At 33.0% G+C, this 72,089-nt stretch overlaps 7 protein-coding genes across 9 annotated transcripts in view; 4 read left to right on the forward strand and 3 right to left on the reverse strand.

The window, feature by feature from the left end:
* Positions 1–2,765: 2,765 nt before the first annotated feature.
* Positions 2,766–6,452, reverse strand: DXR (1-deoxy-D-xylulose 5-phosphate reductoisomerase). The gene is made up of 12 exons (XM_089628534.1): positions 6,162–6,452; positions 5,656–5,831; positions 5,434–5,520; positions 5,209–5,334; positions 5,041–5,103; positions 4,544–4,693; positions 4,392–4,459; positions 3,931–4,042; positions 3,747–3,851; positions 3,542–3,663; positions 3,306–3,452; positions 2,766–3,225 (listed from the first exon to the last, which is right to left on the reverse strand). The coding sequence occupies exons 1-12, from the start codon at positions 6,241–6,243 to the stop codon at positions 3,057–3,059; spliced, it is 1,407 nt and encodes a 468-aa protein (XP_089484660.1). The 5' UTR covers positions 6,244–6,452; the 3' UTR covers positions 2,766–3,056.
* A 1,288-nt stretch (positions 6,453–7,740) lies between these two features.
* Positions 7,741–14,195, reverse strand: PEX14 (peroxin 14). Of its 2 annotated transcripts, XR_016301737.1 has the most exons (14): positions 13,976–14,195; positions 12,925–13,163; positions 12,788–12,827; positions 12,327–12,499; positions 11,053–11,251; positions 10,854–10,943; positions 10,635–10,708; positions 10,508–10,550; positions 10,352–10,419; positions 10,065–10,109; positions 9,926–9,994; positions 9,032–9,509; positions 8,541–8,617; positions 7,741–8,005 (listed from the first exon to the last, which is right to left on the reverse strand). XR_016301737.1 is itself a non-coding variant. In XM_089628729.1 (13 exons), exons 1-12 carry the CDS (start codon positions 14,034–14,036, stop codon positions 9,075–9,077), a joined length of 1,536 nt encoding a protein of 511 aa, XP_089484855.1. In that variant the 5' UTR covers positions 14,037–14,195; the 3' UTR covers positions 8,319–8,617; positions 9,032–9,074. The 2 variants fall into 2 exon arrangements, 1 of the variants encoding a protein (XP_089484855.1); XM_089628729.1 differs by lacking the exon at positions 7,741–8,005 and having other exon boundaries at positions 8,319–8,617.
* A 6,208-nt stretch (positions 14,196–20,403) lies between these two features.
* Positions 20,404–22,563, forward strand: LOC149383618 (carbonic anhydrase 2-like). The gene is made up of 8 exons (XM_089628999.1): positions 20,404–20,585; positions 20,674–20,865; positions 21,010–21,058; positions 21,161–21,277; positions 21,576–21,629; positions 21,718–21,797; positions 21,950–22,055; positions 22,192–22,563. Exons 1-8 carry the CDS (start codon positions 20,554–20,556, stop codon positions 22,369–22,371), a joined length of 810 nt encoding a protein of 269 aa, XP_089485125.1. The 5' UTR covers positions 20,404–20,553; the 3' UTR covers positions 22,372–22,563.
* Positions 22,564–27,134: 4,571 nt separating this feature from the next.
* LOC149383619 (carbonic anhydrase 2-like) lies at positions 27,135–29,952 on the forward strand. The gene is made up of 8 exons (XM_089629000.1): positions 27,135–27,315; positions 27,410–27,529; positions 27,619–27,667; positions 28,256–28,372; positions 28,633–28,686; positions 28,770–28,849; positions 29,226–29,331; positions 29,564–29,952. Exons 1-8 carry the CDS (start codon positions 27,242–27,244, stop codon positions 29,741–29,743), a joined length of 780 nt encoding a protein of 259 aa, XP_089485126.1. The 5' UTR covers positions 27,135–27,241; the 3' UTR covers positions 29,744–29,952.
* An 821-nt stretch (positions 29,953–30,773) lies between these two features.
* HEME1 (Uroporphyrinogen decarboxylase) lies at positions 30,774–34,823 on the reverse strand. Of its 2 annotated transcripts, XM_089629568.1 has the most exons (6): positions 34,666–34,823; positions 34,437–34,588; positions 32,696–33,078; positions 31,815–32,099; positions 31,496–31,731; positions 30,774–31,210 (listed from the first exon to the last, which is right to left on the reverse strand). In XM_089629568.1, exons 1-6 carry the CDS (start codon positions 34,686–34,688, stop codon positions 31,063–31,065), a joined length of 1,227 nt encoding a protein of 408 aa, XP_089485694.1. In that variant the 5' UTR covers positions 34,689–34,823; the 3' UTR covers positions 30,774–31,062. The 2 variants fall into 2 exon arrangements, with proteins under 2 accessions (XP_089485694.1, XP_089485695.1); XM_089629569.1 differs by lacking the exons at positions 34,437–34,588; positions 34,666–34,823 and adding an exon at positions 34,210–34,227.
* Positions 34,824–64,057: 29,234 nt separating this feature from the next.
* On the forward strand, positions 64,058–65,793 carry LOC149383621 (carbonic anhydrase, chloroplastic-like; the record flags this gene model as incomplete). The annotated part of the gene is made up of 6 exons (XM_089627855.1): positions 64,058–64,117; positions 64,229–64,345; positions 64,532–64,585; positions 64,645–64,724; positions 64,853–64,958; positions 65,485–65,793. Coding segments are annotated over 6 exons (585 nt in total), but the record flags the coding sequence as incomplete, so codon positions are not given.
* A 5,864-nt stretch (positions 65,794–71,657) lies between these two features.
* Positions 71,658–72,089, forward strand: part of LOC149383622 (carbonic anhydrase 2-like) — a 2,015-nt gene continuing 1,583 nt past the window's right edge. The window contains exons 1-2 of the mRNA XM_089628946.1: positions 71,658–71,782; positions 71,875–72,057. Of these exons, the coding sequence (XP_089485072.1) occupies positions 71,751–71,782; positions 71,875–72,057 (215 nt within the window). The 5' untranslated portion in view covers positions 71,658–71,750. The remainder of the gene's footprint in view (positions 71,783–71,874; positions 72,058–72,089) is intronic.

Raw genomic sequence — 72,089 nt, forward strand, 5'->3', positions numbered from 1 at the left:
TTAGCATTAAACACAAGAACGAACACACGACTCCTTAACAACCTTGCTATCTCTAGACTAGAAGTGTAGTACGGTAATTTAATTCAAGAGTAAAATCAACCTAATCTTTCTCAAGTATCAAGTCAATTCTAATATCATGAACGAGGTAGTTAATCGCATTTAAGCATTACGATCAGAATTAAATTAAATAAAGCAAGATGGAGTAAAAATAAATACTTTGATTAACTAAAAAGAATCCATAACCATAAACAAGAATCAGTTCATGGCAATGAGGAAAAAAAACTGAATAAAATAAATAATAAAAAATTAGGAAAATAGGCAACTTAAATGTTTGATATTGCTAAATAGCCAACATTTAGTAAATCTTAATTAAATAGCCGTAAATGATGACGTGGTTATATATGGCAGTGGCTATTTACTTGAGATTTACGTTTGTAAATATATGAAATTGACTATTTACCTAATATTTACCAAACGTTGGTTATTTAGTAATATCAAACGTTTAAGTTGGCTATTTTCCTAATGAATGAATAAATAAATAAACTCCATAACAACAAAATCAAAACAAAGCGTTAAAATGGGAGTTCCAAAATTAAAGGGAAGAGGTGGTGATGAACATGTCTTCTTCTCCAGCTTTCCTTCTCTCCCAATGAGCCAAACAACCAAAACTAAAATAAAAATCTAACTAGTGTTTTTAGAGAGTCTAACTTGTATATGTAAGTCTTTAGGGTGTTTTCGGAGTTATATGAGCCCTTGAATGAGATTTAAAGGCCAAGATTACATTTGGATTCGAAATTGCATTTTTCGGGCCATGTGCATCGCACAAAATGAGTGTGCGCCTCACCAGGGCCGCACAATGGTGCACAAGGCCCTCTGGAGCTAATATGCGCCCATTATCTGTGACGCGCCGTGACATTTGAAATGATCATAACTTCTTGTTCCGATGTCTGCTTTTTGCAAATAAATATTCGTTAGAAAACTAAGAGAACACTCTATTCAATTTTGGAAAGAATTAATCCAAAATCATGAATAGAGACTCTCAAAATCGTGCAAAAAGTGACGCTGTGTTTCTTATTTTGCTCTAAGTTACCCAAAAGTATCTGAATAGTCTTGAATTGCTCCAATAACCTCCTTAACACCTAATTGACATCTCAAACCTATAAATTACTCAAAAACACATCAAACACACTAACAGTCACTCGAGAACGCGTGAGATTCAAGCCAAAAAATAAGAGTAACGCTTACGAAATGCACCTATTAAGCTCCTTTCACGAGAATCGCACGTTTTTATCTTTCATGGAACATTAGTATTTACTGGTTGTGCTCGACCACTTCGTGATCTAGTAGCCGAGTTCGACAAATTGTATCCGTTTGACAGATTAATAAAACTGTTTATTTTTGTCATCTAACCCACCTTTTTTTATTATTAGTTTTGTTTCGACTAATTTAATTTTTGAATAAAATCTTACTTTAATTCTTATTACAAGGATATCTCAAGGTCCACATCATATATAAATAAACGGGAATGATTTTTGACACGACGCACGACTCTCACGATTACCCCACCAAAAGTAATAAACACCAAAAAAACTGTTTAAAATTGTCCACTTGTCACACGTTATATGGGTCGTCCAAATTCGGGACGGTGTCAAATAGCAATCCTCATAAATAAAACAACATCTTATTCCATCTAAGTTCGTGATTATTGAAGAGCCGAACTCGTCATCAACATACATTATTAAGATGATTTACAGTGGTACATTGGTAATTTATATGAAACAAAATTGCATAAACTCAACTATGATTAATTAGTGGTATATTATGAATGAGAAGTAGACATTAGTACTGTCAAATCAAATCCTCTTTTCTAGAGCTTAAATGAATAATAGATTCAATCAATTTCATTTTCTTTTCCAAAAAAAAAAACAAAAAAATTAATTTCATTCAATGAAGAGGAAAAGAATACATTTCTTAATTTTATGAAAATCGTGAGCAGTAATTTATAAAAATAAAAAAATAAAAAAAAATGGATAAGTTAACTTTCATCCAATATTCTCTCTCTTTATTTCTTCTTCTTTTTTTTTTTTTTTTTTTTTTGTAATGGTTAATCTGCAAAACAATGCCCCCACTACCTAGCATTATTTTGCAAATTAACACCCTTACCTATGCATAAAAATGAAAATTCAATTAACTTAGATTAACCTTTAACCGAAAATTTAAGTTAAAGATTAACCATTTAACCGAATTTTTTAATTAGGTTAACCGAAATTAACCGAATTATTTTGATATATTTTATTTAATATTTAAATTTATTTAAGAAATTAATACCTTTAATTTCATTATAATTAAATTAATTAGCAAATTGATATAATTAATTTTTTTTAAAAATTATTATAAATTCGTATATAAACTTTAATAAATTTCAGTTTAACTAAATTAAATTTTGTTAATAGAAAATTTTTAATTACAATTAAAGTTAAATTAATTCATTTAATTTGAAAAATAATATTTTGTATTTTTCTATTTAATGTCTTATAATCTAAGTTAACTTAGGTTAACCGAAAATTAACCGGTTAATTTAGGTTAAAAAATAAATCAAAGTATTTGTTTAACCGAATTTGGATGTTTAGCTATGCAAATCTCTACATTGACCTATTATTTTTGTAGTTTAACCATGTCTTCAGTTATCCCTGGATATTAGACCAAAACATTCTTTAAGTCGTTCAACCAAAAGTCTAACTGTCCATTTGTTGTAGCCCAAGATATAAACTAGACAAAATTTTATTATTCATTAAATTTGACCTATTATTCAACGACTATTGCCTTGGCGAAGAGGGAATACTAAAACAGCCTTGCATGGGAAGAAGCACATTTTTAAATGCACGCACAATAATCAATGAAAGCTACATCCTCTTCTTCCTCTCTCATTTTCACATCCCAAATATAAATGGTAAGAAAATCAAAGTTTTCCTTTTCTTTTCTTTTTTCCCCTCACCTTGAAATGGAATTTAACCTTATTATTCATCTTGGTCCCCAATGGCAAACTGTTCATTTTCTCAAGCCGGGACGGGAATATAACTCGAAGAGCTTTGCAACGTGGCCGCGTAGTCCCTAGCCCACGAGTCGTAGTGCACGATCTCCTCGAGAGTCGGTGAAACCACCATTTCAGATCGGTGCTTGTCACAGGTCTTCTCAACGACTTTGAATATATCCAAATACCCGATTCTGCAAATTAAATCAGTAAAAAAAGAACCATCACACGTTGACACAAAATTATTACTTCGAAAAAAGAGAAAAATATTTACTTTTCATCGATGAACATCTCTACGGCTTTCTCATTGGCGGCGCTAAGAACACCGGTCATTGTTCCGCCAGCTCGTCCAGCGGCGTAAGCCAGATTCATCGATGGGTATTTCTCATTGTCAGGGGATCTAAAAGTTAGTGAACCAAGCCTGTATATTTATCATCACATTTGTGTTAAAACAAGAGGACCAGGAAAGCAACACATAAATAATAGATCGACAAAGAAGAAATAAATTACTTGCAAAGATCGAGGCGAGGCCAAGTTATTTCGGAGCAGTGGACTCTGTCTGGCCACGACAAGGTGTAAAGAATCGGCAAGCGCATGTCGGGCCAACCCAACTGAGCCAAAACCGATGAATCCTAAAAGGAAAAAAAAAATTGGTATTTTCTTCCTTGTCCTTTTCAAAAGCATAATTGGGATATTGAGTTTTTATGTCGCAAACCTGCGTTTCGATCATAGAATGTATGATTGACTGTGGATGAATAACAATGTCGATGTCGTCGTAGGCTGCTCCAAATAGATAATGGGCTTCGATGACTTCCAAACCCTATGAAGGAACTATTTTATTTTTATTTTGTTCTGATTTTAACAGTGTGTTCTCAAAAAAAAAAAAAAAAAGTGCAAACCTTGTTAAAGAGGGTAGCAGAGTCAACGGTGATTTTCTTCCCCATACTCCAGTTGGGATGCTTCAGAGCATCGGCGACTTTGACTTCTTTTAACTTCTCAACAGGCAAATCCCTGTCAGTGACATGGTTAAAAGAGAGTCACACCCATTTCTAAAAACGTGTTATTTGTAAACACTCAGTTCATTGTTCAGGGTCAGAATTAGTGTTATCAGGTCTCAAGTAATATACATTGTTTGGGATAAGTATTGGTCTCTCGAATATCAGATTAGCTTGTATTTCTGATTGTTTATCAATAGAATTCGAATGTTCTTAACAAATTATTACATAAACAAAAAAAAAAGGGGATCAAAGCACTTCTATAACCATTATGCTCTAACTAACTAGATAAATAAAAACATTCGAATATGCTAGAGCTGGATATCTTTATCAAAAAGGCACTAATATTCTAAATAATTACATACCTGAAAGCCCCTCCAGAAGCAGTCAAAATGATACGCCGAAGTCCACCTTCGGGCAGGCCTTGGATACACTGAAGAAAGATTAGCTATATATGTCAAGAGAGGTGTTTTCAGACATATATCAGATCACAGACACATTTATATGTCATTCTTACCTGAAATATTGCAGAGTGCTCGGAATCTGCAGGAAGGATCTTGATGTTGTGCTTGTGGGCGAGAGGAAGGATAAATGGACCTCCAGCGATCAGAGTCTCTTTGTTTGCTAATGCAATGTCTTTACCCGCTTCTATCGCAGCTACTGTGGGCTAAGAAAGAATACATAACTAAATAAATAATAAAAACTTGATGTACTTTATTGTTTTGCTTTCAAGTAACCTGTTAAACCTAGCAACTTATTTATTTGATTCCTGTTTGTTTATTATGGACTCAATCATATTTTAGAATAAATAAGTCATTAGGATTACAAAAAAATTTACTGCAGTTAGTTACTTTTTTATTTTATTTTTAATCGTAGAGTAGTTTAATTTGAGAGTATCAATAACATTCGTAAGTTGTTGTTAACCAAAAGAATCCCTGTAGTCGTTTTTCAGCTGATAATTATATAAAATAATAATGATAAGAATAATAATAATAAAACTAATTCAATATTCACCTTAAGTCCAGCACAGCCTACTATTCCGGTAACAACCGTGACCGCATCAGGGTGCTGGGCAACCTGAGAAAGAGGAATTTACATTCAAAACCTTCAGATAGAAAATAATTTTTCTTTTATTTAACTTATTTCCACTGATCACAAATAATATTTAGACATTCAAGTCACCTCGATGACTCCTTGCTCGCCGGGAATGATCTCGGGCTTCTCTTCAAGATCGGCTATGGCCTCTCTTAGTTCGCCGATCAACGACTCATTTCTCACCGCCACAATCTGAGGCTTGAACCTCTTAACCTGCACAATTGACCAAATAAATATTAAAAAAAAAATGTATCAAATTCAAAACCCCACACAAAAACACGTTGTCTGATTTAATTGGAGAAAAAAGGAAACCTGATCAGCGAGAAGCGTCACATTGGAACCGGCAGCTAGTCCGACGACTCTGAACTTATCTGGATTCTCTGCCACTATATCCAATGTCTGAAAACAAACAAGAAAACACACTCAACAAAAAAAAAAAAAAAAAAAAAAAAATCGAATCCTAAAGACCTAATATGGACCATATAGATATAATAGCTTGTTTGTCTTGATTTCCACAGCATTGTGGCATTTCACCTGGGTTCCGATAGAGCCGGTGGAGCCGACGATGGAGATGGGCTTGGGCCCATCCCAAGAGTGTCGGCCCAATTCGGGAACGGCTCGTCCGGGCCAGGCTGGCGGCGGCTGAGCCGAGCAAGAGACTCTTCTCTGAAACGCCAATCTCGAGTCCTTTCTCTGAAAACCAAACCCGCCTAAACCACACACACACACACACACAACCTCAAGGATTAAATATCACAAAGATAATATCTCCATTTCGTATGAATGTCCAATGAAATCACAAAGATTAGCTTTCTTTCAACGAATTTCGAACAAAGTATTGAACAATATAAAGCTGAACTTACTAACCACTCCACAAGAGATCAAATCAAAAACAGTTTTAGCTTTTCCCGTTGGGAATAAAAGCACTAAAAACTAAAATGTCTTTTTGGTGAGTGTAAAGGTGTATTATACGCTTCGAATCTTCTCCTGAAACAAACAGAGAGAGAGAGAGAGAGGGATTTCTGAGTTTGAAGCAAAACCTGGAATCTTAAGCGCCGGTTTGTTGGAGTCCAGGAAGGAAAAGGCCTTCGATTCAGCCGGAGCTAAGAAATTCGTAGCCATGGAAACTCGACTAATTCTCTATGAAAAATCAAACACCACAAACCAGAAGTGTACGAAACTGAGGAACACGAAATTTAGCTATTTTTCTTAGATTTACTTGAATAAATTTTGCTTTTTAAATGTGAATATTTTGTGTGGCTAAGAATAAGAAAGTGACCGAGCTCTGTTATGTATAAGGAGAGTTTTGAGAGTTCAAGAACGTGAGTGGCAGGGGAAAAGTGGGGTCCACAAGAAATAAGAGTAATTATAGCGACTGTTGGGAATTTAGGAAGCTTTGGAAAGGAATCAAATGCCTGATTATAAATGAGAATTGTGTTTATTATTTACAGCAATTTAGGTGGCGAAGACCTCTTTTTCTCTGCAAGATTATGTTAAGTTTATCTCTGTTGACTAGATTTACCTTTTTTTATTTAATTTGTCATTACTAACATTTAAACAAATAATTACTAGATAAACTTCATTAAGTACATACTAACAAGCGTTTGGACATTCTTATCAAATGTCCGATTATAAATTGTGTTTATTATTTACAGCAATTTAGGTGGCGAAGACCTCTTTTTCTCTGTGAGATTATGTTCAGTTTATCTCTGTTGACTAGATTTACCTTTTTTTTATTTAATTTGTCACTACAAACATTTAAACAAATAATTACTAGATAAACTTCATTAAGTACATACTAATAAGCGTTTGGGCATTCTTATCAAATGTCCGATTATAAATTGTGTTTATTATTTTCAGCAATTTAGGTGGTGAAGAGCTCTTTTTATCTGCAAGGCTATGTTAATTTTATCTCTGTTGACTAGATTTGCCTTTTTATTTAATTTATCATTACGAACATTTAAACAAATAGTTACTAGATAAACTTCATTAATTACATATTAATAAGTGTTTGCGCATTCTTATCTTGGTCTACCATTTCATTTCCTATGAATCGTCTTAAAATGATCACTACATAGATTTTGATAAAGCAAGGTGGTGAAGAGCTCTTTTTCTCTGCGAGATTATGTTAATTTTATCTTTGTTGACTAGATTTACTTTTTTATTTAATTTGTCATTACTAACATTTAAACAAATAGTTACTAGATAAACTTCATTAACTACATATTAATAAGCATTTGGGCATTCTTATCTTGTTCTACTATTTCATTTCCTATGAATCGTTTTAAGATGATCACTACATAGATTTTGATAAAGCAAGGACATTATTTTTTAGGCAATTCTAATAATTTTCACTGTCCCCAAATGAAGATAATTCTATGATCCTGAAATCGTCCTCGTTCCTTATTACCTTGTATATTATTTATATATGATTTTTGCAATTCATTGGAATTGTATGAGTCTAAAAGTTCCTCAATCATTGTCCAAGATTAAAAAAATTATTAATAATTGAAAAATCATTAAGTTTAGTATTCATTGAGAAACGGTAAACCCTTTCAGAGAAATACTGATATTTTTTTGCTAGGATTTTAATAGATGTTTTTTTTTTGCTCGGAAATGTTTTTTTTAGTACCAAGCATTACCACCACCTTTATTTTCCCCTCCAATCATCCACCGAACTTTTATTCGTGTAAGAAAAACAATAAATATGAAATAATGTAGTAGTGAGTCATTCTCAACTTCGTATTAATTTAAGATATCTTGAGTCTTGACTAAGATCATCTTTTTCAACTCCACTAAACATTGGCGTCATTTGACAGCAAATCAGATAAAGAGATCCGCATCCCAACTTTTGCCACAAAATAATGTAAAACGAGAATCGCACCTGTGCCAAAGTTTCACCAGTATTTTGAGTACAGTATCAAATGTCTTAATATGGGCATATGGCCATTCATTTGGCAGAGGTTTAATAATGCAAAAAACAAGATAACATGGAAAAGACAACTTTCTTCATTGGGAAATGGAAAACGTGGCTTAGAACTTGGGAAAATGGTTTACAGTTAATAGCAATAAAATGAAGAAGTTTTTTTCCACTTGGTATCAAATATATGGAATATGGTCAAATAAAAAAATTGTTTCACACAATATTTAATTAAACTCACTTGATGATGAGGACTAAAGAGGACTGAAACTGAGCATTATAAGAATAGTATTTTCATTTCTTATTCCCCATCTATAAGCAGTGTTCAAAGATTTGCAAAAGAAATCAAATCAACCAAACTTCATTTATGATACAACACTTTCATTACGATTTCAAGTAACTATGAGACCATGTTATTAAATGAAGGCTAGTCCAACAGATTTTATTGAGTCCTCCACAAACAGACTTTTAACACATCAGGTGATAGATTAAATAATACCAGCATAATCGGCCCCGAAAGCTCCAATGGCCATCGAGAAAGAGAGAAACCTGGTACCACCATGAAATGTGAAAAACCTAATCGAACAAAAGGACAGCAAGATTAGGGCAAACACAAATCAACAGCCTACTTCAGGAATCAACAATGGCCTTAGAATCAGAGACCAATCCACCTTAAGAGGTGGACATTTTTTTTTTATATATTTCTTTTAGTAACTTTAATTTCTATGGCCCATCTCAATATTATTATTTATAAGCCATTAGTTTTTTTTTTTTTTTTAATAATGCAATAAAATTAGAAATTAGTCCCGCTTTTTTATTTATATATGATTACTGTAAGAGTTCTTTTTAAACTTCTCCTTCAATTTAATATTTGGCTCCTCTTACGTGTGGTTTTTTGTTTGCTCCCCTAAATCTTTTTTTTTGGGCATCTGAACCCCGCTTAGTTTTGATTTCTGGCTCCGATTAAAAACATAAATTACACAAGCATACCTCAGATTATGCCCCATTGCAAAGATCGTCCAAAGATTTCAACTTAAGCATCTTGGATTTCGCTAGAGCTCATCCCCGAACTTCCAGAGCCAACTTCGACCGAACCTCCCATTTCAGATATTTTAGTGATCCGCTGAAGCTCGCCGATCCCGTCCGATGAACGTTCCAACAGCTCGTCGTCCGAAAGCTCTTTCGGAGCCGAAGATTTCGGCCTCCGGATGGCTTCGGCGGCTTCTGGCATGGCAACCGGGGGCGGCTGGGGTGGGACCCACGAGCGCCGAACCGGGGGGTCGTTCGCGGGAGCACTATAGGACGGTGCCTTTGGTTCGTCCTCGTTCTCAATTTCGGAGATTCTCGGGTTTTTCTGTTGCCACCAAGGCGCAACGGGACCACCGTCCCCGTTGTCTTGTCTTCCATTGCTTGGTTGAGACTCAATCACCTGGCTCGGGTAGTTTTGAACTTGATTAACTTCCCAAGGCTACACAAACAGACATAAAGGAATCAACGTTTCATTCAATATAAAAAGTTGAATTTGGCAATCAACAAAAAAATTCTCTACGTATTCATTTACCTGTTCCCCATATGGGTGTCAGAACCACCTCAGTATGATTAATTATTTTTCATAATGATGTAATACTGTTAACACTTTCAATCCTATATTGAATTTTGAAAAACCCTAAACTAATGAAAATTTGTAAATTCTAACCAAATTAAAAGTTCATAATATACATGCAGCTCAAAACTGTGCCGCGTTGCTTTTGGGGATGAAAACAACTTGAGATCAAATTCTTTGTGAGAAGTTCCAAAAGAATACATTAGTACAACGCGTCGCTTTGCAGAAGATAAATCAAACGATGATTTTGGTACTAGAAAGTGTATAATGAATAACCTAACCTTAGCTCTAGGTGCCAACCGAGGGTTTGATGGTTGCTGATTAGGGTTTGGAGGTGAATCATCAATATCCTGCAGAAGAATCCAACAAAAGCTAAGCATAGGCAAAAGTAAACAAAACATAAAAGGGACAGACAACTACCCTGATATTGGCAGGTTTCTCGCCTCTTTGGACCATGGCCATGATCTGTAACAGAAATAGATAAAGAGAGAGATAAGTACGAAACCCTGAGCATGACAATAGAATTGATGCTCGCAAACAATAATAGGCTGTGATTTGTGATTGTGATTGTGATTATCAGCCCAATAAATACTTAGAATATTGTTTAGACAAACATCACAAGTCAAAGTTCTTCGTCGAGACGATTATTATCGACATGATAGTTTTAAGCAAGTTTCTCGGACAATGACAAGACCGAGGCTACTTACATCCATAAAAGATTTTGGGTGTGGTGCCATGGATGGTTCAGCGGGTGCAGGAGGCGAGGCAGATCTAACTGCAAAGGAAATCGGCATTATATAAATATCACCAGCACTGTTAAAAGTAGAAAATAAAAGACATTTCAAACATATGAAGATCACAACCTGACCGTGAGTCATAGTCGGACTTTCCATTGACATATGGTCTCTGTATAAGACAAGAAAACAGCGAGATTGTAAATATCTTAAAAAAATTACGAAGTGCAATCTGCATGTTTGTGTTTTAACTTACAGTTGAATTCACAACATTGATTTGGTGATCCTCTCTGTCCACGACAGTGGTCCTCCGAAGGGCACTTGTTTCCACTGATAGTCGGGCAGATTTAATGAGCAACAAACGCAACATTTTATACTTCATAACAATGTTCCAAAACTAAAGTGATTGAGGCCGAAACCAATATATAATAAATATACATCCCGGGTAGTATAAAACAACCATGACTGTTTGTACCTTCCAATTTCCGAATGGATCTACTCATTGACTTCATTTCGTGGACTTGCATGTCTAACATATTCATAAGCTCTGAAAATAATTTCTTCTCTGAAACAAGAAAACACGGTACGCCGATGATCAAAATTGCAAGAAAACATAATGACATAACTAATTACAGCATTGTTATCAACATACTAAGCCAGAATTAATATCGCACCTTCGTTCTTTGATATTGACATTTCCTGGCTTGCCTTTGCCACATCAGAAGCTGCAGCGGCAGCTGCTTTTGCAGCCGCTGCTGCTTCCTCTGCTATGCTCGGTTTTCGGTCGATTTTCTTGGTCGAGTCATTCTCTTCACCTTCTTCGTCCAAGACAACCTTGCGCACCCAAGACTTCAACCTAGGAACAATTGATTTCTAATACCAAAAGAAAGTGTTACAGCACATCACAATACTTGAAAATAGTTTACCGTTCCATGCAGTAAAACAAACTAACAAAACTGAGGAAAAAATTTAGGGAAAATATCACATTTATACCCTGTGTTTTAGTGAAATGTCGAGTTTACCCCTCGGTTTTCAAAAATGTCGAGTTCATACCCTCTGTTTAACTAAAATGACGAAATTATACCCTGAAATGAATAACAGCGTCACAAATCTCTCTTTCATTGATATTAACTCTTATATAAGAAAGACCAAATCAAATCTAAATCAGTGCCCTAACTTCCAAATTCTCAATTTTGAAATAAAAATAGCGCCTTAAATTGAAATTAAATAATAAAACTACCTCCTACGAAATGACTTCATTCCGTGTTCGAATTGTAACTCTAAATTCTGGATTCTCTGTTCGAATATGCGATTTTGATGACTATCAACTATCGATGTTTACCCATTTGTCTCTTTCTGTGTTCTTCACGATTAAGAGACTGCTGTTTATTTTTTAGTTTTTAAATAAATTACATATATGGCGCGAATGAATAAAGATAATTGATGTTTATATATACATATTATAGTCAACGTCAATGAAAAGTCAATAAAAAGAATATTCGTGACACTGTTGTCTATTTCAGGGTATAATTTCGTCATTTTAGTTAAACAGAGGGTATGAACTCGACATTTTTGAAAACCGAGGGTTAAACTCGACATTTCACTAAAACACAGGGTATAAATGTGTTATTTTCCCAAAAATTTAACACCAGAATAAAGACAAGTATTTTAGACTCTCAGTAATTTCATTTATTTGTTTATATTTTAGAATAATTACAAACATTGGGGAGAAGAGTTATTCAGTTAGTTATTTGATTTTCTATAGTAGAGTGGTGAAATCAATGGATTTGGTTTACCTCTGGCATAGTGAACCGAACTTATCAATAATTCAATTTTACAGTAAGTAGCCTCGGTCCTATCAGAGTGATACAAACTACATAGTCGCATTTTTAAATATACAAAACACTTGTCCATGGATAGTGTAGGAGAAGGAGTCTATTATTAATACCTTAAATACTAAGGCTGTTCCAGCTCCTGAAATAGCCAATAATCCGACAGCAAGAACGGCATGAGACCAGTGAAACCGAGAACGCAAAGAAACCACCGGAGAGACGGGATTTGCAACAGCAGAAGGTTGCATAGTCTGTGGCTGAACGCTCGATGATATCCCCTGTGTGTCTGCTATGATAAAGAAAATATAAATGATCTTTTAAGACAAACACACAAAACAAGTTAAACAACAAAGGCTTTTTAGCGCAATTAGTCCTTGAAAATTCATGTGAGTGCCATTTGTGTCCCTAAACTATGTTTCGGAGCAAAATGGCCATCAGCATCTTGATTTGTAACATTTTCATCCCTAAAATGCTACAAAATCAATAGTTTAACGACCATTCCGCTTTGCTCCGAAAAATGGTTCTAGCACTAAAATGTCACTCACATAATAGTTCAAGCTCAATTAGGATCAATTACCTTGATTTACACCAGATGTCTGTACACTTGGAGGTGGGTCCTGCAGTGCGTATGTGAAAACATATTCTCTAAGATACGATGAGGATATTATGGAACATTAATGCAATTCTAAAAAATTAAAAGACGAAATTGCTTACTGGCACACGGCGAAAGGCTTCGTCAATCTCCTCCCTCGAAAGGCCCTTCTTCTCGAGGAAGGACCGCCGATACATAACAGGAGATCCCCTAACTTTCGGGTGCGAAAGAAACTTCACCGCGTTTTGTACTTGATCCTCTCTCATTGGTTCCGAGTTCACAAACACGGACGGTGGAGAAATCGGTTTAGGTACCTCCACCTGGACATCCTGCTGTTTCTCAGCCATTGGTTCTGTAAGACCTGTCATTCAAGTTCATAAATACAAATAATCGGAGCTACAAACTCTATTTCAGTTATTACTAAGAAAACCACATGCCACTAACTTGTTACGGTCGCAAAATGGTATGGTATAGCTTGTTAACTTTACTATACCCAATAGAGCACAACTTCAAATCAAAGCGTTCTCAGCCAGGTTCTTTCAAAGAAATCAAATTGATCGGTAGTCGGTACCAAACCACAATACACATATGTCAGTTCAATCGAAATCAATTATGCGTAAATTATCCACCATTTGAGTCTCCAACAATTAGACTGGTAACTTTTCTACAAATTCATCAATATAAAAATCCTTCACAACTAAAATTTATGATAGAATGAAATTCAATTAAGCAAATTAATTTCAGTTGGTACGCAAAGGATTCTGATCTTAAAACTACCGCAATAAAAAATGACAGCTGTAATTATTAAACTACTGTAATAAACCTCCACACCAACCTCCCTTGCTCAAGTAAAGTTCAACTGTATGTCCTCGATTTCTCAAATAAACTTCATAGATCGTACAGAAATGAAAAATTCAAATTAAAAAAAATATCCAAATACAACATAGAAACTTCCATTTTCACCGATGTCTCAAACATTTGAGAGAAAACTCGATAGATTACAGTTCCATTTTCTTCTTGGCGGAAAGACTAATCGTTTCTTATATAATCATCAAACAGCTCGCATTTGCACGGTCCGATTTCACGATCACTCTTACGAATTTTTTTCACCGAATGGAAACAAGAAATTGAGAAAAGGAAAATAAATAAAAAAAGTTAATAATCAAAACGGACCTTGTTTCTGCGAAGTATCGTCCGATGGAATTGTCGGAGGAGGCTGGGATTGCGTCGCCATGGCTACGGCCTCCTCGGTCACTGAATCGCTAAGAAGCGACCAGTATTAGCTCGAGCGATAAAACTGCGAAGGAACGTGCCAGAAAATGAGTGCCGAGAAAAATATAACAAAATATTAAGAGAGAGAGATTGGTTTTGGCTTGCGCTCATTTCGAAGCCGAAAACGACACTTTGGATAATGGATAATATGCTGCGTATGAGATCCACCGTTAGGTGCATGAAATTGGGAAAATTTCGCGAGTAACTCAAATCATTTTTCATATTTCACTAATAACTGTTTTTCGGATAAAAATACTCTCATATTTCAAAAATTTAGTCAATGATCACTAATTATTGAAATATGGTCAACAATTATTGGAATCTATTCAACAACTATTAAAATCTGATTAACTTTTATTGAAATACGATCAACAACTATTGAAATCTGATTAACTGTTATGGAAATCTAACAACTATTAAAATCTGATTAATTGTTATTGAAATCTGGTTGGTTAGATGTTATTGAAAACGATTATTTATGAAAATTAAAAGGTTCAGCAGCTAATATTGAAAAAACTTATAAAATATAGCTACTTTCGACTATTTTCACATACAATTCGTTACGCCCAAACAGTTAGCTTGGGCTCATTTTAGCTCCAGGAAATTCCACAAGCATCCCATTTAAAGAAGATGATTGCCTAAATATCTAAACTTTTAAAATATTTCATAAACGCCTCAATTTTATTTTCATATGATTTTACAATGAAACTGTAAGAAACTATTATAAAGTTATAAAACAGTTTTTCTAACAAACTAAACTGTATACGAAAAGAAAAAACCTATATAACGAGATATCTTTGTAATTAAATGGACCATTCTTAGACTAAGAAAGCAAAGTATTTTAGGGGGAAAAAAATCAGAGTTAGATGGCGTAATTTCCACTATAAGCATCGAAGCATGCAACTAGGCCTGTTCAGTTCATTTTGGACTTGGATCCTGTTTTTAAAATTTTAGGGAGGGAAAATTTGAAGTATTAACAAATCATGAGCTTAGCACGCCGGTTTGACCTATAAAGAGGTTAAACAATTGTTTTAGGCCCTTACTAAATGAAAATCTAAATCCTGTAAAAAAAATCCAAAATAAATATACCTTAAGTCCAAATGTATTGAGTAATCTAAATAAATAATTAAAGGAAGGTTTTCTCTAACCAAAATTATTTAAAGGAAGGTTTAGAAATTATATTTTCTTTAAGCCTATAAAAGTATAGACCCGACTAAGTCATCCCGGCTATTGGAAGGAAGCGTCACTTCCATTTCCAATAAACCACATTCCAATTGCTTATTGGAAGTGACACGTTCATTAGGCAAATTGGTGTCTTTCATTGCTTAATGGAAGTGGAATTTCCGTTAGGCTTAATGGAAATACGGATTTCCGTTAACTTCCATTAAGTAATTAAAAAAAATAAAAAAATCAAATTTAAATGGTAAATGGAAGGGACCAAACTGTTAAAATTTTAAAAGAATATACTAATATGTAAACTGAATTTCATCTTTATTAATAATTTTTTTAAAAAAAGTAAATACATTACGACAATATTATGAGTAAAACATTACAATAAGACTACATTTCATTAATAGTCATGTTTTAAAAGTTCATATCAAAGTTATCAACAAGATCAATGTTCACAAATGTTTCTTGAGAACGTTGTTCGTATTGACACCAATCTTCGTATATGATGAGAGTCTCTATCATTTTGGGTTTCAAACTCTGCCTTCGATCATCAATGATGCGACCCAAGCTACTAAATGCGGACTCGGACGACATCGTTGAAACCGGGATCGAATGTACGTCTCGGGCCATCTTCGACAAGAGCGAAAACATGTGCTAGTGTTGATGCTACCACGCTAGCAAGTTGAGGTCGTCTTGGTTCATGGAGGTAAATTGTTGAGAGGTGTATAACGCGATCTCGTCTTTGGAAGACGTATCTTCAGTGGGTTAGGGATGTGGTCACGATCTTGGAGATGAAGTTCCACCTCCAACAAAACGTGCTATATTTATGAACATTCCTTTGCTTGTCGATGAGTGTTGAGGTGGACTCGGCTCGGGACATGCTGGAGCTTGTCGCTTGTAAAACCTGAAAAAGGAGTAAAACTCTTCCACGACCCTAGCATGATCACGTGTAATGTAATCTTGTCCAGTATGACGTTTTAAATACTGTAAAATTGTCAAATAACCCCCAAAATTTCATTCGGGGGTTTAGAATGCATGCAAAACCATATATGTAAGGAATTTTTGAAGTTCCCCAATATTTTGAAAATTTTGCTCTCATAAATTCTACGCATAGTTGAAATTTTCAAAATGGTTGCAATCGTGAAGATGTTCTGCAATTTTTGTATCACTATGTATGGAAAAATAAGATGTGGGTGTGTAAACAGCAGACAATGCACATGTTTCATCGTAAAAAACGTGAAGAAAATGAGTAATGACCTTAGCCACTGCGATGTCTATTTCGATTATGTCATGGCCTCCGTTTCTGTTCACGAATTCATGTGTATTCTCTACATATCTATCGGCCAAGAAAGAATTTAACATTAAAAATGTTGAGTTCCACCTAGTCCTGTTATCGGTGTGAAATTGTCTCTCGTCTAGACCATTAAATAAAAAACGCCTCTTGAGGTCGTCTACCCTTTGACATGGGTTGAAAAGAGAGTAATGACAAACATAATGATTTGTTTTGTTACATTCATTTAATTAATTTTTATTAAAGGTAATAAGGGACATATTAATTAGCACCGATAATACAATAAAAAAAAGGAACACTAATCCACTTATTTTCGAATTTCATATGTTTGAACTGTTTATCCAAGCTATGGCTTCTCTAATCTTACTGATACACTCGTCGAAATACCTAAATCCGGCTTTCACTATGAGGTTTATGATGTGGGTAGCACACCTTTAGTGTAAAAGACACTCTTGATGTGAGCGCTACGTTAAACCTAGCAGACATGAAGCAGACTCTAAGTGTGTCTTTATCTTCCAAAAAATTTCTCATAATATCACTTCGAAGAGTTTTTCTTGAAATAATGTTAATTCCAAGAACTAGGTAATGCACAAATCTACCAAAGCCTCGCTTTCTACATGAGAAAAAGATTGATCGGTAGAAACTATGTACTTAACAAGTTCTTTTCTGAATTCTACGGGATCGTGGGTACTTACCTAAGATATAGATCCCTTCAAGATGCACATCTTGTAGTGGTGGCGCAACGAGGAAATACCATGAGAGGAAGAGTCGGCTTTGATATGTTTCCCGCATTTGCTACATAGACCCTTCTTTCCTTTGTCGTCGTTGATCTCGAGGAAGTATTTTCACATTTTGAAACGGGATTTTCTTTTCTTCTTCGGTTGTGGAGATTGTTGTCCTTCGGGAGCTTCGCCTTGAAGTGGTGGAGGAGGTGCCTCGTGTTGAGCTGGTAGAGGAGGTGGCTCGTGTTAAGGTGTTGGAGGTTGTGACTCATGTTGAGGTGTTGGAGGTTGCGACTCTGTGGATAATTTGAGAGAATTTGAGAGATTTTGAGAGTTGAATGTTTGAGTTGTGATTAAAATAGTTAGAAATGTGACGTATTTATAGGAGAAATAAAAAAAAGTGGGTTAAAATTTAAAATTTGGGTAAACTCGGAGGTCCAACGGACAAATATTTTCGGCCGTCCAGATCCAAATCGTTTAAGATCTAACGGTGCAGATTTAACAAAAAAAAAAAGCTTCCCACTTGCAATTATATACGTTACACACAGACTCATCCCAAACGGTAATAACTCCTGACACGCGTACACCTCTACCCTGCCATCTTCCGCCAGCTGTCAAAACGAAAATTTCTGCCTCACCCTCACGCGGTACTCGGCTGTACCGTGCATGAGGCACACGTACCATACGGAAGGCTTCCTTCCGCGTGGCTTTCAACCGAATATGCAGGATGAGACCCGAGCATGGAGCTTAGAAATATTATTACTACAATCGTTTTATTTTTATATTAGAAGATTAATTAAGACAATCTAGGGTTTGGACTCAATCTAATCTATAGAGGGGCAACTGAGGTAGCCTTCAAGGAAAATATCTCACATCTTATTTCAAGCTTAATTCTTCAAAATACAGATTAAATGTTTTGAATCTCATAAAATATCGATTGTCTATAATTTCTTTTATCATATATTTATTTGGCTTTTTTTTCTTTGATTCTATTTTTATTATTATTTACAGTTTCATTATAGTTTTATTAAGTGTCGTTTACAGGTTTAATTTTAATAATCAATATTTAAAGAGGTTTTTTTTATAATCAATTTTTTTGAAATAACCATAAAAAATAGGTTTTCTTAAAAATTACCCTATCTTAATTAATGTTGTTTGGTCGGGGCTTTCATGTTTTTGTACGGTCTGCATGTTTTGCTTATGAAAAAAAAAAAACAAAATGCAAGAAGATAAAAACAATTTTTTTCATATCAGTATACTATTGGACATAAATATAATTTGGTATAAAGTAGGTTCCTTGGGAATATATATTGAGGCCACGGATTTTGAAGGAGTTGATTTCTCGAAGCAAATATTTTCTGTTTCAATTCAAGAAGAGAAAGGAAGACTTGAACAAGATGGCTTTCTGACTTGTTCATAATTGAGGGTTGAGTGGTTTAATATGTCAAAAAAAAAAGTTGCTTTAATGGGTTATAAATTTTATGAAAGCACAAACTTTTAACGTCAACATGCTATGTCAGTGCATTTCACACGTTAAATTATATTATTGATCACGTGTCATATTACTATTTATGCTATTACGATTAAGTTTTTAATTTCATAGTAAAAAAAACAAAGACGTATTCTCTCCTAGGTCTTTTAAGAAACGATAATATATAATATAATACAAAGAAAAGGATAACCCAGCTTTTTGGATCTTTGTTCTTTTAGCCGCCAGATGAGGCTAGTTGTCAAAAGATAAAAGTAGTTTTGTATTTTTATTTTTTTTATTCAAAGTGTGACGTATTTGATCTCAATTTCCAAGTAAATTGCTCTGTGTTTGATACCTAATATATGGCTGACCAACAACTACCCAACTAAACACGTCAAACTAGTAAGTCTCAATGAAAATATTTTTTTTTTCCTTCAGATTTTTGGTACTGTATTTTCTATTAAATAAATTCGATAAGGCTAAATTTGGATTATATTACAAACAATACGCATACGTAAGAGCGTCTTTAAAAATGGTTTTTGAGATAAACAAAGCGTCTTCAAAAGTTTGGGCAGTTTAGTCCATATCCGTATCTATGAATAAATTAGAGTAAATTTTTTATTTATATTTTTATATAAATAAGAAAAAAAGACACATCTACAATCTGATATCATCACAAAAATGATTGATGATGATAATATTTAATCACAAAATACTCATTTGGTGATGAGGTTATTACAAAGCGATCATAAATGTGTCTTTTTTTTTTTTTTTTACTATTTGTACAAAAAAGAAATTTTTTTCAATTACATGTATGTCAATCTCCCTATTTACAATATCAGAACCAATTTTGACTAGAAGTTATGAAATCAGCAACTATAAGATTTTGTTGCGACTAAAGTTCTACTGTTTAATTTTTTGGGTCAGCAGAAATCATAGTGACTAGACTTATTCATTATGATTCCATATTATTTGTTTTAGAAAACGACAACTCCATATTCAAACTCGTCCAAATGTGACCCCAAAAAGCAGTAAGAAAGCTATTCTTAAAGCCCCGTGTTAATTAACTTGAAAAACGACCCAGCGTTTACATATGTATGTTTTCACGTTTTAAGATATTATGAATTTATGAGTCGATATTAGTGATGTAACCGCAATGTAAACATGACGTACGTATTTTAAATTTACATGATGTGCTCAATATGCATACACTTACGCATTTGTGTAATACGTCAGTAATGCAATTATTATTTATATTATCACCATTATATCTTGTAAACCTTTCCTTAATATTTAACAATCTATTTGTGTCAACTTTATTATTCGTATCTTGTATACATAAAACGTTGCTTTTGAGCGTCTCTATCAAGGTTTAAATATAAATATATATATATATATATATATATATATATATATATATCTAAGCAATATATAATTGAGAGAGAGAGAGAGAGACCTACTTAAAAATCTAAAATCATGAACTTTGTTGAAAGACTTTTTTTTTTTTTTTTTTACATAATTTTCTGGGTAAGAAAATCGAAAGGTAAGAAAGCACAATCTTATTTTAACTCCTCAACTAATCCATGTCTAGCAAATAATAATAAACAAATAAACAAAAAAAAAACCTAACCCCACGTGTCTAAAAAGAGACGTCGTGGTGTATATATATAGCCTGCGAGATTATCGTTATAGCACAACTCAAAACCACAGAAACAAATATACATATATATCTTATCGTTATAGCACAACTCAAAACCACAGAAACAAATATACATATATATATCATACAATCATCTTAGAGAAACCAATAAGTAGAGATCCGATTATGGCTGGACAAAACCCATCCAACTTCATCAGGTATACGCATATACATGTATATATATATATATATATATATATATATTATCTGCATGCATATATTAACACTTTAAATTATTAATTCCAGTCGTGGGAAGGGAAATATGAGAGGTGGAGAATCTGATGATCATCATGAAGATCAGAGGGCTCATATTGTGCAATCGATAGTTCATGAACACGGAGATCGTCGTCATCATCACAAAACTTGCTCTGCTCACTCAGATCTCCCAGTTCAAAGAATAATCAAAGGGTTCAAGACTTTCATCCACACTCAATTTAGGTAATATAATTATATATATTAAATATATTCTGTATAATTTAGATTATTTATTTCTTGTAAAAAGCTTTCAACGTGTTGAAAATAGTATTCAAATGGAAATATTAACTATAGTATTACTTTTTTTGTTTGTTTGAATAATTACAGGAGGTACCCAGAAAAGTTTGATCAACTTGCTAAAACTCAAACTCCTAAGGTACTGTATATCTATATATAAACGCTGTTGCATTGTTATTTATTTGGAGACGTATATAAATACTGTAGATGATTTGATGTCATATATATTGTTGTGTTTCAGTTTTTGGTGTTCTCATGCTCGGATTCAAGAGTGAGTCCTTCACACATCCTTGATTTTCAACTTGGAGAAGCTTTCATGGCCCAGAACATTGCAGCCCTGGTTCCTTCTTTTAACAAGGTATATAATTTATTATTAATAATAAATATGTATATATATATATATATATATATATATATATATATATATATATAAGCGATGCGAGTGTGTGTAAATTGGATTTTTAAAGAATATATAATAGACATGATTAAGATAAATAGTCCAAGACTTTTGGATAATTATTAGTAATTTATGATTAGAAGAATGTTTATTAATAAAAGGCTGGTCTAAATTTTGACTCTCTCTTTTATGTATTATATATTTATAGCAATCAAGAATCAATTAACGGTTCAATTGTGTGTTTCATTTTAATTGACAGCTGAGATACTCAGACGTTGGAACAATCATTGAATATGCCGTAGAAGAGCTCAAGGTTCATATATATCTTCTAATTTATAATTAAAGAGATGTCTCATGTATATATCATATCATATTATTGATAAGATGAGAAATTAATACAGGTTGAGAATATTTTGGTGGTTGGACATAGTAAGTGTGGAGGCATAACTAGGCTTATGGATAAAGATAAATCTGTTCCCTTGTAAGTATTTTATCCTTTAATATATAAAATATAAAGTATTTTTTGATTTGTTATTTGAGAAATTATTTTAATTTATATGTTAGTCATGTACACAATTTCGTATATTAGTCGTTTAATAAAATAAAAGGCATTGACCCAGGAATATTTTGCAGTGACTTCGTAGATGACTGGATGGACATTGCACTACCCGCCAAAGTCAAAGTCCAAGCTGAGCATGGCAATTTACCACTTGACAAACAAATTGAGCTTTGTGTTCAGGTGATTCTCGTTCTCATTATATTATAAACATATATTGTATATTTAAGATTATAATTTTCATGATAGTTTTAAGGAATAATTATTAATTGGGCGAATTTTAATAAATAAATAAATAATTGGAATAAATTATGTGCAGGAATCTGTGAATCTGTCGCTAAGGAATTTACGAACATACCCTTACGTTGAGAAGGCAATTGAAGAGGGAAAACTTTCTCTGAGAGGTGGTTTCTATGACTTTGTCGTTGGATCTCTCAAGCTTTGGGAATTGAAGGAGTCAACCCTTACCTCTACAATTCTCGTAGATTGCCATGATTAAATTGTGTGTTTCAACTATTATGCACTTCCTAATAAAGTTTACTTTATGTAATCCTGTAGTAGTACTTTGTGTAATTTTTATTTTATCTAGTTGTTGGTTTTGTTACTTGGGGTACAAGTATAACTACTACTTGTCGTTTGTAGTCTATCGCATATTGTGATGAATAAAAACTAATATTACTTTTGTTCTTCATTCTTGTTTTTGTTTGTTTCATTATAATAATTAATATTGCTTGTCCAACCCTCGAGTTTCTTATTGTTTAATACAAATATGACGAAGATGGTGAAATTCATATTCCCTAAAGAGAAAAAAATCTCTCTCTCTCTTGTTCACATCTTAAAACGATTGTGAACCAAACGACACAAACCAATCACTATATTCCGAACGATATCATTATAAACTTGTATAATTCTATAATAAGTACATAGAAGTTCCATTACAAAAGCAATTGATATTGAGATGAATAATTTGTGACCTTATAAACTATTGTTTGGTTTATTTATCTTCCCAATTCCGGATTTCCCCAACATGTTTATTCAGGATGATGATTCTCTAAAGAATTACTCATCATCTTGGACTGAAATTAAAATAGAGAAATTGTCTCATTTGCCACCAATTTCATAACATTTTCTCATTTTCCACCAAAACACTAATTTTTCCCAACATGCCACCATCTATGTCAACAATGTTGACATCTATTTTTTCCCTTCACTATGAGATGTCAACATTGTTGACATAGATGTCAACAATGTTGACATCTCGGTGGTATTTTGGGAAAAATTAGTCTTTTAGTGGAAAGTTGGAAAATGTTATGAAATTGGTGGCAAATGGGAAAATTTCTCATTAAAATATTGGACCAATTCCGTTTGTGCTTTGTTGGGATATGATGATATCATATTACCTCGGGGTGGTCAGCCAACTTAGAATGGAATCAGAGAGTATGAACATGCTCAAATATCACACCAATCTAATATTTCAAAAACACTGTAAAACACCTTAATAGTATACAATAACCCTTAAAAATTTAGAGCGTATTAAAACACAACGAAGAAAAATACAAACCCTAACTCGAGGTTGAATGTAATGTTAGACGTCAAATGTCACGAATCCAGCGCTTCAAAATAGTTGTGTCCTCTTCTACATTATTTTAATATTATAAATAGAAGAGTTTGGATGATTTTTTTTCTACATTATCATATAGAGCTTTCTTCAAACTTTTCAACACCTATTTATTTGCAAAAATCGAACATCGAAGTAAGAAGCTAAGGAAATTTCAAATAGCACAGTGCCACTCTAAGTTTCAAAAGGATAGCGTGCAAGGTGCGCTATTTGTAGCAGGGCGCGCTACGTATCGATAATGATCCAAAAAAATCTTCGTTTTTGGACTATTTTGGACCCTTGGCCTCACTTAGCTTGTCATGAATACTTTTTTAGTGTTGTTAAGTGTTTTGCTTGTTTCATGATTTCAATTATGAGCTAGCCAGTTGTTATTGAGGCTATGGTGTAGCCTGGATTATGGTTGGTGGTTTCAATTAATTAATTGATTTCTTGTTGGTTCAACATTTCGATAAAAGGGTTATGTAGTTTTTAGAATGCAAAGATTATGCGGATGTGGATCGAACTCTATTTATTAAAAAAAAAAATTATTTTAGGGTTTTAATTATTATTATAAAATAGTGGTTATTTTAAATCCCGTAAAAAATAGCGACTTTTTAGACATAAAAAAAGCAATTAGCTATAAATAGCGGTTGTTTATTATATGCACTTTAGACTTTTAAAAAAATAGCGGTTATTAAATAAATTTTAATAGAACCCAAATAATAAACATCAAGAAAGATAACTTAAAAAATATAATTTTCGTAATAAAATTTGAAGTACGCTATTCTTATAGTAAATTACAAAAAAATAGCTATAAAAAGCAATTACCATCATCTAAATAGAAGACTACTTCATGTATCAAATCGACTATAATTCTCACTGAAGACCTATTTTCGAATATATATAGGTCTTTTTATAATCAATGGTAACTAAAAAAGTGAACAAGAATATATATTATGAAATACAAAAATGAAAAACCCAAGTACTGGACGACCTTTGTCCTTAGCCGCCACAAGGTAAGGCTAATTGTCAAAAAGAGGAAAATAGTTTTGTATTTTATTGATTCAGTTGTGACATTTGCTTCGAATTTCCAGAATTAAAGCTTTGTTTACCAACTATATGATAAACGTTCTTTAAGCTTGTTTTTGTTATGACGATAATAGTATACATAGTTCGTGATTTATAAAATTGAATGAGTCAAATATTTTCATAATCAACCCTAAAAAAAGTTAATAATCTTCAATAACGTGTTTGAAACTTTGATTTCTTTTATATGGTACAGTATGAGTACCTACTGCATTATTATAGTGATAAATATTCTTCGTTGAGATAAGACTTGTACGTTGTTATCACTAGTGATCGATCAACTACCTAATCACCTTATAATTCCATATTCAAAACTCGACAATATAACGACTTTCAAAATACTAAGAAGTTTCCATGCCTATTATCAACTCCCACGTTAATATTCTCAAATCCCACCTTAATTATCTAAAATATATCGTTTTTCATATAAGTATATATATATATATATATATATATATGTGTGTGTGTGTGTGTGTGTGTGTGTGTGTGGACATAATGTATAATATCTAGACATAGTAAGTCAATATTATGGAATTGACCGACCGTGACGTATATTAAATTGGTAGTGTCCGATATTTATATACTTACGCGTTTCTGTAATAGGTTCTATATTAGAGTATTAATTATTTATTTGTGTTATCACAATACTCTAGTGCACTGTTGGTGTTTCTATTTATGAACCCTAATATTCTCCACAATATTTATAAATCTAGTTATTTTTATTTATTTATTTATTATTCCTATAGTATAACTACAACTTTAAGATTGTGTTTGTAACATTTTATAAATAATGCAACATAAAGATACATATAGAATTTATTACGTCATGCAATATATTTTATACATACCATATCAAACTATTAAAATACTTTATCACTCTTTTTACATGTTAATTTATTCAATACAGGTCATGCAATATACTTTTGATGGTAAAACAAATAATACAAATTTGCCCTGTGGAATTGTTATCCAGACTTTATCGGATGTTTTGTTTAATTCCGTCAATGATATAAATCCCTGCATAATCAAGAATGATAGAGACCTATTTAATATTGAAAAGTAAAACATGAACTTTGTTGAAAGACTCTTTGACATATTCTTTAACCCAAAAAAAAAAAAAAAAAAAAAAAATCAAAGAGTCAAGAAGCAGAATCTTAATTATATTAGTTCCTCAACTAATCCGTGTCTTTAGCAGAAAAAAAAATAATAATAAATAAACATAAAGTTATAAACCTAACCACACGTGTTTAAAGTTCATTGACCTTTCACGCGCACATATATATATATATATATATATATATATATATATATATATATATAGTATACATAGTTCGTGATTTATAAAATTGAATGAGTCAAATATTTTCATAATCAACCCTAAAAAAAGTTAATAATCTTCAATAACGTGTTTGAAACTTTGATTTCTTTTATATGGTACAGTATGAGTACCTACTGCATTATTATAGTGATAAATATTCTTCGTTGAGATAAGACTTGTACGTTGTTATCACTAGTTATCGATCAACTACAAAATATTAAGAAAGTTCAAAAAGTTACTTTACCTAATCACCTTATAATTCCATATTCAAAACTCGACAATATAACGACTTTCAAAATACTAAGAAGTTTCCATGCCTATTATCAACTCCCACGTTAATATTCTCAAATCCCACCTTAATTATCTAAAATATATCGTTTTTCATATAAGTATATATATATATATATATGTGTGTGTGTGTGTGTGTGTGTGTGTGTGTGTGTGTGGACATAATGTATAATATCTAGACATAGTAAGTCAATATTATGGAATTGACCGACCGTGACGTATATTAAATTGGTAGTGTCCGATATTTATATACTTACGCGTTTCTGTAATAGGTTCTATATTAGAGTATTAATTATTTATTTGTGTTATCACAATACTCTAGTGCACTGTTGGTGTTTCTATTTATGAACCCTAATATTCTCCACAATATTTATAAATCTAGTTATTTTTATTTATTTATTTATTATTCCTATAGTATAACTACAACTTTAAGATTGTGTTTGTAACATTTTATAAATAATGCAACATAAAGATACATATAGAATTTATTACGTCATGCAATATATTTTATACATACCATATCAAACTATTAAAATACTTTATCACTCTTTTTACATGTTAATTTATTCAATACAGGTCATGCAATATACTTTTGATGGTAAAACAAATAATACAAATTTGCCCTGTGGAATTGTTATCCAGACTTTATCGGATGTTTTGTTTAATTCCGTCAATGATATAAATCCCTGCATAATCAAGAATGATAGAGACCTATTTAATATTGAAAAGTAAAACATGAACTTTGTTGAAAGACTCTTTGACATATTCTTTAACCCAAAAAAAAAAAAAAAAAAAAAATCAAAGAGTCAAGAAGCAGAATCTTAATTATATTAGTTCCTCAACTAATCCGTGTCTTTAGCAGAAAAAAAAATAATAATAAATAAACATAAAGTTATAAACCTAACCACACGTGTTTAAAGTTCATTGACCTTTCACGCGCACATATATATATATAGCCTGTAATATTATTGCTATAAAAATAGAACAACTCAAAATCACAGTTCAGATATATTTGATATATATTTGCTAATTCCACAAGCTAGCATATATACATAGACACATATAAATATTCAGATCAAAATGGCTGTAAGAGAAGACACATTCAACTTCATCAACTATATCATGACTTTGTGTTTTCCAAGTGTAAGACAAAGGTAATACATTAACCTACCTTAAAAAAAAGCACTTTATTATTTTTCTATTTCGATGAAATATATGATATCTATTTTTTATTGCATGCATTTACAGCTGGGAGAAGGAAAATATGAGATATGATAATGAAGAAGATCAAAGGGCTCACCATAGTTGTGACCTCCCAGTTACAAAAATCGTTAAAGGCTTCAAGCACTTTATCCACACTCAATACAAGTAATATACATTCCGTATAACATCAAATTATTTTCAGGTTATATATATTTTTAAGGTAAGTTGATTTTTATTTTATTTTCATATTACAGGAGGTACCCAGAAAAGTTTGATCAACTTAAGAAAACTCAAACTCCTAAGGTACTATATATTACATAAATAAGTGTATATAAACCCACACACACACACTAAAGGTTGGCATATGGGATCCCGCGGGACCCCGTTTTTCGTATTATTGGTACCATATAAAAAGTGGAAAAATACCGTATTATGAAATGTGGTATCGAGATTTTTGTCCTAAATCCGAGAGATGAGACGGAACTGAGATCCCTGTTTAGCACCATTTAGTATCATATTTTTAAAATTGTATTTTTTAATTGAAAATATATGAATTTTTTTTATTTATTTTTAAATGTATTCATGATTAAAATAAAATGAAAAAAAAAATAAATATGAGAAATATGGAAATCCCGGAACCGCAAAATATGGTACCGAAAATTCTCGGTACTGTGGAAAATGTTTCCGGGATTTTCCGGTACCATTTTTTACGGTTCCGAAAGTCTCATTTCCCGCAAAATATGGGACGAGACTAGGGATCCCATTTTCTGGGTTCCATATGGCCAGCATATATATTATATATATTGATTTGTTACTAATTTTATTTGAAGACATAGAAATATTGTAGTTAGCTATTAAACGAGGATATATGTCAAATATATTGTGTTTCAGTTTCTGGTGTTTTCGTGCTCGGATTCAAGAGTGAGTCCTTCACATATTCTTGATTTTCAACTTGGAGAAGCCTTCATGTCTCAAAACATATCAGCCTTAATTCCTTCTTCTGGCAAGGTACATTATTTATTTATTATAACATAATATATGTATATACAATATGAGTATACATATACATATATATATATATATATATATATATATATATATATATATATAGATGACAATGGACCTACTTTAGTTACATAAATTGTCAAAGAATTTTAGTATTTCAATGATCCTAATTTTTTTTAATTTTGACTATATTTTATTTTGCATACTTTATTTTGTTAGCCCAATATGCAATCAATTTATGGCTATTTTCTTTTCATTTACAGCTAAGATACTCGAACGTTGGAACAATCATTGAATATGCCGTAAAAGACCTAAAGGTATGTGTTTTATTTATATCAATATCATCTAGATATACATGTTAATTATTATTGGCAAGTAATTAATAAAAATAGAACTACAGGTGGAGAATATTCTAGTGATTGGACATAGTAAGTGTGGAGGCATAACTAGACTTATGTCCAAAGATAAATCAGTTCCCTTGTAAGTATTTTATCCTTTCTATATACAACGTAATTTTTTTTTTCTTTTTAGATTTCTTATTTCCGGTTAGTTATTTTATTTTATGTTAACATGTACATCATATTATATATATATATATATATATATATATATACTGGTTAAGCCAGCTAAGGATCAATTTTACGCCCGGTGGAAGTTTTACCTTGTAATTATAATTGTAACTTTTACCCTAAAATTTTATCAATTTTTTATATTTTAGTTTAAAATTATATGATTTTTTAAATATGCCCCTCTTGAAAAAAAAATCAAATTTACCCCTGACGCATTTCGCTGTATATATCTCTATATATTAGTTGTTTAATTAAAGAAAAGACATTGACCGAGGAATGTTTTGCAGCGATTTTGTAGACGACTGGATGAATATTGCATTACCCGCCAAAGTCAAAGTTCAAGCTGAGCACGGCAATTTGCCACTTGATCAACAAATTGATCTTTGTGTTCAGGTGATTCTCGTCCTCATTATTAATATTATAAACATATTGTAAATTATTGTTTTATTCCTTATATATGATGTATTTAAGTTAATAATTTCGTTGGAAATTTAGTCCCAAATAAAAGTATTTGTACTCTGAAGCGGAAAGAGAAAAATAATTACACAAGATACGTTTTAAGGTGTGGTTAATTTAACGAAATTTAAATATATATATTTTTTTTGTTTGAATAAATAATGTGCAGGAATCTGTGAATCTGTCTCTAAAAAATTTACGAACATACTCCTTCGTTGAAAAGGCAATTGAAGAGGGAAAGCTTACACTGAGAGGTGGTTTCTATGACTTTGTTGTTGGATCGTTTAAGCTTTGGGAAATGAAGAACTCAACCATTTCATCTCCAATTCTTATAAATTGCAATAACTAATACTTGTGTGTAATTTTTTTTACATCACAACTATTATGTACTATGATGTTTGTTGAATATTAAGATACATTTATTTAATTAATGGCTTTCAGTGCTTTGAGTATATTTTTGATGTCGTTCGTTATGCAGCGACAACAACTTGTCGATTGTAGTCTGCCGAATATTGTAATTTGAATTAAAGATGATAATACGTATTTTTTTTCTTGTTCTTTCAATTTTAGTCCATTATTATATATTTTGCGATTGGCTCCTTTGTTTTGAAGGCACTATAGTAATTTAGACATTTAAAACGTATAGATTTCAAAATAGATTGCAAAATAGAAAATGTCTTCAATTGTTGAATTCAAGTAAGTCAAATTTACCGGTTTGAATACAAATCCAACACACTCGAATGACTAGTTCATTATAGAAGGTGAAACTTTACTCTCTTTTTGTTAAAAAGTTTGTCGACCACGACTAATTCACTGTATTTCACTTGTTTTTATCGTGACTTAAAATTGGAAGAACGTAAAGTGGTAGTTATTCAATAGATTTCTATATAAAAAAAATTGAGAAAACTAGAACAACTTAAGAAACATTGAAAACATTGCCAATTTTTTTATTTTTTAATTATGTGGTTTTACGAATTTGGTGGGCCTTCGGCTCCCCTTCATTGTATCGCACATTTTTTGGTTTGGAAATTATATGGGGAGTGATAGTGCTTCAAGAATAATGTCAAAAATAGTTTTTTTTTTTTTTTTTTTTAATTCTAAACAATTCAATACATAATAGAAAGAGCACCAACCGGCATCCTTTTCAATATATTTTTTTAGATACTCAGCCACAATAAAAAGCACCTCCGATTCAATTTAGATTTTGCATCACATCGACACAAACTTCAGATTACAGAACAAGCACATTTTCAGAAAATTAATACTTGGATTCGATAGGAATTTTGGTCGAAGATTGAAACTTGGAACGCACGGGCACGATAAGTGATGGCCAGAAATAATAGGTTTTGTAAAAGGAATAACTTGAACAAACGAAAAACTATGTAACTTAATGACCTCCGATTCCAAAAAGAGATCAAATAAATAAACCATTTATTGAATCTAGTTACAGAGTTACAAACACAACTCAATTACAGGTACAATTGAATTCTAATTAGCCTAGGTACAGAGAAGCAGAAACAATTGAATTAAAATATTATCTAAAAAAATTGAAAACTACATCGGGGCCTTAAGCCAACTTCTCACTTAAGCTTCGGTTCCAACTCTCTTTCGAATGCCGTTTCGTTATTTAAAAGATAAAGGCATTTATAAATCTGTTATCAGAAAGGCTTAAGCTACAAGTTCAGAAAGCGTATCTTCGTATTTCAACGTCTTGGAAACGTCGAAGAAATGCTTAACGGCTTCTTCGGGTGTCCCGACCAAAACACCGTGCCCTAAGTTGAGGATGTGTCCCTTCGGTCCCGCGCTTCTCACAACCCTGATTTTGCAAACACTGCTTAAGTTTTTTTTTTTTTGGCTTAAAAGAAATTTTTGCGCTATTCCTTAATCCGCAAGCAAAACCAAAAGCCCATCAAATAGGCTATGCAATTCGATAAAACTGGTCATGTGGACATGTAAGTTCGTGTTTTTTGGGACAAAAATATTGATTCGATTCACTTACTCAGCCAATTTTCCAACGGCTTTGTACTTTTTCAATGCAAAATTTAGTTTAGATATATAGATGTGATAGAAGCGAGAGTGTGAAAGGATTTGTGCAACGGACCTCTGAATTTCTTCGGTGAGGGCAGGGAGAGTAGAGAACAAGCAAGCGGGATCAACGTTTCCCTGTACTCCGATATCACCACCCAATCGTCTTCTTCCATCTGCCATGTCGACCGTCCAGTCCAACCCGATCACATCGACTCCGGTTCCTTTCATGCGCTCGAGAAGTCCTCCGTTCCCGTTGATGTAAAGGACAAGTGGCGTTTCAGGGCATCTCTTTCTTATCGCTGTCACGATCTGCAAGACCACACACGTATAGCCAAAGTCAGAGAAATTCGTAACAAAAACAACAACGAAAATTCTATATATATATTGCTTACCTCCTCGATATAAGGCTTTGACCATTGGTCCCACATATCGGGGGTTAGTTGGCCGCCCCAGGAGTCAAATATTTGTATACAATGCGCGCCAGACTCGACTTGGAAGACGATGTATTCCGTTATCGAGCGTGTCAAGTGAGACAAAAGAGCTCTCAATACATGAGGCGCCGTGTGGCACATTCGTTTTATGTTCGTGTATGTGCGAGTCGTACCGCCTTCGACGATATAAGTCGCGATCGTCCAAGGTGCACCGACAAAACCCAAAACTGCCGCGTGATCGCCAACCTATAGAAACAATATATAACCAACATACATATGCATTACAAATAGAATTAACTAAACATAATGAGGATTCATTTGTTTTCATTAGACATCATGAGATCAGGGTGAGGGTTATTTTTTGTTGGGATAGTGCCGAGCGTCCCTAATGCTCATCCGCTATATATATTTAAGGTTATCTTTTCTAAATAAAAATGCATTTCTGATTTGAGGTTCTGATACGACCTGGGATACTTTAAGAAACACAAATGATAATATTATCGACAATCTCAGTTCACTATGTGAGAGGTCAACCAATCCCTCCACTTAATACTCTACTACAAATGAAACTAAAATAATAAAGTGGTCACTCTTCTCAGAATCCCTACAGAATTTGAATACTTAAATATAATTTTACCGAAAAAGACGAATTTTAATAAACGAATTTTTACCCGTCCGGGATTAACAGATTCTTTGGCTCAATGTATCAGGTCCAATTCCCCATGACCTAAACCCAACACGGGTTCACTGAAAAGTCGGGCTAAGTCTAGATACCCATAGTTATAAATTACATTTTAAAAAAAGGTAATAACAGCAAAAATAGTAATAAAAATAAAATATACCTCGCGGCGTAATATTTGTAAGGATTCCTTGACGAAATGAAGTTTTTCCAAGTCAATGGGATGGAGGGTTTTCAAGCCTTCTTCGGATGTGATCGGCGACTGAATGACGGGACCCCTGGCATCTTCGATGTCGAAGGGGACGCCGAAAGCGGGGAGAGGGGTGAGAATGTCGGAGAATATGATGACGCCGTCGGGCCGGAAAGCCTGCCACGGCTGCAATGAAATTTCGACAATGAGATCTGTGGTCTCTGATCTCTGCCTGAACGACGGGTATTTCTCTGCAAGCTTTCTGTAAATGGCCATATACCTTCCTGCTTGTCTCATCATCCACGCCGGAGCACGGCTCACGGCTTCTCCTCTCGCAGCCTTAACCAACAGAGGATCTAAAAATCACAATAAATAAATTAGTAACATAAGAGACCCAAAGAAGTAAAGCACTTATAAATTTAGCTCTTTGAAGACAAGCTACTAAAAGCATGTATCTTAATTGTAATTTTCGACAGTCTTGTTTTTTTCTTTTCTTTTTAGGAGTAAAAAAATTTAGCAAACGTGAAAAAACCGGAAATTCTGATTATCAGAGTGCAGACCTATCTTGAATTAGAACGGATAATGAATAGGAGCAAAAATTGTTGCCTACAACAGAAAGCCACAGGGGAATCAAGCGATTGATTCTATCCCAGAGCTCTTTGAAAGAGATCTGATTTTTAAAGAGAGCTCGGTTCCTGATGCTCCAAATGCTCGAGCAAGAGACCAGAAAAGCAATTCTGATTCTAACAGCTTGCCTCCACATGCCATTTTTTCCGGGGGAATTTTATAAAGACCTCCGAACGTGCTGAAAGAGTCTAGACAATTGACTTCGATTCTGAGGCGACTGAAAACACAAAGCGAGATCTGCAACGAAATCTCGCATTTGAAAAAACCGTCTCAAAGTAAGGAAAGTCCAAAGACGTCGCTCAGTGCGTCAAGCTCAAGAATATGGATTCAACCTCATTGTTTTTCATCCGTGCCCTTCGATCCTCAACTCCTTCCCAGATTGAGACAAGGGCTCGGGATTGGATGATCCAAATAGCTTCGTCCGATTCTCACGAGGTACTTCTCGACCTAACTCATCTTGAAACCTGACTGAAAAACTCATCCCAGACGGATCAGCAGTTTTGATTTTTGAACACCGTGCATGTGTATTGCCTCTCTACACGCTGTTCCACTTCTCGACCGGCTCTGGAACAACCCTAGATGTTATCTATGGGGTTAGTTGAACTTGAAACTATGTTAAGAGTGTTCGTTGTCACTTGATCCCCTCGGACCCAACAAATGAGCCTCGAGGATAAAGTGACACGTGAGTTAAGAGATATTCGTCTATAAAACCTTCACATCTAAGACCTTTTGGTATTAAAAAAAAAAAAAAAAAACAGTTTTAGCATCAGATTCGTTTGAGCATTTGATCTAGACACTAACCAACAAGCCTTAAATGTAATTGTCAGCAATATGAATAAACATCAGGTTTTAGCCCAAACCTCAGAAATCGGACAATAGAAGTGTCAATACTCATAATGTATTGAAACGCCATTAGCACTACCTCTCATCCCTAATTATACTTCCTGAGAAACAGATTCGATTCAAAGCCTCACATTGCCAACACGAAAAGGCAAAAAGATACGGAAATTAGTCAACTTGGCAACGAACTCTCAACAGGAGAGAGAGAGAGAGAGAGAGAGAGAGAGAGAGAGAGAGAGACGATCACCTGAAGATGAGGAAGCAGAGCATGACACGGTCAACGGTTGCTTGTTGAAGCGTTTGCTTTTGGAAGAAATATAGGAGCCATTGAAATGAGTTGAAGCAATACCAAGCTGAGAAAACAAGGTCGAACCATTCCATCCCAGAGAACTGCACGCACTGCACGAACCATAAACTGGAGATAGAGTCAGCGCTAATGCCATTAACGAGGGAGAGAGAAAGAGAGATTGACTTGCCTGGTTGGAGAAGAAAACCCCATTTTTTGATCGAAGAAAGAGAGGAACGGTCGATTTCTCGTCGTTCCTTCCTTATCCCTTTGGTTTTTCAGCTGGGAAAGAAAGTAATAAAATTCGAGCGTAAAAAAGAAGAGTGAATCAGTTCGCTCGGGCTGTCCCCTGTTTTTTTCCTTCCGTCCGAACCGAATCCACGGTTCATTTTCTAAATATTTTGAACCGCTCGGATTGAAGACCGACCCTAGGAAGAAGAAAAAAGTAGAAATTAATCTACGATTAAAAAACCATTTATAGCAATTACACAGCATCTTTAAAATTATTTTAAGGGCCGGCTAAAGAAGTAGCCAAAATGACACCCTTATTTTAAAATTATAGCCAAACTATTAACATATTTAGGAAAATAGCCAATTTATCATGACAACATTCCAATATTCCAATTATACCATTAGGTTAATATTATTAACTATCATAGTAAATAATATCATCAATAACAAAAAAAAATTAGTAAATCTAATTAACAATAACAAAAACTACATTAAATCTTATTTGTCGTAACAAGAATAATAGTAAATCTTATTTACCGTAACAAGAACAATAATAAATCTTATTTACCGTAACAAGAAAACAATAAATTTTATTTACCGTAATAAGAACAACAGTAAATATTATTTACCGTAACAAGAATAAAAGTAAATTTTATTTACCGTAACATTTTGTAGTTAATCTAACAGGAAAATTATCAGAGATGAGGACTAGTTAATCTAACAGTAAATACGATTTACTAATTATTTTCGTGAACAATCGAGGACTAACAATCCGACAGTAAATCATATTAACCATTGAGTAAATCATTCGTTTCTATGGTAAATATGACTAGTTAATCTAACAGTAAATACGATTTACTAATTATTTCCGTGAACAATCGAGGATTAAAAATCTGACTGTAAATCATATTAACCATTGAGTAAATCATTCGTTTCTATGGTAAATATAACAGTAAATCTTATTTATCGTAATAAGAACAATAGTAAATCTTATTTATCGTAACAAGAACATCTTATTTACCGTAACAAGAACAATAGTAAATACGATTAACCATAACATTTTCTAGTTAATCTAACAGGAAAAATATCAAATATGAGGACTAGTTAATCTAACAGTAAATACGATTTACAAATTATTTGCATGAACAATCAAAGAAAGCAAATCACAATTCTCCGAGAGAGGCATGCTTGGGCTTAGATATGTGGCCAATCTCTGTCATATGTGCTCACCAATTGGTTCGATTTATTGCAGCCCAATAAATTAAGACTAAATCATCCAAAGATAAAATGTCTAAAAAAAATAAAAAAAAGAACTTTTTGTGTCATATTTTTTCATTCTAATCAGGAGAGAGAGATATTTTAGCAAACAGCTTCTTCTTCTGTGTTTGGATTTGGATAAGGAAAAATGAGAGACAAATATAAATTGAAATGAACTTAAAAACCTGAGACCAATTTCGCCCAAGATGGAACGCCATCCTAGTCCATCTCCTCGCCAACACATCAATGGCGGCTTTAGAAGCTTCCCTCTCTCTATCCTCTCTCTACTATTCCTCTTCCTCAACCAGAGTCCCCTCGCTCTTGGCCAAAACTCAACTCCTGAACTCAATTAAAACGACCTCTCCGAATCCTCTCCGCCAAAACCACGCGCTTCTCTCTCTCCTTCGCTGGCCCGTATCCTCCACCGGAGCCACCAAGCTCTGCTCTTCACTCCAAGAAATCGCAGTCCAAGAAGAAGAAGAAGAAGAAGCGAAAGAAGCCGAAGCCGAAGATGTAAAACAGGGTTCGGAGAATCATCACAAGAGGAAGCTCTACGTCGCAAATCTTCCGTGATCTCGCACCAAGATCGCCGCCGTTCTCCGAGAGAGGCACGGCGAGGCCTCCGGTAGCGGCTCTGGTCGTTTTCCTCCTCCTCCGCCTCCGTCCGGTACCAAAAAATGAATCATTTCGTGTCTGAATCAGATCCAAAGAAGGACCTCGGAGATCTGACCCTGAACAGCGGCGACGATGACTCCGACGGCGGCGACGACGATGAGGTTCTCGACTGGTGGAACTTCCCGCTGGAGGGGCTCGACGCGGAGGGGCTCCGGGAGGGGAGGGGCGCGATCTCCGAGGCTCGCGCCAAGATCGCCGCCGTTCTCCGAGAGAGGCACGACGAGGCCTCCGGTAGCGGCTCTGGTCGTTTTCCTCCTCCTCCGCCGCCGCCGCCGCCTCCGTCCGGTGCTGTGATCTGAGGACGCTGATATCGAGGATCAGAGGCTGGTTAGGGTTTGGGTTAAGAAAAGGGTATTTTTGGTACTACGTGTAATATTGGCTATTTAACTAAATAAACTGATAGATTGGCCACTATTTTAATATCCCCTCTAACTATAGGCTAGTTATTAACAAATAAGAAAATAACTCATCAAATAAAAGTTAATTAAATAAATTTTCAATTAATTAAATTAATTGAACAATAAATTTAATTAACTTCAACCTCCTAGGCTATTTTTTTTTAATAAAATAAAATTTGAACTATTTTTTAAAAAAATTTAAAAGAGTGTGAATTTTTGGTCTAATTGCCCCTTAATTTTATTGTAAATTTATATATTATTTATTATAATATTTTACGAGCATCAATAATGATAACACTATATTTGATGTAATTTTAACACCAAATATAGCATAGCTTTTACACCAATTTTTTATTTTACTATTCTAAGAATAAACTTTTAGATTAAATTTCTTAATTTTATTAGTTACTAATTATATGTCTAATTACATATATAATAATGTAATTATATTTTATTTATTAATTATGTGTAATATTTAGTATAAATTTAATAATAAATTATTTAAAAATATAATTAAAAAAATTAATAAACTTCATTACATAGATAGTACAACATTTTTCTTGAGTATAAATAATACACTATTATAAAACATAAATATGAAAAGTACATATTACAAATTAAATTAATTTGTATAAAAATAATAAATTACATAAAAAATTAACATACTAAATTATTTAAGTTGTATTAAATGAAATAATAAGCTCTAAATAATTAAAAAATAATTATTAAATTTAGATCAACTAAAATATGTGATTTTAATCATAAATTATGAATTAAATTATAATAATACTTAAATGTTTAGTGTAATATTGACACCAAATATAAAGTTTTAGAGCTTTTACCATTGGAGAACTCGAACTCTTTTTATAGAGTTTTAGAGTTCTCCATTGGATGCTTAAACGTTAATAATATCAAGTATTGTGTATATCATTATTGCAAAGCTAAATAATGAATGAAGTATCATTCGGAGAATATGAGCAACAAATAAATTAATATAAATATAATCTAATATAGTATATAATCTAATATAGTATATACATGTCATGATATTTAATGCATTATTATTTAAAATATTAGAATTATGATGAATATAAATAATTTATGAGTAAAATAATAAAACAATAAATAATAGGGTTATTTTTGTGTTTGTGGTACATTACAGTATCTATAGAAAATTATTTTTACAAAAAATTGGCTTCGTAAGCCACCTAAACTATAGGAATATTGTAAATTAGCCAACCTTTGATAAATACTTTGTAAATAGTCAACTTGCATACGTGGCAACCTATTAACTACCTTTTATACATGTTTGGCTGAGTTAAATAAGTCTTTTACTAATCTGTTAATAAATTAACTTGGTTATTTACAAGAAATTAACCAAATGTGAGCTATATCCCAATTCACTATAACTGTGTGGCTATATAACTTAATAACCCTTATTTTTAACATATAATTTTAGTTGATAAATTTGCGATATTTACGATGTTTGTGTGATTTTTGAAGCATATAGCGGGAGGCGTTCAAATCACACACGCGAGTACGAAAAACACGTGTGAGATGCCACTCTTACGTGCAGTATTTCAAATTTCCTGAAATGAACTCAGTTATCCCATTTTCAAAATTATTTTTCTTATAAAATCTAACTTATTTTTCTTGAAAATACCTTATTTCATGTGTGCATTTCTTATTAGGCTGTTGTTTTAAACTTCTAACTTTGCGTCATTCTTATTCCAAGTGTAACTCACTCCCTTTACCTATTATTATGTTCCAGTGACTGTAAAGTAAAGAGACTATTTGCAAAACCGAAGCTGTGTGTATGTACGTATTAATTGTAATGTACGAAAGGCATATTAATTGTAGTATATGAAAGGCATTTTTGTTTGGATACTTATCTCGTGAGGTATTCTAGAAAATATGTAATCTCCTAAAAAAAGAGGGGTGTCAAAGGGGCTAGGCCGCGGCTATTTTTCAAGCCTTGAGGAGCCATGGGCTCAAACCCAACCCAAATCTTTTTAATAGGCGGCCAACTCATACCTAACTTGAGGAATACGACATTAGGCTCAGCTCAAGACTAAAAAAAGGCTTAAATTGAGCAAAAAAAAAACTAACTATAATCTTTTACATCAATTAAAGCAAAAATTTAGAAGCGATAATTGCAGTAAATCAAATGAAAACTTATTTTTAAGAAATCTTGATAATCGTGTGTGTTAACGTCATTTTTTGGTCGATATTTAGAAACGTCTGTGGTTCGATCTAGGGCCGGACCCTATGACCGCATGTGAGTTGGGTGTGGTAAAATCTTATGTTCTCGTCGTTTTTGTCTCGCCGGAAAGAAGTTTCCGGTTTCTCGTCACTTCGTGATTAGTTCGCCTTTGTGCTCGTCGAGTTCGTCGTGTTTTTCGGGTTCTTCGCGATCTTCGGATTCGCCGAGTTCTTCGGGTTCGTCGTGTTTTTCGATTGAAAAGCGCACGCGTTCCAACGCTCAACAATAGTCGAGGTGGGGGGGCTAATATCTCGTCTCAAATGTCGAGAGAGAAAAATATAGTGAGTCGGGGGTGTAGCAGAGATTTTTTAAGTCGAGAAAGACTACCCTTAAAAGTAAAAATGGAGAAATGAGTATTTATAGTTTTTAATTTTGGAGCTTGAGTGGCTCTCGGGACAATATGGGCCAAAGAGGCCATTTTTGGCTGATAGTTAAGTCTTGGCCGATAGTTATTTTTTATGGCCGATAGTGTTTCTTTTGTGAGAAATATTATATATTTATGTATATGTGTTTTTATGCATGCATTTACTATATATTCCATGCACACACATATATATTGCACACAACACATATATTTTATATAACAATTAATTAGAAAAATAGCTAATATAAACGTTTGCCATTGCTAAATAGTCAAAGTTTGATAAATCTTAGGTAAATAGTCATTGTCTTTTATTTACAAGCGCATTTTTACAAGAATACTCATACATATCATTCTCTCCCAAACGTTGACTATTTAAATGAATTTGATAAATCGTCCCTCTTAACACGATTAAATCAACTAAATAATTAATTTTTAAATTCAAACACATAACACAATTCAAATTTAAATGAATGACTCACAAAAATATTCAAATAAAAACGTAGAATAAATGTGTTAATATCTGTTAATAGTATCAATAATTGTAAATATTCTGTAAATATCTGTAAATACGTATAAATGTGAACTAGGATTTTAAAGAATACAAAATCAGAAAAATAATGGTTGCGTATATTTTGGGTATTGATATGCTATAAGGAATCCACGAAATAATGTAGAAATAACTGCTTTCTGTATTTTTTGAAATATAAGAGAGAATTTAAAATTCAAATTTTTTTTAAAAAAATTGCCTTAAATAAATTGTTGAATTAATAATCAAAATTTAAATGAAAATTCAAAAATAGAAAGGAGGGACAAACCTAGAGAGCATAAAATTTTCTGATAGGGGTCACGTCATCTTTGTGGCTATTTACCTAAGATTTACGAAACGTTGGCTATTTAGCAATATCAAATGTTTAAGTTGGCTATTTTCCTAATGGACCCTTTATATAAATACATAATATATATATATATATATATATATATATATATATATACACACACACATATTATGTTATGTACGTATTATGGTCTTGTAATTTTGTGTTGCCGATAGATCTGGAGCTTGGAAGCTCGCCGATAGTTCAAGGTAGTTTTGGCTTGCCGATTGTTGTGCACGTCGATAGTTGTTCACACTGAAGGTTCGAGATAGATTTGGCTCGCCGATGGTTATACTGGCTGAATATCTTGCGCGTCTATCTTGCCGAAGATCCACGTCGGAGGCAGTTCTCGCCGATAGTCACTTTCGCCGATAGGTTGGATGTGAGTTTCACACGAGCTCTTGCCGAAGGTTCCATCACGCTGATGGTTTAAGGAAAGTACCCCAGGAAGGGGAAAAAGGAAAGAAAAAGAATAAGATTAAACGTTTTATTTAATTATTTATCAAACATTGGAATTTTTATTATAATTATGTAATTAATATTATTTAATGAATATTTTAACTAAAATTATCTAATGAATTTTCAAACGAATGTTATTAGTCAATTTTATTTAATGAATATTTTAATTAATGCTATTTAGAATATGAGCACAAAGATTTTAAAAAAAAGGGAAAATATCAATAGTATCCCTTGTGTTTAATCGAAATGCGAGATTTATCCCCTCCATTTTTAGAAATATCAGACATATCCCTCCAGTTTAATATAAATGACATATACATCCCCTACAAAAATGTTATATTACAAATATCACCATTTTTCGTTTATTTTTTACAAAAAAATAATTTGAAATAACCTAAATACCCTTAATGAAATAATTTTTAATCTTCTATTCTATATACAAAAAAATTAAATTAAAAAATTTCTTTATAAAAAGTTTAAGATTTTTTTTTATAAAGAGAGATTTTGATTTTTTTTAATAAAATAGTAAATAAATATTTATTCTATTAAGGGTATTTTGAGGAGTTCAAATTATTTTTTTGTAAAAAAATAAACGAAAAGGGTGATATTTGTAATATAACATTTTTTAGGGGAGGTATATGTCATTTATATTAAACTGAAGGGATATATCTGATATTTCTAGAAATAGAGGGGATAAATCTCGCATTTCGATTAAACACGAGGGATACTCTAGATATTTTCCCTAAAAAAAATTACTTTTACATTTGAGTGCGACTTTTTCGCACCCAAAATACCCTACCCGCCAAATTTGACTTTAGTCAAGGGAATAACTTTTGGGTGTGAAAAGTCGCACCCAAAAGCTTACCCGCCAAATTTGGGTGCGACTTTTTCGCACCCAAAATACTTTCCCGTTATTTTCAACATATTTTCAGTCATAATTGGGTGCGAATATGGGTGCGAAAAGTCGCACCTAAAAGTTGCACCCGAAAGTCATGACTTTTGGGTGCGACTTTTCGCACCCAAGACCTTTAGGTGCGGACTTTCGGGTGCGGACTTTCGGGTGCGGAAAAGTCGCACATAAAGGTGTTTTTAGGTGCGAAAAAAGACTTTTGGGTGCGAATTTTTTTGTACTAGTGTAAAAACTATTTTTATTTCTCAGAAAAAAGATAACTAGATGAATTAGAACATGTCTCTGACATCTGGCTCAGACAATCGTCACCAGTATGTTCAGCAAAAGAACGTTAAACTTGCAAAGTCTCTTGTCAACATACCTCGCTGGATTTATCATTATGTGGACATCGTGGTCATATACGTCCTTTCTGCTATCGTCATTATGGGAGGGATCTTCGCCAACATCAGCCCTCTCATCAGTTTCAAAATTATCAAGCTCACAATCCTCACAAAGTCTGGAGAGTCAAATTCAATTACAGAGCCAACATAGCCTACACTTCTCTTTGTGCTTCTACAACTGAGGATTGGTATTTCGATAGTTGATGTTCTCGTTGCATGACAGGTGTAAAGAGCTACCTCACCAACATGAAGCCCTTCTCAAATTTCCATGTTACTTTTGGTGATGGTGTTAAAGCCAAAATTATTGGTAAAGGTCAGCTAAACTATCCCGGTCTTCCTTGCCTGAAAGAAGCTTTATTGGTAGAAGGTCTTACTGCTAATCTTATAAGCATCAGTCAACTATGTGAACATAACTTGGTTGTTAACTTTACTCGTGATGAGTGTATTGTGTCTAATGAGAAATAGGATAGGCTTATGAGAGGAACCAGGTCTTCAGACAATTGCAATATGTGGTTCCCCAGCAAAGTCTCACAAGTTCAAACTTGTCTCATCTCTCAAGTCGAAGAGACCAAGCCGTGGAACCAAAAGCTTGGGCATTTAAATCTGAGAAGCATGCAGAAGATTACATCTGAGAAGGCTGTCGTGGGCCTCCCATAGATAAAGGTGGTTGAAGGAAAAATTCGTGGGGAATGTTAGATCGGCAAACAAGTCAAGTCGTCGCATAAGATGGTGAAACATCTTACCACATCCCGTGTACTGGAACTCTTACACATGGATCTAATGGGACTCATGCAAGTTGAAAGTCTTGGTGGGAAGAGATATGTGTTTGTTTGTGTAGATGATTTCTCCAGGTACACTTGGTTTGAGATTATTCGTGAAAAATCTGACACTTTTGCTGTTTTTGAAGCCTTGTGCAACAAGGTGCAAAGGGAAAAAGGTGAAAGCATTGGGAAAGTTATAAGAATAAGAAGTGACCATGGAAATGAGTTTGAAAACTATAGTTTCTCTAATTTTTGTGTGTGTTGTAGAAGGCATTTCTCATGAATTATCTGCTCCTATCACGCCCCAACAAAATGGAATTGTAGAAAGGAAGAATTGCACTCTCTAGGAAATGGCACGGGTAATGATGCTTGCTAAAAATATTCCTCTGTATTTTTGGGCTGAAGTGTTAAAACCACGTGTCATATTCATAATCAAGTCACAATTCGACTGGGTACTACTGCAACTCATTATGAAATCTGGAGGGGGAGAAGACCCGATTGTTAAATACTTTCATGTTTTTGGCTCGGTGTGCTATATTCTTGTTGATCATGAACAACGCCAAAAATTCGATCCTAAGAGTGATGAAGGTATTTTTTTTTGTTATTCCAGAAATAGTCGGGCTTATCGTGTTTTTAATAAGTGAACTAAATCTATGATGAAATCTATAAATATCGTGATCAATGATAGTTCTGATGTTCTTGAGAGTTATGTTGATGAGGATGATAATGCTCCCAGGAGTACAGATGTCGTGAAAGATGTCTCTGACAATACTGACGATATCAACATTGAAGATGGATCTCCTCCCAATCAACTCAGTTCAGACACCACTGATGAGGATATTTTTAAAAGTAGAGTTCCCTGCAGAAGAGTTCAGAAAACCACCATGTAGAGGAAGTTATTGGTGATGTTGACGAAGGTGTTCGAACTCGGAGTAAAGAGCCTATCAACTACATAAAAAATGATTGGTAACATTTTTTTTACGTCCAAGATTGAACCTAAGAATGTTAATGAAGTCATTGATGATGAGTTATGGACTAATGCATGCAAGAGGAACTCGTTCACTTTGAAAGAAATGAGGTTTGGAAACTGGTTCCAAGGCCAAATAATGTGAATGTTATTGGAACAAAATGGATCTTCAAAAACAAGTCAGATGAACATGATAATTTAACTCGCAATAAAGCTAGGCTTGTGGCTCAGAGATATACTCAGGTAGAAGGAATGGACTTTGATGAAACATTTGCTCCCGTGGCTCGTCTTGAAGCCATCAGATTTGTACTCGGTATTTCATGTCATCTTCACTTTAAATTATTCCAGACGAACGTCAAAAGTGCGTTTCTTAATGGATATCTGGATAAGGAAGTGTATGTTAAGCAGCCAAAGGGATTTGTTGATCCATATTTCCCTAAACACGTCTACAAACTTCGAAAGGCTCTCTATGGTCTTAAACAAGCTCCATGTGCTTGGTATGAAATACTTACTGAATTTCTTGCTCAGAATGAATATGCTCGTGGTGGTGTTGACAAAACACTGTTTGTTAAGAAAGAGAAATGAAGTCTTATGATAGCCTAAATTTATGTTGATGACATCATCTTTGGAGGGATGTCTGCCAAGATGGTGGATCATTTTGTTCACCAAATGCAGGCTGAATTTGAAATGAACATGGTTGGTGAGCTGAATTTTTTTCTTGGTTTCCAGATTAAACGAATGGATGATGAACTTTTTGTCTCTCAAAGTAAGTATGCTAGAAACATAATGAAGAAGTTCGCCCTTAATAAGTCTTCTCACAAACGCACTCCCGCTGCTACCTATGTTAAACTTACTAAAGATGATCATGGTGAATCTGTTGACCAAAGTTTGTACCGGAGTATGATTAGTAGCCTTCTCTATCTTATTGACAATCCTCCTGACATTGCCTACTCCGTAGGAGTTTGTGCCTGATATGAAGCTAATCCAAAGGTCATCCATCTCACTCAAGTCAAGTGAATCATAAGGTATATCTCTGGAACTGCTGATCTTGGTCTATTGTATTCCTTTGATACTACCTCTACCCTTGTGGGATATTGTGATGCTGACTGGGCAGGAAGTGCAGACAATAGAAAAAGCACTTTTGGTGGATCTTTCTTCTTAGGAAACAATTTGATCTCTTGGTTCAGCAAGAAGCAGAACTATGTGTCTCTCTCTCTCTACTACCAAGGCTGAATACATTGCAGCCGGGAGCAGCTGCACTCAACTTCTGTGGATGAAACAGATGCTTGCTGAATATGATGTCGGACAAGATGTCATGACATTATTATGCGACAACATGAATGCCATCAACATCTCAAAGAGTCTAGTTCAACACAGTAAGACTAAACATATAGAAATCAGACATCATTTTATTCGTGAACTTGTGAAAAATAAGAAAATATGTTTGGAACATGTCAGAACTGATAAATAGTTGGCCGATGTTTTCACAAAGGCTTTGGATGCTAATCAATTTGAAAATCTTCAGTCTTCACTCGGGCTTTGTGTGATTGATTTGTAGCAATTACTAGGTCTTGACCAGTATTGCATGTCATGGGCCCTTCTTTTTGGTAGGCCCATTCGACCGTATATTGTTATTGACGATTTCATTATCAGCTTCTCATGGGCCCAATGTTTTGGACGGTCCATTCGACATCTTGACATTATTTTAGAGCTGAGCTGTTTTTTTTAGGCCTCTTATCATTCTCAGCCCACCCTATCTTGCGACGTCGTTTTGGTTCTTCTTGTTTCTCAGCTCATGCAAGAGACGATTTATTTCTCGAGGAAGTTTCGTGTAGTTACCTTCTTTTCAAATCCTCTCAGCTTCGGATTTCCCAATTTCACGCATTCTCTCTCAGCATTTTTTCCGGTTAGTGCAGTTAGTTACTGTCTCTTTTTGCATTGTGCAAGTTATTTTGAAAGAATTATCGATATGGTGGGAACTCGAAGTGGAATTAGAACCTCTGTTCCTGTTAAGAATAATTCAAAAAAGAAGGTTGTCGCGGAAAAATACATGAAGATCAAGACAAATCGTCATGGCGTCAGGGTTAAGGGATTGATCCCCGGGATGAGTGCCGATGGTAAATCCGGATGTGCTCAGCCTGAAAGGTCTCTCTCTACCAAGGAGACTATTTTTGCTAAGAAATCAAACAAGAAACTTGCCCCTAGGAATGTTGGCCTGTCCATCACTGATGTCACATGATGTCACATGTTGGCCTCTCAGACACATGTGCTCCTGATTCTTCTCCTAAGAATCATAGCTCTTCTTCTCCGATTGAAGCTCCTCATGTCTTGATCCAAGGTATCTCTGATTCTGATCCTCTTAATACTGTCCCTGAAGAGGAAATGGAAAATAGGGATGATGTTATTGTTGAAGGATATGCTAATGCTATGGCTAATGATGAGAAAAATGTTATGGAAGTTCCCGATAACTTGAGATCTTTGTTGGAAGTTCTGGGTCGTGGTAGGATCATCCCTCCTGAGCGCATGCCCTCTATGGAGACGAGAAAGATTCCTGGCCGAAGAAGGGACTTCTTGCCTCTGTCTTTCTGTTTTCCAAATATACTATTCTCTATATAATTGGCATTGCCAACTGGGCTCCATCTTCTCATGGCTCTGGTGTTACCCCTGATTTGGCCAATCTCCTGTTTCAGATAGGTGCTCGTTCTTTTTTTGACTTTGGGGAGTTTATTTTTGAGCACGTGGTCATGCACGCCAAGTCCTTTGTTGTGAAGTTGCCTAATGGCTTTTCTTCCTTGATTACGGGAATTCTCCTATCCCAAAAGAAGGATATTCTGCGTGCCGATGATGTCATAGAGAATGTTCCAAGAAAACTTACCATCAGTCACAAGCTTTTTGAAGGAAAACATGCGCGTGACATTGCCAGGCCATCTGGTGGGACATCCTTCATTTTTGGTGACATCCTGAAGGTTGCTTCTCTTTCTGAGACGGTGCAGAGTGATTTTCTCAAAGTTCTTATCCAAGAGGTCTCTGCTCTCAAAGAGATTATTGACACCACATCTTGCTAGAAAGTTGTGTGTGAAGGGCTGATCAATATGATGACTCATATTCCCAGTATTGATGTGGCCTCCTCTTCTCGGCATGTCCCTCCTGCTTCTGAAGATGAAGATAATGAAGTAAATGTTGATGTCTCTGACAATGAAGATGAAAGTGATGAAAGTTCTGCTGGTACTACCTCCTTTTAATAAGATATTGCTCTTGTTTTTATCAATCTGTATCTCCTTGATCTGCTACTCTTTTGGTTGTGCTCTTCTCTGGCTGCTCTGTGTGTTCTGTTCTGGTTTGTGTTTCTATCTTCGCTTCGATGACTCTATTTGTTATGATGTGTGCTTCGAACATCAACGACCAGCTGGAGAATTACAACCAATCGAGGTTCCTGAATGAAAGTGGGAACAAATCACAATGGACTTTGTGGCTGGGTTACCTAAGACAAGTGGGGGTTATGATGCTATATGGATAGTGGTGGACCGTTTGACCAAATCTGCCAGATTCATACCGATGAAAGTCACGTACTCCGTGGAGAAGTTGGCTGAACTATACGTTAATAACGTAGTGAGACTGCATGGCGTTCCTTTGTCCATCATCTCAGATCGTGACGGTCGTTTCACTTCTAACTTTTGGAGGTACGTGCAAAAGTCGATGGGATCACAACTAAAGTTCAGTACCGCTTTTCACCCCCAGACGGATGGCCAATCCGAAAGGACTATTCAGACTTTAGAAGATATGCTACGAGCATGTGTCATGGATTTTGGTGGGAGTTGGAATAAGAGGCTACCACTTATTGAATTTTCATACAATAATAGCTACCAAGCTTCAATCGGCGTTGCCCCATATGAAGCTCTTTATGGTAGAAAGTGTCGATCTCCGATTCACTGGTTCAAATCCGGAGAAAATAGCCTCGAGAAGACAAATTTTATTCGAGATACCACTGAAGCCATCAAGAAGATACGAGATCGAATAGGAACTGCCCAAAGCCGACAGAAGAGCTACGCTGACAAGAGAAGACGACCACTGGAATTTCAAGTAGGAGACTTCGTATTCTTGAAGGTAGCACCTCTCAAGGGTGTGATGAGATTCGGCAAGAAGGGAAAATTGAGCCCGAAGTACATAGGTCCTTTCGATATCGCAGACATAATCGGAAAGGTAGCCTACCGTGTAGCTCTGAATCCCGAGTTAGCATCGGTGCACAATGTGTTTCATGTCTCAATGCTCAAAAAGTACATGTCCCATCCAAATCATGAGCTAATCCAAGAGCCTATCGAAGTACACGAAGACTTGACGTATTAAGAGAAACCAGTACAAATTCTTGATCACGAAGAAAAGATCCTAAGGAACAAGGTGATTCCGTTAGTAAATGTACTTTGGCGGAATCATAAAATCGAAGAAGCCACTTGGGAGCGCGAGGATGATATGAGATTGCGATATCCCGAACTATTCCTAGAAGCTTAGTGTTGTCAAGTAAGAATTCTTATGTTCTGTCTCAGCATATATATTAATTTTCAGGATGAAAATTCCAATAAGTAGGGGAGATTGTGAAATCCCAAAATTTCATCTCTTAATGACTTAATATTCTATTGATGTGAATTGTTTTGTTTTGTTTTTTTTTTTGGGCTATATGTTTATGTGCTTTTATGCATTACTTTTGTGTGGCATGTATTAGAATATTAAATAGGATTGTAACAATTCTTTTAATATATGTCAAGTTGTATATATGTGCTATCATATATTGCATGAGGATTATATGCTTGCATGTTGAATTTTTTGAGGGGTTGTATATATATATATATGTAATATGTAAATATGTACTCCCAGAAAGTATCAAGAAAGAAAGTAGATATATGCTATTTATGTGAGTTGATAAATAGACGTACATACTCAATATATTACAGTATAGTAAATATAGTGCATTAAGACAAACCCTTATTTTGGTTCACGTAATGGATAGGTATAGAAAGTTTTGAAACAAAAAAAAAAGGTCAAAAGAATTCCTACAGTGGTATCGTTTCATATATCACGTTGGTGATATATTGATTGACAATTACTACTTTCTTATTCTTTGCTATCAGTAAATGAAATTTCCATTTCTAATTACAAACAAAAAAAAAAGCTTGAAAGAAACTCAAGCGTTGGTTATTTTTTTTCTTCCCCAGCTTTCTAAAAAAAAACCATCTTTTTACTCATTCTCTCTGCTTACTTTTCTTTTCCTCTCTAAACCACAAATCACAAACCCTAATCACTAATTTCATCATTCCTCACAATCTTTCGGGTCCAGAGAATCGTTAGGGGGCATTTTTTTTCAACCTTTTCCTAAGGTATTTTTGTGCTCTTGCTAAGATGTGATAATGTGTTTTCTTTATTTTATTTTTATTCTTTTGTCTTACGAACACCAAAGAAAAACATAGCTTGTCCTTTATTTTTTTTTTCTAGTTGAAAAGAATTTCTCACGTTTTTTGTTTAAACGCTTCGTCTTATGAAGTTAAAAACATTATTTTAATCTGGTATTTTTATACAAGAATATATGAGATGTGATTAATACGTGTTTTAAATATCATGATTTTTGGATTGACCGTTTTTATTCTAAAAATCTTTTACTATCGGAACGTAGAACTTTTTTTTTCATGATCCAAACTGCATGTGTTTTGATTTTAATAAAACAGCTACAAAACGAATTTTGATTTGAATATTTTATACCAAAATATTCAAGATGTTTGTAATACATGTTTTAAATTTCGAAATTTTTGTACGAACCGTTTTGTTTCTAAAAATCAATTATGATCATTACGCAAACTTTTTATTTCTGTTTCAAACAACATGTTTTGCAATTTTTTTAAAATACTTGCAAAACTTATTTTGGCATGAAATTTTTATATGAGACACATATATTTTTTTTATTTTTATATATAAAAATAATTAGGATTTTTCTGTTACCGGAAGTATTTTTTTCAGCTTTTATTTTAACAAGTGCTCAGATCTGTCACGTTTTCTCTAAAACTCAATTTTTAGACAAGATATGTTTAAATTAGTTTTGTCTTGTTGGTTTCGGATTTTGGCACTACAACTGAAGAAGAAAATGTTAAAACTTTTATTTCCTATTCTGTGGAATTTTTCCAGAATTTTTCTCGGAAATTTTTGTTTTGCCGAAACCTTAGGGCAAAGGGTATTTTTGTCTTTTCACTTTCGAGTCCCGTCTCTGAAATTTTCCAGATACTTAATTACGCCAAATTTTTTTTATTAGAACCTGATTTTCATTCTTTCGTTTAGGTCCCGAGCCAAATACTTTTTCCGATCGTTCGATAGTTTAAAGTCGCACCTTTCCGAATCAAGGTGAGAATAATCTCACTACAATACGGATTAGTTTAAAATTAATTACGATGAGTGTGTGATCTGAATTGGTTAATATGTGTTATATGATTGATTGTGTGGTATTTCTTATATGCGTGTATGTGTTATTGAGTGAAGTGTGATTATTATGTTATGTCTTGTTATGATGAGTTTATGTATGGGTTTAGTACAGCTTTGGCATAACATGTTCTAATTATTAGCATGTTTTATTTATGTTTATGTCATATGTCATCTTTGTATGTAACGCAAATAATCAAGTGATAAGATAAGTAAGAGAGTCGTACCGCCTCGAGCTATGGAGGTATTAAGAGAATTCTCTTGAGCCGACCTACGGGCTCATAAAGGGAGTTATCTCATATGATATGTTTATTAGATGGTGCGAACTATGGGAGGTCGCAGCCCCGTAGTTCGTTTCCAAAGTGTACACTGAAATTGGTACGACTACTCTAGGGGCACCCCGAATAAAATATGATAAGATTTATGATACGAAGGACCATGACACTGTTAGAATTTAAAACACTAATAACCGGATCATGCATTACATTACTCATCTTTTTGTGAGTCATTTTATTCTCGCTGAGCGTTAGCTCATATCATGTGTATTCGTCCGTATTGTAGGTAAGCAACAAGTGAACAAGTGAGGAGGGTGGATCAGCGGCGTTCGATGGCTAAGGGGTTGGGTTGTGGTTCCGCTCGTTGATTTAAAAGACTTCCGCTACGAAATTTTCTAACACTCGGTTTGAGATTTTTTTTATGCTTAAGATATTTTCCAAGTTTAATTAGTTTTGCAAAACTGAAATTGAATTTTTATGGTTTTATTTCCGTTGAATATTCCAACCATCTACTTTAGTTTGGAACTCCGAATTAACTATTTCTCTTATTTTCATCAAATGTTTTGTAAGATTTCAAATGTTGGTTATTTTCAAAGTTGTTTTATTTTAAAGTCTAAATTTTATAAATAAACGAAATGACATTAAAAAAAAAATTATCCATTTTTTTAAGTAATAGAATAAAGCTTAGTATGACCGTCCGAAAAGTCGGATCGTCACAGGAGGATCCGTCAATCGTCCTCCGGTGCTTGATGGAACAAATTATGGATATTGGAAAGCACGGATGTGTGCTTTCATGAAATCCCTGGAGAACAAGACTTGGAAGGCCGTTGGGCTGAGAACCCCCACTGTAGGTGACGTTGCACCGAACTGGGTTATCATTCCTTGTGCCATTTCTTTAACGCATTTTTATTTATTATTCATCGCCTGTGTCAAAACAAGTTGTCGAACACATTTGTTATACATTGTGTGCGACATCTTTCTTCTGTCCAAATAGAATTTCAAGTTGTAATCGTTCATCATTTCCTTCTCACAACTGATAATTAATAAAACAATACATAAAAGTTATCAAATGCATGAAAAAATAATCATGGATAAATTTTATATATATATATATATATATATATATATATATATATATATATATACCCAATGAACTGGAATGAGTCTTGTCCAGCCATTTTGATCAAGTACTATGATTTATGAATTTGTATATGTGTGCTTTTCATATATAGATAACAAGTATACCTCTGTATGTATCTGTGTTGTTTTTGAGTTGCTATAACAATAATATTGCTAGCTATATATATACTACGAGTGACTCTCTTTGGTAAATGCATGGTATGCTTTTGCAATCTGAGATTAGGTTTTCTTCATTATTTTATTTTCTAGAAGACACGGGTTAGTTAAGAGCTTTAAATAAGATTTTTTCTTTTTCACCTTTAAACATTTGTTTTTAGGAAATTGACAGCAAAAATACTATTTGTTTGTCACTTACTAAAAATCAACCAAAATTTAGTACTAAATCAATCTCGAGCTGCAATCAGTTCGTGATCAATGTGTCACGAAATCAACCCAATTCGTGACTGATTTGATATTGAATATGTCAATATTTGAATTTTGGTTGATTTTTGGTAAGTGACAATCGATTGATATTATTGCTGTCAATTTCCTTTTTTTTTACCAAATAAAAAATGTGCCAAGTTGTCTTTCAATTTCAACAAAGTACACGTGTATTTATTTTTATTTAAGTTTTCTCTCGTGTCTTATGTAACGATTTGTCATTTGAGGTAAAGTTAATATAAACAACGCATATAGTTTGGATAAGACCAACGCCAACCGAACTCTATTTCATTGATTTGGTGTATTAATTTACTCCAGCCGTACGCCAAAAATAACACCAAAATAGCGCTAAAGTAACTTTTCATTTTTTGTTGCTCTATATATGGCGCTGACTGTTCATTACGCCAAAAATACTTTCTACTTGTTATTTAGTCCTTGTAAAATGTATTATTTACTCAATTGTCATTGTTTTATAAAATTATTTATCTCAAAAATTATTTTTATGTATTAAATATTTTAAAAGACCACAATATTTTAAAATACAACATTGACATTTGGAGTTTGGGAAAAACTAAAATGACATTAATATTAATACCGAAACGAAATAACATTACAACGACATCGAAATGAAAAACTAAAAAAAACATTAAGTTTTGTATTGATCGACCATTTGTGGGAGGGATATTCTAATTCGGATGTGTAATTGTACTTTTTTTTTTAAATTTTATGTTATTTGTTTTGTATTGTATTTTGTGTTTAATAAATATTAAGTTTACTTTGTGTTAATTTGTATTTTGAATAATTTTATGGAGTAATACTTCATTATTAAATAATGAATAAGTGGTATAATTGAAAGATATTAAATAAATATAAGGGTATAGAAATAAATAAGAGAAAGTTGAATATAAAATTAATATTTCAATTTGGTGTAAAAAATAGAGTTCGGTTGGAGATGAGGTAGTGTTTGATGTGACATGTACTGTAAAATAGAGTAGAAAATGGTGTTATCGGATGAAGTTGGTCTAAGAGCTTCAAAATGGCAATTATTGAATTCTATTTCACTAAAAAGTATAATTCCTGACCTGTCTGACAAGTAAAGAAATAAAAAAGCATGAAAATATTTTTATAGTTTTAGATGCTAAAGGTAAAGTATGTATAATGTGATTTTGTTTAATAGGTATTTATTGCTTTATTATAAAAAAATGTAACACTCACAATAATAACGTGTTGTCGATATGGAATGAATATTTGTTTTTTTTTAGTAAGGCACTGTCGGCCAGGATTACATGATATATTAGCAGTGCAAAGCGCATGTGGCACTAACGGCCAAGATTACATAGTAGGTGGCACTATTGGCCAAGATTACATACTTATTAGAATAAATTTTAAGGGGCATGCATTTCTGCATCCCATTGGGGCTTGAACCCATGACCTCTCCGTCGAGGTGAGTGTGAGATTACCGCTAGACCAAGCTAGCTACCACTGGAATGAATATTTGTTATAATCACATGCAAATGTATAATGCGTCACGATTGAATTGCAGTGAATTGACTGATATTGATGCTTTTTGACAACATGAATCGGATTAAAAAAAATCTAGCTCGTTTATTGAGATACTTAATTAACGTGTATGGGATTTTGAGAAATGCCATGGAAACAGATTGTAGTTATTTGAAGCTAGGTCATATATATTGACGAGAGTGGATATGGAATATTATCTTCATTATGTAATAAAATATTTTCTTAAAGTTTCTTAATTTTTGGAGTTGATTGCTAATAATAGCAGTGGATACCCTTTAAAATAAACTAATCAAAGAATTCATTACACTAGTGTATTAGGTACTCGTACAATATGTACTAAACAAAAAATTGTACGCCTTGTATTAAAATACAATCCAATATTAGATTGTGGGTATTACTTTCCGCACATACATATATATATAAATTTGTATTAGAGTAAAATAGTTATTTTATGTGAAAAGCTACAACCAAGAGTCCAAATAATTTAAATTCAGATTTTAACAAAACAAAAATGTATGGGGCTGATTATATTTATTTTATGATTATTTTTTCACATGAGCTGATTATATTTTATCCTTAAAAAAATAAGGTCATTTATGTGACATATTTCGTTAATAACGATTGGCCGAAATCAGGCAGAAAAATAAGGTGTCAAATCTCTGAACTTCTTATGGTGCCCAAGAACAAATAATCAGTCAATCTGTCACAATGGTAAAATTTAGAAACTATATGCCGGATTGAAAAGATTGACAATCACAAACAAATTCTTATATAGTCGCTGAATTCAGATATACACGTGCGACTTTTATCCAATTGTAAATAAGATGTATGCACAAGCCTTTTAAAACATGTGTGCGTATTTTACAGATTTAGCACGATCGTACATACCTAAATTTAGAGAAAAAAAAAAAAAAAAAAAACTACACAAAGTTTCTGGATAAATTTCATAGTTGATAAGTGAGGCTCATAACTTGATGCAAAAATTTAAAAAAAAAAAAAAAAAAAGTGAGGCTCATAAACATGTTGAACTATTGGTTCCTTTGTTTTTCATGAAGATCCATGTTTTCACAGCTTTTACCATGTACCATAGCTAATGAGTAATGAACAAAAGTAAAGTTGTACTTTGAAAATGTGAAGCATATGCATGACACTGTAACCAATGATGCATATTATACACACGAGTAGTTATTAATATTATTATTATTATTATTATTATAGCACGTAGCCCTATCTGGCGGCTAAGGAAAAAGGCCAGAAGCTGGGGTTTTCTATTATTACATTTTATTTTAATGTATATTATCTCTGCACTTTTGTACCCTTGTATTGATTTCATTAAAGTTATTGTTTTTTTTTTTTTTTTTTTTTTTTTTTTTTTTTTTTTTTTTTTTAATGTTTTCACTGTAAAAGCTTTCACTGGTAATAAACTAATAATATCGTGTGTGAACGCAGTAATGTGGAACGCCTCACAAACGCACTAAGGCCAACTTCAATGGTACGCCGAATCACCAAATTTGGTGGGATTTGGTGCTCACTGTGTACACGTTAAATGTTTGTTTGTTTGTTTTTTTTTTTTTTTTTTTAAGTATTTTAATTATGCATTAAACAAAAGTTTTACATATATATATATATACTTATATTTACCCTTATTAATATTTATATAACACCAAAACTCATAATTTGACTACAAAAACACATTTATATAACACCAAAACTCATAATTTTTAAGTATTTTAATTATGCATTATTTTTAAGTAATGTAATTTTTATTTCAGAATTTTATTATTTTAAATTTTTTATTTTTGTTAAACATTAGCAAGTAATAAATAATTTAATCACGTAATTAAAAATAAAGACACTATAATTATTTATTTAAATATTTGTTAATAAAAAGGTGTATAGTTTAATAATATAGTAATGGTGAATAATATTTTTAGTGTAAAATTTGGTGTTGTGGTTTTATCTCATGTCTTGACCTACACGCTAATGATGTTGAGTTCAAATGCAACAATAACAAGCAATTAGGTTTGATCATTTCTATGGTGACCCGACTAACATGCATCTATGCGATATTGACGTTATCGACTAAGAGACTATCTCAGAAAGAATCGAACATGATATTAATAAAGTCCTAAGAATTACCTTTAACGAGTCCAACCCCTTGGAATTGGCTTAATCATTTTTCAAAATCGAAGCAGAATTTTATTTTTCAAATTTGTAGACTAATAATGAGATTGATCTGGTAAAAGAAAACTAATATTTAATTATCGAAATATTGGATATCTAGTTCTTTAAATTCGATATCCAATTTGTTTTCAAAATGAATTTGAAAATTTGGTTATTTCGTTCTCTATTAAAAAAATCGGTTAACATATTGTTACACAATTGATTGTTTGTTTGTATAGGGTTTTGAAATCGATTTTCAAAAAATTGGTTAATTGCTTAAATAAAACAAGTTATCCGACTTCATCTAGTATCAATTTATTGATTTAAACCGGTTTATAAAATTATAGTTTTCCACAGTTTGATAGACTAAACAAGCATTTCTACTTGATTCAAATAATTAAAATTAGCTTATACAAATAATCTATTAATCTATTCTTTATCATTTGACTAACCGATTCTTTATAACGGATCCAGTTTTGAAGACCGTTTCAACCGGTTTTAAAATGATTATTTGTTTATATGTGTGGAAAGTGAAATTACGTAATCTGCGTGTTTGTTACAAAATATGTTTCAGGCGGTTTCTGTAACAATCGCTAAAATGAATGAGAATATAAAATATGAGTGCGTGAGCTTCTAAAGCCATGTGCAGCGCCTTATATAGCTCTAGATCTTGAAAAACTCATTAAAATCGAACTTGTTTCAGTCTCAAACTTCGAATCGGATTCTGAAAAAGCCCAATAGGCCCATTACGACCTACAACCTTCTGTTTTAGAATTCTCATATTTTTTGCCCATTAAGCTAGCCAATAAAAGTGCATCAATAATCATCCCCTTTGGTGGTTACGGCAAAACATAGCTTGATAAAACACACAAATGAAGGTGAATTCTATGAGCCAAGATGATCCTCCCCCTTTTTGCCTGAATCCATGACGTATTCGATGAAAATAAATCACCGCAACAACGCAAGTTGGTGAAGAAAGAATCATCAGTAACAAGCTCGGTTAAAATAAATCACTGCAGCATACACAACTCTATGAAGAAAAACAATATCGGTGAAGAACTCGGCGGAGACATGGTGGTGGAGGCACAAGATCTCTGACGAGAACCAACGAACCACCACGGAATTAGGAAGTTGATGTGGTGACGCTAGCGCAAAAGGATGTCCGGGAGTAGCGATTGAAGGTTACAAAACCCTATAATTTGGGGTTTTCTTTCTCGTTCCCGTTCCCGTCTTCTTTTTTTTTTTGCGTTTTCTTTTCTCTCTCTTTTTTTTTATAATAATACCTCAATACATTTACATAAACTTAAAACGAATAAAAAAAATATCTACCAATAGGTGTGCTAAAATAGATGACGACTTGTAACTGAGGTAAAATAAGTCTCTTACCTCAATATATATTGTGTACTTGTGCAGAGAGTGAGGTCCGAATGCTCACAAGTACACATCAATGATAAATTCACGAATTGACATGACAGATCCATGGTGGATCCAGTGACCTAAGAAGCTTCCAACACTTTCGTGAAATATTTTGCAAGTTTTCGTTCTGTTGCAACATCCTCCAAACGAATATTCTTCTTAGCCACGAGCTCTTTGATGGAGTTTCCGCTTGCTCATCTTTGGTCTGGACTTTCAGAGGAGTACAAGCACCGTGATGTCGTGGATCTTTGACTCTACAAACTTTCTCCATATTAGGTCGAGATTTTGACTTTCTCCTTCTCTCTTTCTTTAGATCATCACAAAGCTTATAATACCACGATTTTATATGATCTCTTTTTCCAAAGTAGTGACAAATTCAAATTTTCAATGTCATTTTCACTGATGTTGCAGAAATTGTTGCTACAGTTTCTGAAGCAGTGAGATCTTCAAGAGGCTTTGAGCTCCCAACGAAGGTCGTTTTGGTTTTTTGCAGTTTTCCACAATATTGCAGACATATGTGATCACCAGTAACTTGACCTACAGACAAAATTTCATTAAGGTTAGAAGTTCCAGAGTTGAGCATTCTTACATTCTTTTTCAAAATAGTGATTTCGATTTGAAGTTGGTCTTGTAGCATCTTTCACCCATCGACTCGGAATGAGGCATTTACTTTTAGAAGCTCTTATTTTTCATTGTCAATCTTTCTCAATCGTTCACTCAAGTTGCGATTGATTTGCACAATATCATTCCACTTGCCAAATAATAGTTTGTAGGTCTCAGTGACAGAATATATAGTAATTTATTTTGGGTCGCTGTCGAGATCTAAATCACTGTTGCAGGAATTGTCATAAACATTTTTTGAGGCAATCTGCTGAGGCACGAGTTTTGAACTTGCTTCTCTGGTGGTAAATGCTTTGAAGTTGTTGGTGTTGTTCCCATCATCAGAATCTTCGTCACTCTAAGTCATTTTGTAGGCTTTGCTCTTCTTCTTCTTCTTCTTCAAAGTGTTGGCACACTCAGCTTGAATATGCCCAAATCCGTGACATTCTCGATATTGAATTACTTTAGATAGGTTATTTTGATCGGAGTACCATTCTCCCGATTCAAACTCCTTATGGAAGTTGGAAATTTGATTATCTTGGGAAATATCCGAGGCATTGCCTGACACTGCCTTGAGTATTTTTGTTTAGCCTCTTCAAGTATGTACTGAAGTGATGGGAAGACAATATGGTATCAGACACGAATTATCGCTCTGATATCAATTGATGGGAAATAAGGTGACATCAGACACGAACAATCGCTATGACACCAATTATTTGGAAGTCACAAGTTAGTATCAAACACGAACAATCGCTCTTATACCAATTGTTAGGTAAAAAAAAGTTGTTAGTATCAGACACGAACGATCGCTCTGTTGCCATTTGATGGGTAAATTACTTCCCTGAGGTTAATTATAGTTTCCATGTATTGAACACGAACAATCGTTTCAATAGTTTTTATTGGGTAGCCAATCTCTTAACCCTTACAATATGTTTACTAGTGCAAAATAGAAGAATACACAAACAATCGCTATATTTAACGTAAACAATAATTACCAGGATATTCAAAATTATTCAATAAAAACAAATCTAATACTTAAGACAAGCACAATCAACACAAACCATAAGAGGATTTAGCAATACATACGTTTTGGCTCAACTATAGACCATCCACACTCCTAGCTTTTGGATCTTCTTGCTTCTCGGATTCCTCGGGGGTTCCTTGCTCTTTGGATGTTAGACTCTCCAAGCGCTTGTACTTTTCGGCTACTCTTGCTCTTTGGATCTTCGGATCTCCAAGCTCTCGGACTCCTCGGCAACTCTTTACTCTTTGGATCTTCGGATCTCCAAGCTCTCGGACTCTTCGGCGACTCCTTGCTCTTTGGATCTTCGGATCTCCAAGCTTTTGGACTCGATTGCTCGTCGGTTGATCGATACCACAATCTTCCAAGCTGTAATCTCCGGAAGGAAAGAGACCAATGTGTGGGCCAACTCTTTTCTCACTAATTATTCCAACAAGGTGTAGGAATAATTCTTTCTTTCTTTGGGAAGTAGTATGAACGAATTTTTCAACTCCAAGAGGAAGTAAAAAATCCAAGACCAAATAAATGGAGATGCACGAATTCCAAGAGTGGAATTGTGATCAGTTTAGCGATTTTTGCACTACCCCAAGCCCCCTATTTATAACTTTATAGCTTATCCAAAATAGAATATGTATTTAATTGATTTCATTTGATCTTATTCTAATTAATATGAGATACTTATTCTATGTATAGAACAAATCAAATATCTTCAAGATACTTTAATAAATAGAGTATCTAGTTCATATATGATATTTATCTATTTTTCACTTTAGAATTTATTAATCAGGTAACTGATTAATATGGAATATCTCCATTATATTCACAATAAATAACATCATTAATATATTATTTATTTTTCACAATAAGAGATACTATTCAATAAATAGGATAGTAGATAACATCTATATGACACTCTCAATAAATAACATAATTAATACATTATTTATTTCTCACAATAAGATATACTATTCAATGAATAGGAAAAGCAGAGAATATCTTCATGATACTCTAATAAATAATTACTACATTAAATACTCACAAAATCGGATCATATTTAATATATATAATTTATTTTTTATTTGAGAAAAGCCCCAATATAATTGGGCTTTGATCAAACAAATCCAAGGCCCACGTACCATGATGTACACACCTACCACAAACCATATTGGGCCTTGTGGGCTGATTTAATTGCTCTTTTGTAAGCCCATTTAAATCTATGTGATATTCCAAAGTTACTTAAACAATTAATAACTTACGAATGCGAAAGAAATTGCAACCAAGTTGAAGTATTGAGAGTGTAATCAATTATCTAATTAATTACGAGCATCTCTATCCATCTTATCAAAGCCATCTTGGGGTCTATGGAACTAGTAACTGAAGCTCCTACGAATTCGAACAAAATAGACGAAATCTCTGTTTTCTCTTATTCATTCGATTCTTCAATCTCGGCGTCACTCCAAAAGAAGCGCATTTGTTTCTTTGCACATGGGATCACATCATGAGCCGAGACTACACTATTCTTGTTACTAGAATTATATTTTACTCGATGTATATAAGCGTCCATTAATATAGTCAATACATGAGCTCAATCCTTCAGGTCTAACTCGTATAGAGAAAAGTCAATTATTCTGTTATATCTTTCTTGATACATATGAGCCCTAAGCATCATTCATTCCCCATCGAAAGATTCTTTCGTACGTATGTACTACGAAAGTGCACGCAATCAATCGGTTCTGGAATCAACTCTTAGGTGAGTGAACATTGACCTTCTTTCAAAAAGACTGGATTCCATATTTGTGAATCACTTTTCGCTCAGATGATATCCCGAATTCCTAAGACAAAAGTATTTAGTCATCTTCAAGTAGCCATTACCGAATGAGTCAAAGAACCTAGTAATATAACCTAGAAGTATGTAACCACTTCAAGATTTAGATCAAATCTCACTGTGACCATCATAGTGACCCCGGTTAGTGTGTCGTAGCAGCGCTTAAACGACACATGATCAACCAAAGTCTCTTCAGGTCGTACACATACCAAATGTGTAGAATGCTCCCCCAAATGATCAACATTTCACTTGTGTTCCACATATGTGATTTTAGATCCAGCTTTTCAGGCATGGATCAATCATCGACAATGTTTTAGCTCACCGCTCGAACTTAGATGACCAACATGTAATTCAGTTTAATACAGAGACTACGGATGATAGTTGTTATTGATTCTAACTGAAAAAAACCCACTAATCAATAATGCTAATAAAGTAAATTTCTTGTTATATTCAGTAATCATTCATATTTATATATTATCTTTAGTGGGCAATATTCCTAACACGAAGTTCCTATTCAACATGTAAATAGCCTTCTCAATCTCTTCAACTTCACTTGGCATATTGACTTCTGGCTATGCAACTTTCAACGAAATACCTTTACACTTCGACTCTGGCTCGTCTTCAAAGTTCATCTGAAAAGTTCGGAGAGATCCCATCAATTCTTCAAGCTTCATGGAGGAAATATCTTTGGCTTCTTCAATCACCGTGGCTTTGTAGTTGAATCATTACTATAGAGATCTCAACACCTTTCTGACAAGTTTATCTTTCGGTATTTGTTCTCCACGAGCAAAAGATTCATTAGCCAGATCACACAATCGCGAGTTAAATTCGCTAAATGTTTCTTCTTCAAGCATTCTCAAGTTTTTAAATTTATAGTGGTTAAAATTTGAAGACGAGTCATACGAACCTTATCAGTTCCTTCATGAGCGACCTGGAGGATATCCCATGCTTCTTTGGCTACTTCACAAGTTGAGATTAACTTCAAGAGATTTGAATCCACGACGTTGAACAAGGCATTGAGAGCTTTAGAATTTTCAGTAGCTAGCTTATCTTCAGCCACAGACCCGTCTACCTCGGCTTTGGAACACTTTCTCTATTCTCATTGGTGATGGTTAGATGCAGCCATCCAGTGAGAATTTCTCTCCATGCTTTCTCATCCAAGGCCTTCATACGAGCAGAGGGAGACGACCGATGGAACCACCTTATCTAATGAAATCCATCTCAAAATAAACAGACTAGTACATAAACCCACGAATCACACTCAGCAAGATAGAGTGACCCGCTATGATACCAATTGAAATTACGTAATCTGCGCGTTTGTTACAGAATATGTTTCAGGCAGTTTCTGTAACAATTGCTAAAATTAATGAGAATATAAAATATGAGTGCGTGAGCTTCTAAGGCCATGTGCGATGCTTTATATAGAGCTCTAGGTCTTGAAAAACTCATTAAAATCGAATTTGCTTTGCTCCCAAACTTCGAATCGGATTAGGAGATACTTGGACATAATTATCGCACATATTGTTACAAGAGTTCATGTAACAATTTCTCCGAAAAGCCAAATAGGCTCATTACAACCTATAACCTTCAGTTTTAGAATTTTCAATTATTTTTTCCATTAACCTAGCCAATAAAAGTGCATCAACAGGAAGTAATACCCACAATCTAATATTTAATTATGTTTTGATACAAGACGTACAATTTTTGTTTAGTATATATTATGAGTACCAAATAAGCTAGTGTAATGAATTCTTTGATTAGTTTATTTAGTAGGGTATCTAATGCTATTATTTGCAATCAATTCCAAAAATTAGTAAAATTTAAGAAATATTTTACCTAATGAATAAATTGTATCACTTTATTATTCCATATTCACCTAGCTTAAAATAACTACATTAGTTTTCATGGCAACTCTCAAAGTCCCATACACGTTAAGTACCAGTCAATATTAGTCAATTAATTCAATAAACGAGCTAGATTTTTTTTAATCCGATTCATGTTTTTCAAAAAGCTTCAGTCAATATTAGTCAATCCAACGCAATGCAATCGTGACACATTTTAAATTTGCATGTGTAAAATATTCATTTCATATCTACAACGCGTTATAGTGAGTGTTTACAATTTTTTTTATATAAATAAAGCAATATATACTTGTTAAAAAAATCACAGAATACACATACTTTACCCTTAGCATCCAAAACTATTAAAATATTTATCATGCTTGTTTTTTCTTTTTACTTGTCTGACAGGTCAGGAATTATACTTTTAAGTGAAATAGAATTCCATCATTTCAATTTGAAGCTCTTATCCAAATTATATGCGTTGTTTATACTTTATATTAACTTTACCGCCAATGACAAACCGTTACATAATTAAGACACGAGAGTAAACTTAAATAATTAAAATAAATATACATGTACTTTGTTGAAATGGAAAGACAACTTGGCACATTTTCTATTGGTAAAAAATTATTAAAGGTGAAAAAGCAAAATCTTATTTTAAGCTCTCAACAAACCCGTGTCTTCTAGAAAATAAAAGACAATAAAATAACAAAGCAAACCTAATCCCACATTGCAAAAGCATACCATGCATTTACAAAAGAGAGTCACTCTCGGTAGTATATATATAGCCTACAATATCATTGTTATAGCAACTCAAAAACAACACAGATACAGAAAGATATACGTGTTATCTATATTTGAAAAGCACACATATACATATTCATAAATCTCAGTACTTGATCAAAATGGCTGGACAAGACTCATTCGAGTTCATTGGGTATATATACATATATAATAATTATAAATTTTCCATAATTCTTTTTGCATGCATTTAATAATTTTGATGTATTGTTTTATTAATTATCAGTTGTGAGAAGGAAATGGAGAGGAACAATTACAGCTCATCAGATGAACTTGAAGGATCTGATGATGAAGATCAGAGGGCTCATATTGTTCAGTCATTAGTCCATGAACATGGTCATCGTCCTGGTCAGAGTTGCACTGATCTTCCAGTTAAAAGACTCATTAAAGGCTTCAAGAACTTCATCCACACTCAATACAAGTAATTATAACACACACACACACACACACACATACATATATATATATATATATATATATATATATATATATATTCCGCATAACTCAAATTATAATTTTCTTATAAAAGCCTTCAAAGTGTTTCTGTTTTAATATTTTTTTTTTTTAACTACAGGAAGAACCCTGAAAAGTTTGATTACCTTGCTCAAACTCAAAAACCTAAGGTACTATATATCTCTATATAAACTGTTTCACTGATTATTAATTTGCACACAAATATGAATATTGTAGTTAATTAATTATACGAAAATAATGTTAAATATGTTGTGTTTCAGTTTCTGGTGTTTTCGTGCTCGGATTCTAGAGTGAGTCCTTCGCACATTCTTGATTTTCAACTTGGAGAAGCTTTCATGGCTCAGAACATTGCAGCTTTGATTCCTTCTTTCAACAAGGTACATAATTATTAATAACGTATATACGTACAATTATCTGGGATTTGTCAACAAAATAGTCAAAAATTAGAGTCATGATTTTTCAACAATTTATAATTATCAGAAGATTATTCTATCCAATGGTCACTCTATTTTGACTAAATCTTGATTAATTAATAGCTGGCTTATGTTTTACCTAATTTGCAGCTGAGATACTCGGACGTTGGATCGATAATTGAATATGCTGTCCATGAGCTTAAGGTTGGTAACTAATATTACTCTTTGTCATTGGATAGTAATTAATAAGAAGAAAATTACAGGTGGAGAATATTCTGGTGATTGGACATAGTAAGTGTGGAGGCATAACTAGGCTTATGGCTGAAGATAAATCTGTTCCCTTGTAAGTATTATATTCGTTATATATATATAATAAAATTAAGCTTTTGTATTAGTCAGCCATGTAACAAAATTTCGTATATTCATTATTGAATAAACAAGAGACATTGACCAGGAAATTATGTTTTGCAGTGACTTCATAGATGACTGGGTCAATATTGCATTACCCGCCAAAATCAAGGTCCAATCTGAACATGGCGATTTGTCACCTGAGCAACAAATTGAGCAATGTGTTCAGGTTATTGCCGTAATTAATTTTAACATATTTTAAATTAATGTTTTATTTCTTATGTTATTGATATAAAATTAATTAATAAATTCGTTGAAAATTAAGAAAAAATTGTACAAAATTGTCATTTGAAACTAATTGATTAACAAAATAGCCAAAGTTTTAAATTTACAGCAAAGTAATCAAAGTTATGTTGTCAAATATTTTTTGACACCAAGATTAAATATTTTGACAATTATTCTAAGTAATTTATCACTTTCAAAAATATTAATTCTAAAATTAATTTTGTTTTGAAAATTTGATTACTGTAGTACACTTTGATTATTTGACTATTTTTTTTAATTTTTAGTAAATTTTGATTATTTCGCAAATCCTTAACTTTAAATCGATTATTTAGCATCCGAAAGAAAAATAATGAGTCCAAAAAGTAATGGTACGGTATGATAAGAAGGAAACCGAAAATCAACCCAATTTTCAGATACTTTTTAAGGCATTACTAATTTGATAAATATTAATATAAATAAATAATGTGCAGGAATCTGTGAATCTGTCGCTGGAGAATTTACAAACATACCCATACGTGCAAAAGGCAATTGAAGAGGGAAAACTGGCATTGAGAGGTGGTTTCTATGACTTTGTTGACGGATCACTAAAGCTTTGGGAAATGAAGAACTCAACCCTTTCATCCTCGATTCTCATATAATTAATTGAATTGTGTGATTCTTCAAAAGTATTATTTCTTTCTGTTTTAAACTTAATCAATATCTGTGTGCTTCTCTTTTGAATAACGCTAGACAAGCTATACATCTTAAGAAAAATCTTCTTAATTTAATAGCTTTCTCTACTTGTGTGTAATATTTTTTTTTTTTTTATCTCATTTGCCTATGTAAACTACTTGTCGTTTGTGGTATATAGGTTTATGAAATATGAGTAAACCCTAATACATATGTGTTCTTCAAAGCCTAGTATCCGCTCCCCTTATTTGGTTTATTTTGCTGTTCGTTTGATTGCTTACAGTGTGACATTAAAAGTAATGAAAACTAAAACGACAACCTACTATAACGATGTCTTTTTGCCTCACAAATTTTATGACAACAAATCTCAAATCTAAGACATCACAAAAAATATTACGGAAAGAGCTAGAGGGGAGCTAACTTGAATTTTTTTTAGGGAGGCTGATATAAAAATTTCTTAGTAAATACAAAACAAAATCAAAGAATTTTTAAATTCAACTTTTACTTACTAACTTTACATAATATAAACTAGCTAAATGTCAAGGGTAAATTTTGGAATTATATGCAAATGACAACTGACCATAGTAAATTTCTTTCTACTACGCACAAGCAAGACTACCACAAATTTAGATTTGGGGAGTTTCAGGTACTCATTTAATCTAATTTTACCTTTTCCTAGGTGTTTAAGGTGCTCACTTAATCCAATTTTACCTCTTTGGAGTTTCAGATATTAAAACAGCTCATGTTTGCAATTCCACGGTCTGATTTAATAGAGCCCTCCAATATTACAAGGCGTGCTTACACTTTGCAATCTTTGTTACTTGGATGGGCTCTTGTTATTAAATGGTTTAGAGAAGAGTTTTTGCGTTCCAAGAACTATAAAATACATTATTGTTCTCTCCGTTGCTAAAGCAAAATTTAATTGAATTCAAGCATTATTTGGCTCTATTAACAGTGAATATCATGCGAATTTCTTGGATTATTTGTTTTGTTTTTTTTTAAAAATCTTAAACCGAACTTTAAGACTAGTGTTATGTGCCCTGTGCAACTAAGTTTGGGTATTTATGTGAAATCCCAAATTTTAAGCTTAATTAAAAAGCTAAAATTTTGGTGTTCGAGTGACGTTATTTTTTTTTTTTATAAAGTAGTAGTGAATGATTATATTTTTATGTGATAGTTTTTGAAGTTTTTCTTTTAAGTATGCTTTAGGGTATTTTTGATTTTAATATACTCTTTAAAATACAAATTATGGATATATATATATATATATATATATATTTTGTGTACAAATTATATATTATAATTAAGTTATGTATATATGTTATATATATATATTATATAATTATATATATTAATTATTTTTTTTGTACGTATATGTATATATATAATTATCATATATAGTATATGGATATATATATATGATTATATATATATATATATGATTATGTAATATAAGATATTATATAGTATGCATAGTAGTCACGTGTGGTAAGGTTTTATATATACGTATATATATAATAAAAGTAAAAATAATTATTATTATTATTTTTTTTAGAAAATAAGTAGGATTAGGGTTTGGGCTTTTAGGATTTGGGCTTTTAGGGTTTAATTAAGTCCTATTTAAGCATCCCCTCCTCTTCTTTTAACGCTTCTTCTCTGCTCTATCTCCCTTATCCCTCTCTTGGTTTAGAAATTCGCAGCTCTTTTTAGGTATGCTTCCTTTTCTATCTGGTTCGGATTTCTTGAAAACGATTTCTTAAAACGCTTGTGCTGATTTCAAAAAAATTGTTTTTGCGTTGATTCTTTTTGGAAAAGTTAGGTTTATGTCTCTTCTATCTAAATCTTTAATCGAAAAATATTTTTATAAAATACAAAATATTTTATGATTATTTTCAAAACAGTACGCAGACAGTTTTTGACAAAAATTTTAAAATTAGTTTTAGCAATTCTTCTATTTTTAATAAATAGTTAAAAAATTATTTTGGCCGTGATGCCTTTACAAAAAGTGATCCAAATTATGTTTTATACATACTGGAATTTTTACAGAATTTTTCTCAGAGTTTTAATTTTTTCACCGAAACCCTAATAGTCAAGGGTATTTTTGTAATTTCACGTTGAATGTCGTTTCTGAAAATTTCCAGAACCTACAGTATGTCTTGAATAATTTTCTCAGCTGATCCCAATAGTCTTTTTCCGATTAGGTTCCAATTCTCTTAGAGCGTACAATTCCTTCGACGATCTACGATCGTAACTTTCGATATCCAGGTGAGAATAATCTCACTGCAACACAGCTTAGTTCAAAATAAATTTGATGAGTTTTTATTCATGATATGACTTGTTCACATATTTATATGTTTGAGTATGCGATTTGTTATTTGATTGCGTGACTAGTTGAAGTAGTTTGTGATTTATGTGTTGTATGCCATGTGGTGTTATGTTAAAGTATATTTGAGATATATGTTTTATTCTAGTCATGTTTTTGGGATGAGAATATATATAAAATTTTTTGTGCTCATCTCATATCAGTATGTAACGTAAGATTCAAAGTGAAAAGATAAAGTTAAGCAAGGGAGTCATACCGCCTCGAGCTACGGAGGTATTATGGAGAATTTCTCGGGCCGAGGCTCAAAATGAGAAATTTCTCGGGCCGAGGCCCTAATAAGTTAATTAGCTAGACAGAGCGAAGTGTGGGCTTTGCAACCCCATATCTTTGTCTCTAAAGTGATCACTGAAATAGGTATGACTACCCTAGGGGCACCCCGAGCTAAAAGTTGATAGAATCAAGAAAAGAAAGATCAAGTTACCGAGTAGTTTCAAAATACTAATAAACGGTTCATGCATTGCATTACTTTATTTGTGAGCTTTATATTATTCTCGCTGAGCGTAAGCTCATCTCTTCGGAAAAAAAAATATACGTCTGTGTTGTAGGTAAACAACTTGCAAGGAACTGAGCAGGGCGGACTAGCGGCGTCGAAAGCGAGAGGGTTGGGTCATGGTTTCCATTCACGAATTAAGTCTTCCGCTATAAGTTATTAAGAAATAATTTTGATGGTTTTGTTTACTTTATTAAGAAATATGTTTTCCGCTACAAGTTACGGTTTTCTAGTTCGTTGAAAGTTATTTTATGGATTACGTTTTACTTTGCTACTATCTTTGGTTTAAAATTGGTATCTCATATTTTCTGTTTTCGTTAAGTACTTCTCAAGATATTTTGTAATGCAATCTATATGTTTCTTTAATGCTTTTGTTTCTTTTTAAAATCTTTAAAATTTGGTTCACCTTTGTATGATGTGTTTTAAAAAAAAAAATTCCTCCAAGTTTTCTAAAGAATTTTCTAAAGTTTAAAAAGTAAGATAAGTAAGACGATCCGAAAAGTCGGGTCGTCACAATTTAAGCTTTAGGCGATTGATTTTATTCGATTTAGAGTTTGTTAGTTAGGGAGTTGGAATTTTATAAAACAAAATGGAATCACATACCATCGGAAGTTCTGTGGCTGTGAAAATCCCAAAACATAGAGTTTTTGCTGCCCATTTATAAATCTTGTGAGCAAGCAAGTTACATGTTCTTGAAATATACATTAATTTGAAATCTGAAAAACAAGGAAAAAAAGAAAAAGAAAAAAAAAAGCGGAATCGATTTTTAAAGCCCATTCACTAGACTCATTTCTCTTGTCTGCTAGGTATTGAAAAATTCTAGAAAAATTAATTCTCTCTCGTAAGGAGACAATTCTATAGAACTTTACAATGAAATAATTTCCACCTCCTATGGAGATCGCTTTGCAGATCGATTTTCATGAGATTAGACATAATCCGAAATTCTCCGGCTTAATCATAATCGATAGATCACTTAGTCAAGATCCTTATATGTTTAAAATATAGTGCACAAATGTCAAGATGTCATCCGAGATAACCGAATGACAACAACTTAAACGAAGAGTTCGATGAATGTAAGTTTAACTATATGTGATTTTTTATTCGATTATTTAAAAACCTAATTTTTATAATTTATTAGTTCATTTTAATATAATTAGTCCCCTATAGAATTAAATTCAATTTTATTTCGGAAATAAAATTAGTGTTTTTTCATTATAAATTTTCAACTTTAAACTTTAGTTTGTTATATGAATATCTTTATAAATTCAATTTTACATTTTAAAATTTTAATAATTATTCAGAATAATTGATTTATAAAAATTACGTAGATTAAAAAATGTGTTTCGTTTTTCCCTATTCAAATTAATTTATATTTATAATTCATAATTATAATTTATAAACCACACAATTAATCCGTTAAACTATCACTTTATTGCACAGTTATCCATCAATCCTTAAGGCCATCTCCAACCACACTCTAAAACACCAAATATACCGTTTTTTTTCCTCCAACCACACTGCAAAACCAACACCAAATTTGCAGTGTTGTACAGTGCCGCGCCAAATTTGGCGTGGCACTGTTCACACGGCAATTTTTTTTTTATACTTATTTATACATATATATAACCTTACAAATATTTATAAAACACCAAAATTCATAAATTGACTACAAAAATACATTAAAAGAAAATAACAATACATAAAAATTTAAACATAGATTACAAAGTTTAAATTAAACACACAAAATAAAAAAAAAAAACTAAAACAATAACATAATTTTATTTATTTTAGTTTTTTTTTTAAATATTGGTAAGTAATAAATAATTTTAATCACTTAATTAAAAAATATAAACATTATAATTATTTATTAAACTATTTATTAATAAAGAGATTGTATAATTTTAATAATATAATACTGATGAATAGTATTTTTAGTGTGAAATTTGATGTTGTGATTGGAGTTGAAAAAAAATTTGGTGCTAAATCAACACAAAAGTTGTGTTGAATTAACACAAAATATGGGAAATGGGTTGGAGTTGCCCTAAGTAGGCTCACAGTTTATCGGTCCTGACCTTCACACACACACACACAAAACAAAACAAAAAAAAAAAAAAAACAAAAAAAAAGAAATCATATAATACAAAACAAAATAAACTTTACTAACATAAAAAATACCCTTCAGAAAAAAAAAATAAAAAGTATATATAACTAACCAATGTGAAAGAATAACGGCGTTTCATCTCAAAATTAATCGATAATGAGGTAAATAACTCATGACACGTTTATAAATCTATTCTTTTCTAACAACCAAAAGTCTAGACTATGCTTATTAACTTTCGATAATCAAGAAACTTTAAAAAGCACTTTACTCAATCACCTTATAATTCCGTATTTCACATTCGTCCAAAATTGACCTCAAAAAGTACTAAGGGCTTTCCATGGCAATTATCAAATTCCCACGTTTGTTATCTCACCTCTTTTTGAATCCGATTAATAATAGTATATTCACCGCAATGTAATCGTGACATAAATTTGCATGTGCTAAATATTCATATACAGAACGCGTTTGTACTTGGGATTGTGTGTCTCTATATATACATCTTATATAAAATTAAATTGAATTAAAGCAAGATATTCCTTAATATAGAAATGGCTACGGTATAAAGCAGGCTCTATCTATAATAATATGGCCTCCAAAATTGTTGCAATGTTTTCTCATGCTTTTTACTTCTTTATTTGTCTGACTAGTTAAGCACTATACTTTTTGGTGAATTAAGAACTCCAAATTATATTTTTCATGTGATGAAGTTCTTATACAGACTTAATGCGCTGTTTGACAAATCCTTTATACAATTAAGAAACTTAAAACCTAAATAAAAATCAATATTTGCACGACTTTAGTTGAAACTTTAAAGCCACTTCCTTCCACTTATACATTTTTTTTATCTAAAAAAATGATCAAAAAGTGAAAAAGCAAATTCTTATTTTAATTGCTCAACTAACCCGTGTTTTATAGAAATAATGATAATAATAATTCCACAACTAACCCTCTTAGCGTATATATATAGCCTGCAATATGATTGTTGTATACCAACTCAAAAGCACAGCTTAAGATAATATATATACTTGATATAGATATATTCAAAAGCATACATACATATTTGTAATCTTCGTAATTAATATTCCAATTCCAAATGGCTGGACAAGGCTCATTCGAGTTCATAGGGTATATATTTATAATTAATGCATTTTTTACTTTTATTATCCTAAATTATTTGCATGCATTTGTTAAGTCTAGTTTATTTGATTTATTTCCAGTTGTGAGAAAGAAATGAGGAAGAACAATTACGAATCATCATCAGATGAAGAATCTGATGATGAGAGGGCACATATTGTTCAATCACTAGTTCATGAACATGGTCAGAGTTGTACTGGCCACGTAGACCTCCCAGTTAAAAGACTCGTTAAAGGCTTCAAGAACTTCATCCACACTCAATATAGGTAATTATATGTATAATGTATATATATTCAGT

The sequence above is a fragment of the Urtica dioica genome, chromosome 10 (genome assembly GCF_054948205.1).
Source record: "Urtica dioica subsp. dioica isolate 48M chromosome 10, U.dioica_male_clone48M_v1_H2, whole genome shotgun sequence".
Lineage (NCBI taxonomy): Eukaryota > Viridiplantae > Streptophyta > Magnoliopsida > Rosales > Urticaceae > Urtica > Urtica dioica.

Coding starts and splice junctions, on each gene's coding strand:
- LOC149383618 (XM_089628999.1), top strand. CDS start 20,554: ATGGCTGGACAAAACCCATCCAACTTCATCAG. Junction 21,278..21,575: donor TGGTTCCTTCTTTTAACAAG/GTATATAATTTA, acceptor TTTAATTGACAG/CTGAGATACTCAGACGTTGG. Junction 21,798..21,949: donor AAAGATAAATCTGTTCCCTT/GTAAGTATTTTA, acceptor AATATTTTGCAG/TGACTTCGTAGATGACTGGA.
- HEME1 (XM_089629568.1), bottom strand. CDS start 34,688: ATGGGGTTTTCTTCTCCAACCAG. Junction 32,100..32,695: donor TACAAATATTACGCCGCGAG/GTATATTTTATT, acceptor TTGTTTCTATAG/GTTGGCGATCACGCGGCAGT. Junction 31,732..31,814: donor CAAAGCCTTATATCGAGGAG/GTAAGCAATATA, acceptor GTGGTCTTGCAG/ATCGTGACAGCGATAAGAAA.
- LOC149383619 (XM_089629000.1), top strand. CDS start 27,242: ATGGCTGTAAGAGAAGACACATTCAACTTCATCAACTATATCATGACT. Junction 27,668..28,255: donor AGAAAACTCAAACTCCTAAG/GTACTATATATT, acceptor ATTGTGTTTCAG/TTTCTGGTGTTTTCGTGCTC. Junction 29,332..29,563: donor AAATTGATCTTTGTGTTCAG/GTGATTCTCGTC, acceptor AATAATGTGCAG/GAATCTGTGAATCTGTCTCT.
- PEX14 (XM_089628729.1), bottom strand. CDS start 14,036: ATGGCGACGCAATCCCAGCCTCCTCCGACAATTCCATCGGACGATACT. Junction 13,164..13,975: donor CGATACTTCGCAGAAACAAG/GTCCGTTTTGAT, acceptor CTTGAATGACAG/GTCTTACAGAACCAATGGCT. Junction 9,510..9,925: donor GGTTGGCACCTAGAGCTAAG/GTTAGGTTATTC, acceptor CTGTTTGTGTAG/CCTTGGGAAGTTAATCAAGT.
- DXR (XM_089628534.1), bottom strand. CDS start 6,243: ATGGCTACGAATTTCTTAGCTCCGGCTGAATCGAAGGCCTTTTCCTTC. Junction 5,521..5,655: donor CCGGCTCTATCGGAACCCAG/GTGAAATGCCAC, acceptor GTTTGTTTTCAG/ACATTGGATATAGTGGCAGA. Junction 5,104..5,208: donor GCGAGCAAGGAGTCATCGAG/GTGACTTGAATG, acceptor CCTCTTTCTCAG/GTTGCCCAGCACCCTGATGC.